The following is a 72089-nucleotide window of genomic DNA, read 5'->3' on the forward strand; positions in this document are numbered from 1 at the left end:
ACTGTGTTCCAAGCAATGCTCTGGGGCAGGGGGAAAGCAGAAGTGAGGGACCCTGGCCCTCAAAGACCCCACATTCCAGTTGGAGGAAGAGAGTCGGGGCAGAGCTGACAAAATCAGGTAAATCCACAACCAACTGTAGCTGGCAAAGGAGCCAAAAGGAAAATAAGACTGAGGAATGGAGAGTGAGGAGAGTAGGCGGGAATATGGGGCTAGAGTGGGTGGGGATAGGAACTGCAGTGGGCAGGGCAACACAAGCCAGATATGGAAGGTGGCTTTTTTTGTTGTTGTTGTTAACTTTTGTTTTTTAAAATTATGGAAGTATGATAACACACTTACAGGAGACTTGAAAAATACAGAACAAAGTTACAAGCTCAGTTGCTTCAGTTGTGTCCGACTCTTTTGAGACCCTGTGGACTGTAGCCCACCAGGCTCCTCTGTCCATGGGGATTCTCCAGGCAAGAATACTGGAGTGGGTTGCCATGCCCTCCTCCAGGGGATCTTCCCCACCCAGGGATCGAACCCACCTCTCCTGTGTCTCTTGCACTGCTGGTGGATTTTTTTTTACCTGCTGAGCTACCTGGGAAGCCCAAAGTTATATATAGTTTCACTATACATTATAATTATTTTTTTAAGTAGATAAATTAGGATTTTTGGTTGAAGTTTCAATATCAAGCTCTCAAAAATTCACAGAATGAATATACAGAGAATAGAATATAGTAGACCTGAAAAGCACTGTAAGCCCATTCAGCATAATTAAGATTTACACAATTTTCACACAATGGTAGGATACAAATTCTTTTCAAGTTCCCATAGACTATAAACCAGGGGAAAGTAGAACATATCCAGGGACATAAAATAGGTGCAAAAATTTCATGGTCTAAAGGTATTGAAATCATACAGAGTTTGTTCTCTTATCAAAGTGGAATTATGTTAGAAATCAGTATCAAAAGATATTTGAAAATAACCCACCTATTTACAAGTGCAGTGTGACATTTTACCAAGAGAGATGTCCAACTTAGCCATCAAAAGTCTCAATAAATTTAGACTGAAAAAGATACAGAGGGGGCTTGCAGAGAAGAAAGCATTTAAATGAGAAATTAGTACCAAAATGAGAAATTAATATTAAAGATACTTTAAACAAAATCCCATGTATTTGTAAATTAAATGTCCACTTTTAAATGGTGGGTGTTTCTATGAGGCCATAACAAGGAAAATTAGAAGATCTTTGTCATAGAATAAAAATGAAGAGATAATTTACCAGAATTTTTTGCACACAGCTAAAGCTGCTCAATGAAATTAAATACAATGTGGAGTCTTGTATAAGATATGAAAACAAATAATGAACACTAGCATAAAACTTAGTTAAATTTGAACAAAATCTGTACTTTAGTAACCAATACTGTGTCACTTGTTAACTTCCATTTTTTTCTTTTTTTTTTTTTTAAAACAAAATAGTATTTCCTTATTTCTCAAAGCTGGATTAGAAGATTCAAGCTTCATTCAAATTTTTTTTTAAATCACAAGATAATAAAGTTTCTAGACTTTTAGCAATACTGCTAGATGCCAAAATACCTGGAACTATACCAAAGTTTTGAGTGAATATAAATTATATACCTAGCATTCTATTCATACTAAGTCAAACAAGTGGAATCAAAATGTCATAATTCTTTTTTTTAGCTTGACTGAGACCTGTAGGAGGTGGAGCCACCAGTCCTGCAAAGGCGGTGCAGGCACAGGGGAGAGTAAGCTGGAAGGCTGGAGGGCTAGAGTGACCCCCTTGCGCCCCAGGAAAAGAAAGGAGGCCAGTGAAGCTGGAGAAGAATGAACAAAGGTGACGGAAGGCAGGAGTCAGGCCACCTAGGGAAGCGTGAACTCAGACACCTGAATTTTCTGTGCAGTGGAAGCCACAAGGGAGAAAAATGGCAAGGGAGAAAAATCAGGTCTGAGTTATGCAAAGGTCACCGTGGCTCCTGCGGTGGGAGGAGTGGCGGGGTGGGAAGCAGGGCCGGACGTCCTGCGTCTTCCTGCAGATGAGCTCTGCCTGCAGGTAAGCATGGCTGGTTCAGGAGAGGCAGAGCTCCTGAGAAGCTGGAAGTCTCAGCGGATGTTTTTGGGTATAATGGGCAGGACTGATATTGAATTGGCTGCAGCGGACAAAGGAAACAGGGCTCGGGAACAACTTCTGGGTGGTGGATGCTAGTGCCAATTACTGTGATGGAGGGCTGGGGAGGGGAGGATTTGGGATTGGGGTGGGGGTCAAGAATTCTGCACCTACAGCCTAGCACAGCTAAGTGGAGTAAGGAGGACAAGGGCACCCTGGCTGACGTGTCCAGGAAATCGTGACCATCATGCAGGGCAGGTTTGAGTGCAGTCTGGGAGCACACACACTGGATGTGTGCAAACTAAGGAGATGGGAGAGATGTGGCTGCTCTCTGGGACACGCCAGCCCTTTTTACCCTGAAGTATGAAAACAGTAAAATTACTTCAACATGCCACCCCACCCCCAATCCTCATCCCAGCTCTAGGAATTTTGCAGCTCATGTGGCTTGGCCAACCACCATGACTTTTCAATAATAATAAACAAGAACCCTGAGCGAAAGCTGATGAGCCCATCACTAGGGGTAGATGGGAATTGGGGAACCCATAGCTTCCCAGAATTCTTTTCTGGGGTCACTGAGTCTGCTGTGTGTTTTCAATCAGGGATCTCGGTGAGGGGAGGCTGAGAACATGTTATTTAATTGCCCTGATAGCTTCCTGCAGGCTGACCCAATGCAGGCCATGGGAAGGAAGAAAAATATCTAGACTGTTAGATTTCCTCATGATAAAAGGTCTCTTCTTTTTAGTAGTTAGTCTGGACAAACAGACAAGCCCACCCTTCCCATCTGGCCTGAACCTAGCCCCAGGAGGGAAGGGCCACTCTCAGTGAAGTCTCTGAGATGAGAGGTGGTACTTGTGGTTCATGCAAAGCAAATCAGTGAAGGACACATTCAGCTGCAGGTTGCATAAAATCCATCTGCCCAGAGTTCCTTGTAAACAAGGAGTGGGTTGGTGGGTTGTTGGTTCTGGGCTCAACTGTCAACTGTGACCTCAGGGATTCAGCCTTTTCTAGTTTTCTGTTTCACCATTCCTAGCATGTTGACTATCTTCCTTGTGCTTTTGCCTCATGGTCACAAAAGGTGGCTGTAGCTCCAGGTATTGCATTTCAGTTTTAGGCAAGAAGAAAGGATAAAGGTGTTGCAAGCTACATGACTCATTTATCAGGAAAAGAAAAGCTTTCCCAGAAAATCCATCATCAAACTGCCGCTTGGAACAAAGCCACATGACCACTCCTAGCTGCAAGGGAGGCCGGAAAAGTAAGAAGGTGGATTTCTGAATCACCTTTGATGTTTCATGATCCACAGCTGGCTGCTGATGCCCAGGTCCATCCTGGGATCTGTTCACAAAGAAGAGGGTGGAAGTTGGGCAGGGATCTGACAGTGTCATACATGGCACTGTCCTCGACACTGACCTGCCACTGTCCAGGAAAACAGAGATGACTGCTGTGAACCTTCCTGGGAACAGGATGGAATCTGTGTGCGTGCGTGCTAAGTTGCTTCAGTCATGTCCGATTCTTTGCAACCCTATGAACTGTAGCCTGCCAGTCTCTTCTGTCCATGGGGATTCTTCAGGTGAGAATACTGGAGTGGGTTGCTATGCCCTCTTCCAGCAGATCTTTCCCACCAGGGATTGAACCTGTGTCTCCTGCATCTCCTGCATTGCAGCTGAATCCTTTACCTGTGAGCTACTGGGGAAGACCAGAATGGAATCTACCTGCACATAAATTCCTATCGGTCAGTTGTGAAGGGTTTAGACCCAGCTTCAATCACTATGCACACACATAAATCAAACAGGGCGTGCTTTTAAGTTTACTATATGCCCAGTACTAGATGTTAAAAATACAATTTTATTTTCTATTCTCAAGTGCCCTATGAAAAGGGCACAACTATTATTTTCATTATGCAAATGAGGAAACCCAGACTTTTCACAGTAATTTGTCCAAGATCAAATAATTTTCAAAGGCAGAATGAGGCCCCAAATCACTTGTTTCCTGAATGTGGGCCCTGAACCACTTGGTACTGACCTCTCCTGAGAAGAGGTCAGAAGTCTGGTCACACTTTAGTGTCCTTGAGTCTGAGAGGACATCATGGAGCACAGGACATCATGACTCAGGGCCATGGTGAGGTCAATGCTTTCTGTACCAGACGGCGGGCTTCACAGCCCGTGATCAACAAGCGTGTTCATTTCTGGGATTATTGATAAGTGTCTGTTTTCCCCACTAACATGTTCACTCATGGATACAGGGAATATGTCTGCCCCATTCACCGTGGTATCTGCTGACACAAACAGAACTTTCCAAAAGTGAACCCAAACCTGAAGTTACAACAGCAAATATGTCAAAATGCAGAGGTTGGTTTTCAGTCAAGCTGCATCATACATGGGCAACTCTAAGTAGCAGTATCAGGGTGAAAAGTAGCAGGGACTTTTAAGCAAAGTAACGAAGTGTAATAATTTACTGGAGCGACCTTGTGCTGGCCACCTAGGAATGAAATCAGACTGTAAGTAAGAAAATCGTGCCTGGTTGCCTGGTTGAAGTTCCAAGGCTGGGCCACAAGGGGGCAGCACTTGAGAGATGATGCTCACAGGCATGCCGTTGATTTCTTCCCTGGGGGCTTTGCAATCGCACTCTTTAATTTGCCTGGTTTTCTTCTGTCTGAGAACAGCTAACACCAGAATTCTTAGAATTAGTCCTCACTGCAGGAAGATGAGGGAGGGAGAGTTGGTGTTCAGCTAGAAGTAGTCCCGGAAGGATACCTGGAAAAAGTGGATCCTGGTCTGGATAGATCAAGGCCTCTGGCACCAGATCTCAGCAATTCAATTCAATAGGGTGGCCATACACTGTCCTGGGTGTAGTAGCCAAGACAGGGGCCTCAGATGGAGCCCGCAGAAAGAGTACAGTTTATCTGGGGAGCCAAAAGGATGCTCTCGTAACTATAATGTAAGACAGAAGTTGGCAACAAAGAAAAAGTTCAGATTTATCCTGACTGATGGGACCTGGAGAAGCATGAAGAAAAGGTGGCATTGGAGTTGAACCTTGAGGAAGGGGTGGCATTGATCAGGATGACTTATGGGTCTTATCTTGAACTTTCTCCACTTGAGTTAAAGGAACCATTTACAACATGGGGAGTGTGTTTGTGTGTGTGAGTGCACATGAGCCTCACAGAGCAGTTAAGAATGAAAATTTTACTATTGAGCAAATTTGAGTTCAAGTCTTGGCTTGGACATTTACTAACCTGTGTCACCCTGAAACTACTTAATCTTTTTGAGTTTACATTTTCTCTCCTACAATGTGGGCATAATGCGTGTGCTTGCCTCATGATTGTTCTGTAGATTAATTATATAAGCAGTAAAAAAATTCATATCTGGGGACTGAGATTTCAAATCATTTAACACCTGGGAAGAGAGAGAGAGAGAGAGAGACAAAGGAATAATTTATTTATTTACAGATGTTTTAAAGCATCTACAATGTACCAGGCACTATGCCAGGCCCTTGAGATACAACAGACTGAAAAAAATAAATGTTCTTGCCCTCTTGGAGCCAGTGCGAAAGCACAGTAAACAAAACAACTCAATCTATGGCAGGCCAGTTGGCCATAAGTTTTACAGGGGAATCGATCATGGGGGAGGGTAGAAAGTACCAGTTTGCAAGGGGAGAGTCTTGTATATAGTTTGCTCAAAGAAGTTGCCCGGGGGCTTGCTTTGGCAGGGTCGTGGAGGTGGTAAGAAATGAATATTTAAGAAATTTTGTTACCGATAAAGAAATAGAGGTTTAAATATGTTTGGTAAAATTTTTAAAGGCAAACAATAGTCAGATTTCTAAAGTCCAAGAGGAAAAGGTCTGTGCTTAGTCACTCAGTCGTGTCTGATTCTTTGCTATCCCATGGACTGTAAGGAGAACAAGAAAACCTGATGAATTCAGCAAAACTCAAGAAAGGAAAAAAATGTGGTAAACACAAAACAAAATTAGATGGCAAATATATATTATCAAACAAGCCGAGATACAAAGACTCAGGTTTGGTTTGAAATGCAAAAACCAACTATAAACTCTTTTATAAAAATTTTAAAATATGCATATCTTTAATTGCTAATGAAGTGCAGATGTCCAAGTGCTAATTTGATATTCTCATTTCTTTTTTGTTTAGTTGCTTCACTATTTTTATTGAGATAGTTGTCTTTTTTTTTTTTTTACTGACCTGTAAGAGATCTGTGAATATTGAGATGTTGCAATTTGGACTGCAAATTTGTCATTTGACTTTTAATTCTTTATTTTCTTGGGCTCCAAAATCACTGCAGCTGGTGACTGCAGCCACGAAATTAAAAGATGCTTGCTCCTTGGAAGAAAAGCTATGACAAACCTAGACAGCATATTAAAAAGCAGAGACATTACTTTGCTGGTAAAGGTCCATCTAGTCAAAGCTATGGTTTTTCCAGTAGTCATATATGGATGTGAGAGTTGGACCATAAAGAAGGCTGAGCACCGAAGAATTGATGCTTTTGAACTGTGGTGTTGGAGAAGACTCTTGAGAGTCCCTTGGACTGCAAGGAGATCCAACAAGTCCCTCCTAAAGGAAATTAGTCCTGAATATTCTCTGGAAGGACTGATGCTGAAGCTGAAGCTCCAATACTTTGGCCACCTGATGTGAAGAGCCGACTCATTAGAAAAGCCCCTGATGCTGGGAAAGATGCTGAAAGTAAGAGGAGAAGGGGATGACAGAGGATGAGATGGTTGGATGGCATCACTGACTCAATGGCCATGAGTTTGAGCAAGCTCCGAGAGTTGTTGATGGACAGGGAGGCCTGGTGTGCTGCAGTCCATGGGGTTGCAAAGAGTCGGACACGACTGACTGAACTGAACCGATAGTGATTTTTAAATTAAACTAAGAGTTGGACCGGAGAAGGCAATGGTACCCCACTCCAGTACTCTTGCCTGGAAAATCCCATGGGCGGAGGAGCCTGGTAGGCTGCAGTCCATGGGGTCGCTAAGAGTCGGACATGACTGAGTGATTTCACTTTCGCTTTTCACTTTCATGCATTGGAGAAGGAAATGGCAACCCACTCCAGTGTTCTTGCCAGGAGAATCCCAGGGACGGGGGAGCCTGGTGGGCTGCCGTCTATGGGGTCGCACTGAGTCAGACACGACTGAAGGGACTTAGCAGCAGCAGCAAATGTCATATAATTATTTTGGTTTTATGTATACAATTTTTGTCAAGAATGTATCAATGCATCATTTTGTAGTTTCAAGCTTTTACATCATTGTTAATGGGATTCCCTGGTTGCTCATAAAGAACCTGCCTGCCAATGCAGAAGACTCAGGTTTGATCCCTGGGTCAAGAAGATCCCCTGGAGAAGGAAATGGCAACCCACTCCAGCATTCTTGCCTGGGAAATCCCATGGACAGAGAAGCCTGGTGGGCTACAGTTCATGGGGTCACAAAGATTCTGTTAGGACTTAGTGAGTAAACAACAACAACAACAGCAACATTGGATTGTAGAAGTACCTGAACTTCCTCATAGTAGTCTGAGGGTTTAATTTGTTTTTTTAACATGATAATCTTTGATCCATCTGGGATTTATTTTTGAATAAAGAGAAAGATAATTCAGATTTATCACCTAGACATATACTTCAAACAAAATGATCCTCAAAGTTTAGTGGTAAAGAGGTGAACCAGGATATACTGGGCAGCACACAGGGAAAACCAAGGCTGAGGTGGAAATATTCATATCAAATGAGGTAGGACTGAAGGTAAAGGCAGTAAATAGGAAAAAAGAGAAGTAGTTTGTACTGATAAAATCTGTAATCCATCAAGAAGACATAACAGGAATGAACCTTAATCCACCACCTGGGCACAGGCTCCAAGTACAAGATCTTTACAAAACCACAGTTACAGTGGCAGATTTCAGCATTCCCCTCTCATGATTAGACAGACCACCTGGACCAAAAGGCAGATAAAGGATTGGAGCAACACAGTTAACAGGCTTGGCTTATTATTTATTAATACAACTTGGTTCCATCGGCCCATGGAGCACTCTCAGTGCTTAGTCATGGACTTGGCTCCCTGGTGGAGCTCTTGGCTTCGACGTGCAAAAACCCAGGCTCCAACAGGTTTTTTTGTGCTTTTTGTTTTTAAGCAAGGAAGAAAAGTGTGAGCCCACATCCCAGGAGTCTGGGAAAGGTGGGCTATTTCAAAGACCCAGGTAGGAGCCTCCTGTTCCCACCCAGTGGGAAAGGGGAAGAAACTTTTTTTCTTTCTGTGGAATAGAAGTCCCACCCTTTACTCATATTTGGGTTAACTGATGTCAGATGACTGCCCTCAAATCCAGAAAGTTTTGCCAGGAGAACACACAGATTAGTGTAAGCCTGGAACCTCGAGCAAGAGGGATGGGTTCATCCTGATGTTGGAGACCACTCATAACTTACTCTCCAGCTGGGTGGGGTCAACTTCCTTACTGGCTGCAGTGCAGAGGGAGCAAGATCAGCCTTATGGTGGGAGGAGGAAGGGGAGAAGGATGCGAGTAGGAGTCAACAGAGTCCATTACTCTGGCCAAAAAGAAAAGGTTAACAACTTCCAGAAAGGAGATAATCTACTAGCCACATTCTCTGACAATAATGTTTTATCATATTTGTAAGAAAACTAGTCCTTTCTCCTTTTTAAAACAATTACAGTGTCTCTTGCGTACCACAAAGTGCACAAACATTAAGTATACACCTTAATTTTTACGCATGGAGAAGCATGGAGAACCTTCTAAAGCTTGCTCCGCACTGCTTGTGGTTAGTGCGCTAAGGTGCCCCTGTCGTGTCCGACTCTCTGCAACCCTATGGACCCTCCAGGCTCCTCTGTCCATGGGATTCTCCAGGCAAGAATACTGGAGAGGATCTTCCCTACCCGTGATAGAACCCATGTCTCTTACATCTCCCGCATTGGCAGGCAGGTTCTTTACCACTAGCGCCACCTGGGAAGCCCCCCTTTCCAGAGGCTTTTCTAACCACTATTCTAACTCCAGTCACCATAGGTTAGGTTTGTCTGTTTTGAATCTTATACAAATGTAATGATATAGAATATAGTCTTCTGTGTCTGCTTCTTTTGTTCAAAGTGTTTTTGACATTCATGCATACTGTTGTGTATATCAGTCTCATTCATTGCTGTGCAGTATTTCTTTGTGTGAACTTACTACAATGTAACGATCCTTTCCCTGTATGTGCTCAGGCTCTGAGTCATATCCAACTCTCTGCGACCCCATGGACTGCAGCCTGCTATGCTCCTCCATCCATGGGATTTTTCAGGCAAGAATACTAGAGTGGGTTGCCATTTCCTCTTCCAGAAGATCTTCCTAACCCAGGAATTGAACCCATGTCTCTTATGTCTCCCGCACTGGCAGGTGGGTTCTTCACCACTAGCGCCACCATCCTTTTCCTTCAGTTCAGTTCAGTCGCTCAGTCATGTCCGACTCTTTGCGACCCCATGAATAGCAGCACGCCAGGCCTCCTTGTCCATCACCAGCTCCCGCAGTTCACTCACACTCACGTCCATCGAGTCAGTGATGCCATCCAGCCATCTCATCCTCTGTCGTCCCCTTCTCCTCCTGCCCCCAATCCCTCCCAGCATCAGGGTCTTTTCCAATGAGTCAACTCTTCGCATCAGGTGGCCAAAGTACTGGAGTTTCAGCTTTAGCATCATTCCCTCCAAAGAAATCCCAGGGCTGATCTCCTTCAGAATGGACTGGTTGGATCTCCTTGCAGTCCAAGGGACTCTCAAGAGTCTTCTCCAACACCACAGTTCAAAAGCATCAATTCTTCAGCGCTCAGCTTTCTTCACAGTCCAACTCTCACATCCATACATGACCACAGGAAAAACCATAGCCTTAACTAGACGGCCTTTGTTGGCAAAGTAATGTCTCTGCTTTTGAATATGCTGTCTAGGTTGGTCATAACTTTCCTTCCAAGGAGTAAGCGTCTTTTAATTTCATGGCTGCAGTCACCATCTGCAGTGATTTTGGAGCCCCCCAAAATAAAGTCTGACACTGTTTCCCCTGTTTCCCCATCTATTTCCCATGAAGTGATGGGATCAGATGCCATGATCTTCGTTTTCTGAATGTTGAGCTTTAAGCCCACTTTTTCACTCTCCTCTTTCACTTTCATCCAGAGGGTTTTTAGTTCCTCTTCACTTTCTGCCATAAGGGTGGTGTCATCTGCATATCTGAGGTAATTGATATTTCTCCCAGCAATCTTGATTCCAGCTTGTGCTTCTTCCAGCCTAGCATTTCTCATGATGTACTCTGCACAGAAGTTAAATAAGCTGGGTGACAATATACAGCCTTGACGTACTCCTTTTCCTATTTGGAACCAGTCTGTTGTTCCATGTCCAGTCCTAACTGTTGCTTCCTGACCTGCATACAGGTTTCTCAAGAGGCAGGTCAGGTACTCTGGTATTCCCATCTCTTTCAGAATTTTCCACAGTTTATTGTGATCTACACAGTCAAAGGCTTTGGCATAGTCAATAAAGCAGAAATAGATATTTTTCCTTATTGAAGATAATTTCCCTGGAAAGGTTTAAAACACACTCTTCTAAATAGTTTTCAGATAAAGGAGGAAATGAAGACTTAAATGTTAGTTCTTTTAGACATTATTATATTGAAGCAATCCCTCGGATGTAGCCAAGGCTGTATTCAGAGGGAAATCCATAGCCTAAACTATTTTTATTATTAAAAAAAAGAATTAGTGGATATAAATGAACTAATAATTTAAATGATATAAAAAGGAAACAGTATGAACAAATCAGAAAACAAAAAGTTATTAAAGCCTAAAGTCGATAAATGGTTTATTTCAAAAGATTAATAACATAGACACCACCTCATAAACTTGTATCTTAAAAAGAGTAAAACAAATATTTGCGACATAAAAATAGAGAAAGGATATATGATCACAGATTTTTTAAATTAGAAGAGAATATTTTAAAATTACAAGAGGATATTTAAGAGTTGAGGGAAGCAATAAGATGACTTTCTTGAGTAATACCAGTGTGTAAAATTGACACAGGAAGACTTTAAAAGAAACAACCACAGAAAAAAATGTAAGAGACACAGAAGATATTTAAAAGTTTGTAAAAAATCAATAACTAAAAAATAAATGACTTTGACTTTATGTGAGTTCAAGATCATCTTCAGAGAAGTGGGAATTCCATTTCAACCTTATCAGATGATGAAAAAGAGCAAAATCTTGTCAGTTAATTTTATGAGGCTGGAAAACTCTGGGCTCCCAACTTTGACATTGGCTCACAAACAGAACCACACTGGGCAAAGGAGGACCACTTGGCACTGGGCTCTGGCACAGGCATCACCACTTGGAAATATGGGCTCAGATTGGCAGGATCTGGTTTTTCAAAGAAGGCCAAGAATTGAATGTTTGTGTGTAATTTTCCAATTTTTCTGTGCTGGCGACCAAAGCATTTTTAAAAAAAAAAACATGCTACATGGACTAAATCAAATTTGCTGACTGGATTTGACTACTATTTTGCAACCTTTATTAAAATGGAGTTGAGGGGACTTCCCTGGTGGTCCAATGGTTAAGACTCTATACTTCCAATGCAGGGGGTGTGGGTTCAATCCCTGGTTTGGGAATTAAGGTCCCACACGCCTTGGGCCAACTTAGGCCTTGCCACTGAGCCTGAGAGCCTCAATTAGAGAGAAGTTTACACATTGCAGCAAAAGACCCCACAAGCTTCAACAAAGATCCTGTGTGCTGCAAGCAAGACCTGATGCAGCCAAAAGAAATAAATAAACATATATATGCATAAGCACAAAATGGAGTTGGACCCATGATCTGAAATAAGGAACCAAAGAAAGAAGGACATCTTCTTGAACCTAGAGACTTTTATACAGAGTGAAGTAAGTCAGAAAGAGAGAAACAAATGATGTATATTAATGCATATATATGGAATCTAGAAAGATGGTACTGATGAACCTATATGCAGGGCAACAATGGAGACGCAGACATAGGGAACAGATGTGTGGATACAGTAGGGGAAGGAAAGCGTGGGACAAATTGAGAGAGTAGCATGGAAACATGTACATTCTGTTCTGTTCTGTGAAGTCGCTCAGTCGTGTCTGACTCGCTTCTCCATCCATGGGATTCTCCAGGCAAAAATACTGGAGTGGGGTACCATTTCCTTCTCCAGGGGATCTTCACGACCCAGGGATTGAACCTGGGTCTCCCGCATTGCAGGCAGACGCTTTAACCTCTGAGCCAACAGGGAAGCCCCATGTACATTGCCATATGTAAAATAGACAGCCAGTAGGAATTTGCTGTATGACACAGGGAGCTCAAACCCAGTGCTCTGTGACAAGCTGGGAGGTGGGATGGAGTGGGGGGTGGGAGAGAGGTTCAAGAGACAGGGGACATATGTATACCTATGGCTGATTCATGTTGATGTATGGCAGAAGACAACATGATATTGTAAAACAATTATCTGCCAATTCAGTTCAGTTCAGTTCAGTCGCTCAGTCGTGTCCGACTCTTTGCGACCCCATGAATCGCAGCACGTGTCCATCACCAACTCCCGCAGTTCACTCAGACTCACGTCTGTTGAATCAGTGATGCCATCCAGCCGTCTCATCCTCTGTCGTCCCCTTCTCCTTCTGCCCCCAATCCCTCCCAGCATCAGAGTCTTTTCCAATGAGTCAACTCTTCGCATGAGGTGGCCAAAGTACTGGAGTTTCAGCTTTAGCATCATACCTTCCAAAGAAATCCCAGGGCTGATCTCCTTCAGAATGGACTGGTTCGATCTCCTTGCAATCCAAGGGACTCTCAAGAGTCTTCTCCAATACCAATTAAAGATACATAAATCATAAAAAAAAGTCTAATTCTGAACTATTAGTAGGAATATAATGTAAGCCACATATGTAATTTAAAATTTTCTAGTAAAAAGTTAGAAACATGCTAAAAAAGAAACAGAAGAAATTCATTTTAAAATATATTTTATGTAGTATATCAAAATATTATTTCAACATGTGATAATACAAAATTATTGATGAGCTGTTTTACATTCTTTTTGTGTTAATAGATTGTTTTAAATATTTGAAATCTAGTGTGTATGTTTTACATCTTCAGTACATTTCAATTTAGCCACTGTTTTTCATCAGAAATATTTGATTTGTATTTAGATTTTGCAAAGCTTACAGTTGGAAAAGTAGACATTGCCTACATCCAAATTGTTCCAAACACAGAAAAGTTTTCCAGTAATTGAATTGTGCACAAAAAAATAATTTTCCTTTAATAGTTGCATCTTCACTGACAAGATTGGTGCATCTTTTTTAGAAATGATTTGACTCTGAAGTAAAAGTGTATTAACTTTAAAACTAGCTTAAATTCATGAACTCTTGTGCTAAACTCAGTATTATTAACATTGACAGCAATTGAGGCATCTTATAATTTGAAAAGAAACTCTAAATTTATCATCAACAAATCATTCTTCAAATTTTTAAAATAGTTTTTGTGGCCAATTTATATAACGTTGTCAACTGCAATTAAAATCTTCTGCATATTGAATCATGTTGGAAAAAATGTGAAAGTCATATTATTTTTTTGTATTACAAAAAGTTTAAATTTCAATATGAATTCTCCTACCTGTCTAGCTAGGTCATCAGTAAACTTTTCTTTTCTTTGGAGCTTCAAATTTAGGTCTTTCATCTGGTGTGTAATAACAATGAGAACACTTTAAATCAAACCAGCATTTTTTGTCTTTGATTAAGGAAAATATGGCAAGTATAACTTTTGTGTCAAATAAATCTTGAATTGGAGTTAACACTGCAGCAAATCTGTAAAAACTCTTTTCATGATTCAACTAATGGGCAAAGAAAATAAGATCATTAAATTCATTGTCTTCTACTCTCAGGAGTTCTATAAATTGATGATGATTCATACCATTTGTACATAAATACTAAATGGTTTTAACTGTTGTATTCATGACACTATTCAGAGACTGTGCCAGAAAAAATGGAATGCAAATATTTTATATGTATCATAGAGTGGAACAAAACTTTCAGGAAGCATCAGCCTCTTGTTTTATTTATTTATTTATTTATTTATTTTTTTTAGCCTCTTGTTTTAAAATCCCAGTATGACTGCTTGAGCTAACGTAGATGAAGTTTCATCTGTCGTCATAGAAACTAATCTTCTCATTTCTAGATGAAATTCTTCTTTGACAGATGTAGGAGATTCAAAATTATCTATGCCATGAGTTCTATTTTTTAAATTATGATATACCTTTTTAGCGGAGAAGGCAATGGCACCCCACTCCAGTACTCTTGCCTGGAAAAATCCCATGGGCGGAGGAGCCTGGTAGGCTGCAGTCCATGGGGGAAGAGTCGGACACGACTGAGCGACTTCACTCTCACTTTTCACTTTCATGCATTGGAGAAGGAAATGGCAACCCACTCCAGTGTTCTTGCCTGGAGAATCCCAGGGACAGGGGAGCCTGGTGGGCTGCCGTCTATGAAGTCGCACGGAGTCAGACACGACTGAAGCAACTTAGCAGCAGCAGCAGCAGCAGAAGCATACCTTTTTAGAGCAGTTTTAAGTTCATAGAAAAATTGAGGGGAAGGTACAGAGAAGTCCCATACACTCCTGCCACTCCAAATTCCCCTATTATGCATAGCGGTGCATTTTGTTACAATTTGTGAGCTGACACTGACCCCTCATAGTCATCCAAAGTCCGGAATTACAACACAGTCCACTCTCTGGATTTGGACGAATGTATGACGGAGAAGGGATAAGGGAATGGCAAACCACTTCAGTATTCTTGCCTTGAGAACCCCATGAACTGTATGAAAATGCAAAATGATAGGATACTGAAAGAGGAACTCCCCAGGTCAGTAGGTGCCCAATATGGTACTGGAGATCAGTGGAGAAATAACTCCAGAAAGAATGAAGCTATGGAGCCAAAGCAAAAACAATACCCAGTTGTGGATGTGACTGGTGATAGAAGCAAGATCTGATGCTGTAAAGAGCAATATTGCATCGGAACCTGGAATGTCAGGTCCATGAATCAAGGCAAATTGGAAGTGGTCAAACAGGAGATGGCAAAAGTGAACTTCGACATTATAGGAATCGGCGAACTAAAATGGACCGGAATGGGTGAATTTAACTCAGATGACCATTATATCTACTACTGTGGGCAGGAATCCCTTAGAAGAAATGGAGTAGCCATCATGGTCAACAAAAGAGTTTGAAATGCAGTACTTGGATGCAATCTCAAAAACGACAAAATGATCTCTGTTCATTTCCAAGGCAAACCATTCAATATCACAGTAATCCAAGTCTATGCCCCAACCAGTAACGCTGAAGAAACTGAAGTTGAACGGTTCTGTGAAGACCTACAAGACCTTTTAGAACTAACACCCAAAAAAGATGTCCTTTTCATTAGAGGGGACTGGAATGCAAAAGTAGGAAGTCAAAATAATTTTGTAAAGTTTAAAAATAAAATAAAATTAAAAAAATAATAATAAAAAAAGTAGGAAGTCAAGAAACACCTGGAATAACAGGCAAATTTGGCCTTGGAATATGGAATGAAGCAGGGCAAAGACTAATAGAGTTTTGCCAAGAAAATGCACTGGTCATAGCAAACACCTTCTTCCAACAACACAAGAGAAGACTCTACACATGGACATCACCAGATGGTCAACACCAAAATCAGATTGATTATATTCTTTGCAGCCAAAGATGGAGAAGCTCTATACAGTCAGCAAAAACAAGACTGGGAGCTGACTGTGGCTCAGATCATGAACTCCTTATTGCCAAATTCAGACTTAAATTGAAGAAAGTAGGGAAAACCAGTAGACCATTCAGGTATGACCTAAATCAAATTCCTTATGATTAAACAGTGGAAGTGAGAAATAGATTTAAGGGCCTAGATCTGATAGACAGAGTGCCTGGTGAACTACGGATGGAGGTTTGTGACATTGTACAGGAGACAGGGATCAAGACCATCCCCATGGAAAAAGAAATGCAAAAAAGCAAAATGGTTGTCTGGGAAGGCCTTACAAATAGCTGTGAAAAGAAGAGAAGCAAAAAGCAAAGGAGAAGAGGAAAGATATAAGCATCTGAATGCAGAGTTCCAAAGAACAGCAAGAAGAGATAAGAAAGCCTCCCTCAGCGATCAATGCAGAGAAATAGAGGAAACCAACAGAATGGGAAAGACTAGAGATCTCTTCGAGAAAATTAGCGATACCAAGGGAACATTTCATGCAAAGATGGGCTCGATAAAGGACAGAAATGGTATGGACCTAACAGAAGCAGAAGATATTAAGAAGAGGTGGCAAGAACACACAGAAGAACTGTACAAAAAAGATCTTCACGACCCAGATAATCACGATGGTGTGATCACTGACCTAGAGCCAGACATCCTGGAATGTGAAGTCAAGTGGGCCTTAGAAAGCATCACTACGAACAAAGCTAGTGGAGGTGATGGAATTCCAGTGGAGCTATTCCAAATCCTGAAAGATGATGCTGTGAAAGTGCTGCACTCAATATGTCAGCAAATTTGGAAAACTCAGCAGTGGCCACAGGACTGGAAAAGGTCAGTTTGCATTCCAATCCTAAAGAAAGAAAATGCCAAAGAATGCTCAAACTACTGCACAATTGCACTCATCTCACACGCTAGTAAAGTACTGCTCAAAATTCTTCAAGCCAGGCTTCAGCAATACGTGAACCGTGAACTTATAGATGTTCAAGCTGGTTTTAGAAAAGGCAGAGGAACCAGAGATCAAATTGCCAACAACCGCTGGATCATGGAAAAAGCAAGAGAGTTCCAGAAAAACATCTATTTCTGCTTTATTGACTATGCCAAAGCCTTTGACTGTGTGGATCACAATAAACTGTGGAAAATTCTGAAAGAGATGGAAATACAAGACCACTTGACATGCCTCTTGAGAAACCTATATGCAGGTCAGGAAGCAACAGTTAGAACTGGACATGGAACAACAGACTGGTTCCAAATAGGAAAAGGAGTACGTCAAGGCTGTATATTGTCACCCTGCTTATTTAACTTCTATGCAGAGTACATCATGAGAAATGCTGGGCTGGAAGAAGCACAAGCTGGAATTAAGATTGCTGGGAGAATTATCAATAACCTCAGATACGCAGATGACACAACCCTTACGGCAGAAATTGATGAGGAACTAAAAAGCTTCTTGATGAAAGTGAAAGAGGAGAGTGAAAAAGTGGGCTTAAAGCTCAACATTCAGAAAACGAAGATCATGGCATCCGGTCCCATCACTTCATGGGAAATAGATGGGGAAACAGTGGAAATAGTGTCAGACTTTATCTTTTTGGGCTCCAACATCACTGCAGATGGTGATTGCAGCCATGAAATTAAAATACGCTTAATCCTTGGCAGAAAAGTTACGACCAACCTAGATAGCATATTCAAAAGCAGAGACATTACTTTGTCAACAAAGGTCCATCTAGTTAAGGCTATGGTTTTTCCAGTGGTCATGTATGGATGTGAGAGTTGGACTGTGAAGAAAGCTGAACACGGAAGAATTGATGCTTTTGAACTATGGTGTTGGAGAAGACTCTTGAGAGTCCGTTGGACTGCAAAGAGATCCAACCAGTCCATCCTAAAAGAGATCAGCCCTGGGATTTCTTTGGAAGGACTGATGCTAAAGCTGAAACTCCAGTAGTTTGGCCACCTCATGCGAAGAGTTGACTCATTGGAAAAGACCCTGATGCTGGGAGGGATTGGGGGCAGGAGGAGAAGGGGACGACAGAGGATGAGATGGCTGGATGGCATCGCTGACTCAATGGACGTGAGTCTGAGTGAACTCCGGGAGTTGTTGATGGACAGGGAGGCCTGGCGTGCTGAAGTTCATGGGGTTGCAAAGAGTCGAACACGACTGAGTGACTGAACTGAACTGAACTGATGATGGAAAAGGCCATGGCACCCCACTCCACTACTCTTGCCTGGAAAATCCCATGGATGGAGGATCCTGGTAGGCTGTGGTCCATGGGGTCTCGAAGAGTCAGACACGACTGAGTGACTTCACTTTCACTTTTCACTTTCATTCATTGGAGAAGGAAATGGCAACCCACTCCAGTGTTCTTGCCTGGAGAATCCCAGGGAGTGGGGAGCCTGGTGGGCTGCTGTCCATGGGGCTGCACAGAGTCGGACATGACTGAAGCGACTTAGCAGCAGCAGCCTCAGCATGACAGGTATACATTGCTCCTTGGAAGGAAATCTACGACAATCTTAGACAGCAGGGATGGATCCTATGTCCCCTGCATTGGCAGGCAGATTCTTACCCACTGTACCAGCAGGGAAATCCACAAAAGTTTTAAATTTTTAATGAAGTCTAGCTTATTGGTTACTCTTTTCATGTAATGTGCATTTGATATTGTATCTAAAAAGTCATATCCATACCCAAGGTCTTCCGGGTGTTCTACATTATCTTCCAGGTAGTTTTATAGTTTTGTGTTTATGTTTGGGTCTGTGATCTATTTTGAGTTAATTTTTGTGAAGAGTGTAAGATCTGTGTCTAGATTCCTTTTTTTTAATGTGGATGTCTGGTAGTTTCAATACTGTTTGTTGAGTTCTATCTTTGCTTCATGCTATGGCTTTTGTTATTTTATCAAAGATCAGTTGACTGTACTTATGTGGGTCTGTTTCTGGGCTCTCTAGTTTGTTCCATTGATCTGTTTTTCTATTCTTTTTCCAATATCACTATCTTGATTACTGTAGCTCTATAGTATGTCTTGAAATCAGGTAGTGCTAGTCTTCCAACTTTATTCTTCTTCGATAATATGTTGGCTATTCTGGATCTTTTACTCTATAAACTTTAGAATCAGTTTGTAAATAATCACAAAAGATCAATAACTTGCTGGGATTTTAATTAGGATTGTATTGAATCTATAGCTCAAGTTGGAAGGAACTCACATCTTGACAATATTGAATCTTCTTAACCATCAATATGGAATATCTCTCTACTTAGTTCTTGTTTGATTTTGTACATCAGAATTTTGTCATTTTCCTTGATAGGTTTTATACGTATTTTATCAAGTTTATACCTAGGTATTTTATTAGGGGGATGTGAGTGAGTGTATATAGAACTGTGTTTTTAATTTCAAATTCCACATGTTCATTACTGATATATAGGAAAGGAGTTGACTTTGGTATGTTAACTTTGTAGTCTGTAGCCTTGCTGTAATTGATTCTTAGTTTCAGATTTCTTTTAATTAATTATTTCAGATTTTTGACATAGATGATCATGTCATCTGTGGACAAAGACAATTCTTTTTTTCCCAAACTGTATACCCTTTGATTCCTCTTTTTATCTTATTGCATTAACTAGGATTTCCAGTCTTTTGGTATTTTTAGAGAGGTTTTGAATTCTTAACAGTCAGTGGTTTGCTGGCTTAATTGAAAATTTTATACTGTTTGTGAAATGTCTTTTTAAATCTTTTCCTTATATTCTAATAAACTTTTTATAACTGATGTAATAGTTAAAAACTCTCCATCTAAAAACGATTCTTCTTTGCTGTGTGAGAATTTGAGTCATTTTATAGCTGGCCAGAGTTACAGGCTCAGCTCTTACTAAAACTCATTAAAATTTTTTATTGGATATTTCATCCTGATTCTCATTGACTTATTTTGTTGATTCTTTTTTGATGGTTGAAGGAAATATCTTTTCAAATTCATTATGTATTTGATAGAAGTATATGTTATTATTGTTCATTTTATTATCTTTTACCCAGCAAATAAAAAGCTTTAAATTTTTTCCTGCTGAAACAAATGGCAATTGTTTCATTGTGAAATTTGTGATGTTTCAGGTTTCCTTTACTGTTCTGCGTGTCTACTTGATTTTTGTTTGTTGTTTAGTTGCTAAGTCGTGTCCCACTCTTTTGAGACCCCATGGACTGTAGCCCACTAGGCTCCTCTGTCCATGGGATTTTTCCAGGCAAGCATACTGGACTGGATTGCCATTTCCTTCTTCAGGAGATCTTCCCAACCCAGGGATGGAACCTCCTGAATTGGCAGGCTGATTCTTTACCACTGAGCCACCAGGGAAGCCCCTATTCAATTTTGCATCAGTAAAATTCCTACATTTATGAAATCTAAAACGTCTTTCCATAATTTTTTAAACTTGAAAAATAATTATATTAAAAAAATAATAATTTCAATTTCATTATATAGATATCACGATAACTTGTACTCTCAGGCTAAGACTGAAAATAAATATACCTAAGACTGAAAAAATGCTACATTAGTGCACAGGAAATAATCACCCCAACTGGATCAGTCCACTGATACCAACCAAGTTATGTTTACACCTAATACTAGAAGCAGTGCACTTGCTCAGCACATACACAACAACACTACAGTGGTGGCTGGTAGGCTGGAAAGGTGTGAACTGCAGTGTGGTTAACTGAATAACGATGTCCCAGATGTCCACATCCTAACCCCTGGAACCTGTGAATATGTCAGCCTACATGGCAAAGATAATTAAGGATGCAGATGGAATTAATGTGGTCTTGAAATGAGGAGATTATCCTGGATTATCCTGGGCTTCCCTGGTGGCCCAGAATCCGCCTGCCAATGCAGGTGTCCCAGGTTTGAGCCCTTTGTTGGGAAGATCACCTGGTGAAGGAAATGCAACCCACTCCGGTATTCTTGCCTGGGAAATCCCATGGATAGAGGAGCCTGTTGGGCTATAGGCCATGGGGTGCAAGGAGTTGGACACAATTTAGTGACTAAGTAACAACAATCCTGGATTATCATGGTGGGCCCAATGAAATCATGATAATCCTTAAAAGCAGACAATCTTTTTCAATAGTACTTAGAGGGAGCTGTAACTTGGAAGACTAGTCAGACTCAACATTACTGCCTTTGAAGATGGAAGAAGGGGGCCATGAGCCAAGAAACGCAGATGCCTCTAGAAGCTGGACCACCTGATGCATAGAGCCCATACATTGGAAAAGATCTTGATGTTGGGAAAGATTGAGGGCAAGAGGAGAAGTGGGAGACAGAGGACGAGATTGTTGGATGGTTGTACTCAATGGACATGAGTTTGAGCAAACTCCAGGAGATAGTGAAGGATAGGGAAGCCTGGCACGCTGCAGTCCATGGGGTCGCAAAGAGTCAGACCCAATTTAGCAACTGAACAATTTGAAGCTGAAAGGAAACAGATTCTCCCCCAGAGAGAGATTCTTCCTTCAGTAAGAAATTCAGCTCTGCAGACATTTTGATTTTAGCCTATAAGACCCATTTCAGACTTCTGAGGTCCAGAAGAGTAAGAGAATAAAAATTGTATTGTTTCAAGCTAGAAAATTTCTAGTAACTTATCATGGCTGCAATAGGAAATGAGTACAGTAGTTCTATAGAACAATTAAGTTGTCTGTTAGAAAAATAATTTTTACTGTATAGTTTTAACATTCATGTTTATTCAACTGAATAAAATTAAAAAATTTAGTCCCCAGTTGCACGATCCACATACAGATGCTCTGTGACCAGGTGTTCCTAATGGCTAGCTGTCCAGGTTTGGTTACACTCTTGTGTCTCTTGGTGGCTGGAAGCAATGAGAGGGACAGGCGGGTGGAAACATACTTGGCATTGCCAATAAGCTCTTTGGGGCACTGGGTCTGTGCTTTGACTGCACAAGTTTTGAGAATGCGATTTAAACTTCAAGTACTGTTTTAGGATTGTTTTTGGAGGCCCCTGTGTTTGGGAGGGGGTACTTGCTGGTCAAGGGGAGGAGAGCCTCTTAAAAGAAACTTACATCTTTGTTTTTTGGGACTCAGACCCAAGATACAGCTTGTGGTTGCTGAATAAGCATTTGCTCCCAGGATTTCCCATGAACTTTTCAGAGGTCTGACTCTGTTCCAAGCAGGATGTCTGGAAAGGCTGGCGAACCACATTATTTATCAGTGTTGATTTCAATCTCTTAGGGCATAACTGGCTAGAGATGAACCCCATCTCCAGCCGCTTTCTTACCCTGGGCTGCCCCAGTCCAAGCTCCAGCATGGAGTGGAGTTTGGGGAGGTTTTTGAGTTGAGACAGCTGCAGGGTTCATAGAAACCAGCCAAAAATGAGCACCAGGGGCTCAGGGGCAGGAACAGGGAGGGGAGAGGGAGTGAGTCAGTGCCAGCTGTGGAGTTTCCTGCAGGGCTCACTTGATCAAAGAAAACACCCAGGGGCCTCCTTCAAGCTTGCCCTTGAGGGAATGGGGTTTGATGTTTGGCAGGGGTGGGGGCTGGGCCAGGGTCTTTGGAAGTTTGTGGAGGAAACATGAACTCCAGTGCTCCTTTTGGAGTCTTTCCCAGCAAAAAGTGCAGCATCACGGGAGTCTTTGTCTTCCTCTCTTCCCTTCCATCTCTCCTTCCCTCCCCTTCCCAGCTGTCCTCCCTGCTTGCCTCCCTCCCCCTTCTTAACTGTTTCTGTCTCACTGCCCCACTTACCTCCTCTCCCCTCTCTGCTTTTCTTCCCTTCTTTTTTCCTTTCCCAGGACCACTCTCTCTTTTCTTTCTTGACTTTGCTTTGCCACATAGTGATATGGCACCAAACCAAGCCATGAGTGGGGATTCCACTCACTTCTACTTTTTATTTAATATTGGAATGATTTGTCTATTTTCACCATGCGTGTGTGCTAAGTTGCTTCAGTCATGTCTGATTCTTTGTGACCCTATGGTCTGTAGCCTGCCAGGCTCCTCTGTCCATGAGATTCTCTAGGCAAGGGTACTGGAGTGGGTTTCCATGCCCTCCTCCAGGGATCTTCCCAACCCAGGGATCAAATCTGCCTCTCTGATGTCTCCTGAATTGGCAGGAGCATTGTTTACCCACCTGGGAAGCCCATTTTCACGGTGAAGCAGCATCTATTTATTGAAAATATCTGAAAAACAAAATAAAGCCTAAAAAAGAAAATGAAAGCCATCTGTAATTGCTCTCATTAGAAAAAATGTTATGAAAATTGTGGTATAAGTCTTTGACCTCATTGTCCTGTATACATGCGTGTGTATATGTGTATGTGTGTGTGCAGTTGGGAAGTGTGTTTATAAAAATGGAGATCTTTGGGTAGTTTTAAATTCCATTTTTCCTCATGTGACATTGTATCATAGACACTTTCTCACATTAGTAAGAATTTTCCGAAAATCTGGATTGTTAATGGCTGCATAGTTTCCTATCGTATGAATGTACCATCATTTACTTGTTTATGTGGCTTCCAATTGGGCCTCTTCCCACAGAGATTGTTAGTTGTCTCCCCAAGATGCATCTTCATGCTCCTTCTTTAGTAAAAGAACAGATTTTATTGTGGATGGCGACACGCCTGTATAAAGGACTGCATTTCCCAACCTGTTTTGCAGCCACAGTGACCAGTGAAAAGTAGCTAGAAGCTGTTTGGTTGTTCTTCTGGGAAGGCGCATTAGCAGGATCTCTCCTTTTTTCCTGCCTGGACTGCAGATAATGTGGCTGGAACACCAGCAGCCACCTTGGATCATGAGATGACCTTAAGGAAGAAAGCTTTTCATGAGGACAGAGGGACATAAGGAGAGAGAAGGTTCCTGGATCCCAGGGGACAATGTATGGTTGCCACACCAGCCCTGGCCCAACTGCTTTGGGATTTTTTTTTTTTTTTAATGTATAAGAGACACAACATCCCATAAATTGCTTGCTTTCTTATTATGTCTTATTAGTAGCTGAATGTAATTCCTACAGCAGATTAATTCACTGTGTTTGAAATACAATGATAATTTATCGAATGACTACTGTGTACCAGCTCCCACTAATTGGAGAACTATACCAGTGAACAAAACATAGAAAAATCCCTGTCATTCGTGGAGCAGACATTCTGATGAGGAAGATAGATGATAAATAAAGAAAACAAAGAAAATACTATGTTAGATCATAAGTACGATGGGGAAAATTGAAGTAGGATGGGGGTATGTTATGTTTTGGGGATGGGGATGATGTTGAAATTCTGGATGGTAACTTAGGGAAAACCTCACTAAGATAACTTGTCTGCTCTATGAATTCAAAATGGCAGTTTTTTTTTTTTTTCCACAATAGCACTTTTCACTTTTTTTTTTTTTTTCATGAATGGGAACTGGTGGCTAATTGGGTTTGTAGAAGACAATGACTAAGCTTTTCTCATGGGGATTATCTTGGATACTCAATCAATTGAGCATCTTTCATTGCAGGTGAAAGAAACTCAAATAAGCTGAAGGAAACCAGGGAATATTCTGACTCACAAAATGAAAATATTCAGGGGGTGGTCCAGGCAGGGCTGAATCCAGGTGCTCAGAAATGTTGCCAGGAATCTGTCCTCCCCACTTCCCTCTCCTGCTTGTCTTTGCGTTGGTACCATTCTCCACCCCCACCCCCCCAGGCCCTCACCCACCTTGGGAGGGAGAGAGCGGCAGACTCATGGTCCAACAAGGAGGGGAGGGCTGTATCTTTTACAATAGTTGCAGCAAATATCCCAGGACTCACTCTCATTGGATGGAGTTGGGTCATGTGCCCATTCCTGAGCCAACTGATAGGCAGACTGGAGTCAGACAAGCTGGTGGGTGGAGCCTGTGCCATAGGATTCCTTCTGAAGCTGGAGGAGTGGGCCAACCTCAAGACTTAGAACTGGGGCTACTTCCAGGGGAACCCCAGGACCTCCAACCTAGGGGGCCAAAGATGCTGAGGAGGCTCTTCCCTGGGCATCATGCCTCACTCTTGGAGGCCCCTCAGCCCTTGAGAAAAGTCAAATCTGTTTCTTCTCAAGGTTTCTTTTTTTTCCCCTGGTGATTGTTTTCTCCCATTTTACAAATGAACAACCAAATGCATAAAGATCATAAATTATAAACGAGCCGTTCAAATGAGGCGACTGATGGCGATGAGTGAAATCTAATTAAGCAGTTGGAGATCTAAGTGATATTGTTATTAAAGTGCCATGTTAACAGAGCGTTTGATCAGCTCTCTAATCTGTTATGTGAGTTAGTTGGAGGCGAACTCCGTCCTGATTGACATCGAGATCAATTCATTCTGTTTGAGGAGATAAAGTACAGTCCTGTTGAAGGAGCAGAATTCCTGATGAGGGTTTGCCCTTTTGAACCACCACCCTGGCCCTGGCTTGTCTTGGAGAGACATCGGTCACCTCAGGGTTGGGGCTGAAGAATTTGGGAATACCACGTTTAGAAAGCATGATCACCCAGTTTTGAAGAGTTTAGCCTTGACACTCACTTATTCATAAACTTGAAATATTTATCCAGTGCATTCTGTGTGCCAGACACTGTGCAAACTGCTGGCAGCTCACCCTATTTCCAAATCAAGTCTCCTTCTGAGGTTCTGGCAGATAGGCATTTGCGGAGGATACCATTTAACCCACCACAATGCCCCGCGGGACTTTTGGGAAGTATTGGCATAATCTCTGTCTGCTTTTTTTTAAATCTGATATTCAGAGTGAAAAAGACAGTTAGTTGGAATCTTGAGTGGATTTGAAATCTCCCTCTTTCCACACAAGACTTGGCTGAGTTGGAATTTCAGCTGCAGGATTGTATTTAATAGTTGTGGATGAGGAAGGGCAACCTGGAGGTCAAGTCTCATTAAATACTGATATTTGGTAATCATCTGGTTTGCAAAACTGCCCCAGTGATCGCAGAAGCTGAGGCTACTCTTTCTCTACTGCTGCTGATACAAAGCACATGGTGAAGTCATTCTCTGAGCAAAGTCTTGAGAGACTGAGGTCTTGTGGGCATATTTCTAGGGTCCCAAGCCTGCACGGTGGCCACAATCATCTTAACTTGGAGATAATCTGAGCCCAGCAGGTAGAGGGTGGGACCAGGGTCTACCCTTGTCTTCTGGTGGCATTTCATCTTTCGACATCTCAGTTCACATCATTGCTAAAATGGGAATTTATTTTGTCAACAGCCATGGATCACATGCTATTATGTGCCACAGTGGGATTTAGTGGTGAGCTAGACTGACATGGTTTCTGTGCTCACAAAGCCCTCTTTTAAATAACAGAGATATTAACAAATAGACTATAAGCAAATACATACCGTGTGATGAGCTGTCAGTTGGGGAGAGGTGCTATAAAGGAAGGCAAGTGAGTGGGGAGTCTGTTGGTCATGCCGTTGTTTTTACCTGAGCAATCAAGGAAGACTGCTTGGAGGAGGCTGCATTTGAGTAGGAACGGAAGAAAGCAAGGGAGAGTGCCTTGGGACTATCTGGGGGAAGAGCAATCCAGACAAAGGGCACCTCAGGTGCAAAAGCCCTTGTTGTGAGAGCAGAGTTGGTGAGGGGAAGGGGGCTGAGCAGTGAGAACTGCCAGGCTCGGGACAGATCACAGGGGCGAGCGGCAGGCCCAGGAGAGGAAGGATCCTGCACCTTGTTCTACGTGGGATGCTGCTGCTGCTAAGTCGCTTCAGTCATGTCCGACTCTGTGCGACCCCATAGACGGAAGCCCACCAGGCTCCCCGGTCCCTGGGATTCTCCAGGCAAGAACACTGGAGTGGGTTGCCATTTCCTTCTCCTACGTGGGATGAGAAGCCCCTAAAGGTTTGCGGTCTGTCTGGAGACAGGCTCAGGCTCCCGTTTTAAAAGCATCACTTCCGCTGTCAGGAGAATGGGCAGTGGTATCAAGGGGAGAAGCAGGGAGGCCAGGTGAGGGGACAGTGGGGACAGTGGTCTGGGCTAGGGTGGTGGCAGTGGAGGTGGGTTGTGGGGGGAGAAGCTTTGCCTCATGTGGGATATTGTTGATTGGTTGCTAAGTCATGTCTGACTCTGCAACACCATGGACTGTAGCCCAAAAGGCCCCCTTGTCCATGGGATTTCCCAGGCAAGAATACTCGAGTGGGTTGCCATTTCTTTCTCCAGGGGATCTTCCCAACTCAAGGATCAAACCTGCATCTCCTGCATTGGCAGGCGGATTCTTTACCCCTGAGCCATCTAGGAAAATGCACAGGAAACCCAGGAGCAGTGCCGATTTCTCAGGGGTGAAGTGAACATTTGTTCCATGAAGGCCTTTCCCAATGAGATCCCTTTGGAAAGTGTCCCCCTTCCAACCCAGCACCTCCAGAATCACTTGGCGAAGTAGCTGCAGCACTGAGATGTCTCAGTTTCCCAGCCTGTGTCCGCTTTCCAGGAGACTCCTAACAGAGAACACGAGGAAGAACAAAGTAGCTCATTTGCTCGCCCATTCCTTCATTTGTTCAGTGTTTATTGGGCTCTTGCAGGGACATTGCTAAACAGAAGCAGAGCAGCCCTGCCTGCTGATGCTCACAGTCCAGTGCAGCCAGGAGGCTTCAAGTTCAATCCACTATGTGAGTGAAAATATCCCCATAAGAGGAGTTGGGAATGAAGAATAGATGAAATGCTGAAAACCAAGCAGACAAATTGGTGGACAGATGCACCTCTTTGATCATAAATCTGACTGTTGTCTGCCCATCCCTCAGCATCCATCCCCCAGCCTCGCCTTCCCCATCCCCAGCAGAGAGGTTGGTGGAGCCAGAGGTGGGCTGCCATTGACCCAATTCCCAAATCTCTTCTCACTGTCAGGGGAGTCTGACTGCTAAGGGACTTTTGATCTCCTTAATGGAGGGATCTGCCCCTGATAGGATGTCTGTGCACCCAGGAGGGCTGGAGAGTAGTTTTGCATGAGCCAAACACAGCAAGCACTCAGCGAGCTGTGTCCTGGAGAGGGGAACTGAGGCTTATGAGCCTTGCAGAAGCCAGCGGCTACAGAAACTCTCCAGAGCCTTTCTGGAAAGTCCACTGGACACCCGCTGTGGTGTGGTGCTGAGAGTGGGTGGTCAGGGAGGACCTTGGAAACCAGGCAGAGGTCAGAGGTGACGGTTCCCTGGAGCTGAGATGGGCCTGCTCCCCTTCCTTCTAGTGTGAGCACCCCAATCCTGTTCTTAGGCCCCGCTCTTCCCTCACAAGTGCTCTGGACCAGAGTGGGAAGAATTAGGAGCCAAGGAGACCAGTTTTGAGACCTTCCAGGGGTAGAAGTGCCTGCAGGGAGGGGGCAGCAGGAACACCAAGTGGGATGGAACATTTGTGCTGGAGAAAGCAGACAGCTCCTCCTCTGAAGTCATTTAGGCTTTTACATTTTCACTATCGCCAGCCCATCAATCAGGGGCTGCTGCTGGGTTGTGTTATTATTTTTATCCTTATAAAGGTCAGCAACTTGCTGCGACTGACTATGTCCCTGGACTGTGCAGACAGGCAGACCCACTCACCGACTTCTCCATATCACCCAGCTCCGAGGGACATGGAGTCTCACCCAGACCCGTCCATCACTCGCTCACAGCTGGCACTTGGAAATGAAAGAGGCTCGTTCCATATTCCCAATCAATGTCCGCCTGCCATCTCTGTCGATAACTGCCGGGTGGTCCAATCTTTCCCCTGACAGAAAGGCACCCGAGGGTCAGCCTGGAGATGCTCTGGAGGGAAAAGGCGGCTGTTTGATTCAGAGCCTCTTTGTGGGGCTGGAATGAAGTTGACTCTTTCTCTAATGAAACTGACTCCAAGGGTCCCTGCATGCCAGCGATTCGATGGCTCTCCAGAGAAGCAATGATGAGGGATAATATTAAAGCCGTGCACACATGCAGCCTTGCATTCCTAACCATGCTGAGGATGCTTTCAAAGTGCTCCCAGCCCCTCAGGAAGCAGAGGTTGCCTGGCTGAACGTGCAGTAGGGCTTCAGTGAATGCTGCAGGAATAGCCCTGGCCTCTGCCCTTCCCGTTCCCTTGACAGAGATACTAAGGCATTAAGAGGCTTAGAAACTCACTCGTGGCTCCAGTGTTACTTTCCACGGTCCTCAGGTTTGCAAGCAGCAGAGGTCAACCTCCAAAGTGAAATCTACCAGAAGTGTTAGGGTTTTCCCACTGGGCAAAGCTCGATGCTGGAGTCTTGAGTCCCAGTTCCACATAGCTAGGAGAGAGATTCTGATTCATCTAGCCATGGGCAGGTGTCCATTCCAGTCTGATCAGCTATAACAGGGACTTTGGGGGCTGAGTAAAGGAAAAATGCCACCCCGTGTGTCTGGGGAGGGGAGGAGGTGGTCCGTTGAGAATGGGGGTGTCTCCTGGGCCACCCTACTCTAATATCACAAAGTAAACCTTAGATTTGGGGGCTGAATCCCTTGAGGCTGGGTATAGATTTAATTCAGATTTGCAGATCAGGGAGGCTGGGAGTGAGCAGATAGCCATCAGAAATGGGATCAGAAAAGTCTCACTGGAAGGAAAGATGCAGGGACTAGCTTTCTCCAAGAAGAGTAAAGGGAGAGGAGCTTAGTGGAGCTGGCAAATAGCCCTCTTGGCATCCATGGGTGGGAGGGTCCTGCTCAGAGACCAAGGGTGGGTGTCAGCAGCCCTGCTGTCTGCTCTGGACACAGAGTAGGGGGAACTCTTAGTCCACTCTGTGTTCCCAAACTCCAAGCCTGTCTGTATGCTTATGCCTTGGTGACTGCTCACACTCCCCTAGGGGCTCAGCCCCCGCCCACCCCAGAAGGTGTCTGTCCTTTGGAATCATGCCCCCGCTTCTCAGGTGCAATGATCTCCCGGAAGTTGTTTGGGATCCTCCATCAGAATGAATCCTCTCCTTGGGCCAGGATCCTCTGCTACCCTGGCCTCCTTTCCTAACAGTTACTTATAGCTTGTCTTATCCTCCGTGTCCCCATGTCTTGGGGGCCTCAAACTCCACCCAGCCTGGTAGAAGGGAGGAGATAAGCTTCAAATTGAACATGAGATTGGACTTTTAAACTGGACTTCCCTAACTGTGACTGGAAAGAAATGGGATTTGCTCGAGGTGTTATTACAGGGCTCAGATGGTAAAGTGTCTGCCTGCAATGCAGGAGACCTGGGTTCGATCCTTGGGTGGGGAAGATCCCCTGGAGAAGGAAATGGCAATCCACTCCAGCACTCTTGCCTGGAAAATCCCATGGACGGAGGAGCCTGATAGGCTACAGTCCATGGGGTTGCAGAGTCGGACACGACTGAGCAACTTCACTTCACTTCTGGTTTGCATGCATTCTGGTTTGTGCTGTGCTGTGCTGTGCTTAGTTGCTCAGTCGTGTCTGACTCTTTGTGACCCTGAGGACTGTAGCCTGCAAGGCTCCTTTGTCCATGGGATTCTCCAGGCAAGAATACTGGAGTGGATTGCCATGCCCTCCTCCAGGGGATCTTCCCAACCCAGAGATCAAACCCAGACCCTGCCTCATTGCAGGCAGATTCTTTACTGTCTGAGCCACCAGGGAAGCCCAAGACTACTGGAGTGGGTAGCCTAACACTTTTCCAGGGGATCTTCCTGATCCAGGAATCCAACTGGGGTCTCCTGCATTGCAGGCAGATTCTTTACCAGCTGAACTACCAGGGAAGCCTGTGTTCTGGTTTGGGCACCCACAAAGAACACTGGCTAAAAGAAGATAGAAGTTGATTTTTCTTTCTTCTAAAAGATATCTAGAGATGGGAATCCATGGCTGATGTGGTAGCTCTGCTCCATGAAGTTACCAGGTTTCTACTCCATCATCCTTAGACTGTGACCTTGTCCTGATGGTCCAGTATGGCTGCTAATGCTCCAGTCATCACAGCAATGTTCTAAGAGGTAGGATGGAAGAAGGGAAGATTCTCTTTCAGGAAGTACTCACAGGTATACCCCACAACACTCATATTTTATTGGCCAGTATTTATGAACTTAGCTATTAATTTAAGGAATGTTCAGGAGCATAGTCTTTCAGCTGAATGGCAGTAGGCAAGGGGATTCTGTTATTAAAGAAAAAGTAAAGTTTGGTTTTGGGGGAAAGCCAGTGGTCTCTGTTTCAGATAGGGAAAGGAGACTCACAAGAGTTTTGTGGAAAGTAGTGATCAGAACAGTACACCTGTCTTATGTTTATTCTCAGTGGAGACTGGTCAGGGGATTTCATCTATTTGGGGAGGTTATGAGTAGGGCTGTCAGGTAAAATAAAGAGGTCCACCTGACAAATAAATGGTTGGATGCTAGGGTGGGCCTGGGAAAGTCTTGAGACAGACTTGCTGCAGTGCTGGGTCCCACTCCCATCCATTGCTCTGGTCTCCTCGCTGGTGCTACTGCAGTGGGTGGTCTGTTAAGAATCCTCATAATTTTTCCCCTAGTCAGAAAACTCAGAGGCAGCCGTGTTTATCATGCTGTGCTGAAAAATTACATATGCAAGTCCATTTACTTGGGATTTATGTCCTGTTCCCTTCCCCAAATGATTTGCCAAAATTTCAGACTCTGTTGAAGAATTACATCTATAGTTACATTTGCCTAAGATTTATGCTTCTACCAGTTTCTTATAGTTTATAAAAGTTCATCCCAAGGAAAAGTAACAGGACAATTAAAAAGGAAACAACAGAACAAAAGCCACTTAGGAGAAACAGAGTCACTGATCTCAGGTCGTGTGGAATGATCTCTTCACAGACACATGTGATTTGGCAGTGGGTGGTGACCAGTGTTGACACTGGGCACATGGGTCTTGACTCAGTGCCTGGAATTGAGTTTCTACAAAAGATAAATCAGGGCGTTATGATGTGCTTTTAAAAAGTGATCCTGGGGTTTCCCTGGTGGCTCAGTGGTGAAGAATCCGCCTGCCAGTGCAGGAGACACGGGTTCGATCCCTGGTCTTGGAAGATCCAACATGCCACAGAGCAACTAAACCTGTGAGCCACTTCTACTGAGCCTGTGCTCTAGAGCCCATGAGCTGCAACGACTGAGCCCATTTGCTGCAACGACTGAAGCCCGGGCACCTACAGAAAGTGATCTTGCAGGTTCAAAATCTGTGAGGGTTTTCACTGCCTCCTGAATTCTCCTTGGGGACGGTGGTCACAAGATGACAAGCCTGAGAAAGCCAGTCTATCTGATATGTTAGGGGAGGGTCTTGAGAATCACTCAACAAGTTTTCAAACCTCAGGAATCCTGGACCATGACCTCAGAACCTGTGGGGGAAGGACCCAGATGCCAGAATTTGTGTTACCCAATGCCTGAAAACAGATGCTTTGTATAGAAGTCTAGTTCTAAGCTGTCTGTGATGAGAGGGTAAGTCTACTTTCCCTACACCAGGAATGGCTGAATCTGGGGCTCTGGTTTCCTGTGTTTCTGTAGAGTCCATCAAAGCTGTGGATTTGGAGCGACAGGTGTACTGAAGTCTGAGTTCACCCTACCATCTTCCCTGAAATGCATAGCAGTTGTCTAAGAGAAGGAGCTTCTCAGAGATGTTAGTTGAAGGATATTTAACTACACAAAAGGACTCTTGCTGACTTCTCCTGGTGCCAGTCCTTTCCTGTTATTTCCAAGGGCCTTTGTGTTACTAGGGTCACGTGGCCCCCAAGAGGGGATGAGGTCACTGTCACTGAATCATGAAACCCATATTTCATTCACCTTGCTCTTGCTCTTTGGAAGAAAAGCTATAACAAACCTAGACAGTGTATTAAAAAACAAAGACGTCACTTTGTCTACAAAGGTTTGTATAGTCAAATCTATGGGTTTTCCAGGAGTCATATAGGGATGTGAGAGTTGGACCATAAAAAAGGCTGAGCGCCAAAGAATTGATGCCTTCAAACTGTGGTGCTAGAGAAGACTCTTGAGAGTCCCCTGGACAGCAGGGAGATCAAAGTAGTCATTCTTAAAGGAAATCAACATTGAATATTCATTGGAAGAACTGATGCTGAAGCTGAAGCTCCAGTACTTTGGCCACCTGACGTGAAGAACAAACTCATTGGAAAAGACGCTGATGCTGGGAAAGACCGAGGGCAGGAGGAGAAGGGGATAACAGAGGATGAGATGGTTGGGTGGCATCACTGGCTCAACAGACATGAGTTTGAGCAAACTCCGGGAGATAGTGAAAGACATGAAAGCCTGGCATGCCGCAGTCCACAGGGTCTCAAAGAGTCAGACATGACTGAGTAACTGAACAACAGAAAAACAAAAGTCTTCTGTAACACAAGGATCCATTTTCCTCCTGGAATCACCATCCTCAGGGCGACTGAAGTCACTGGACTTGAGTGCTGGTCTCTGTCGAGCAGTGCGCTCTCGGACAGGTTCCCAGAATGAGAGGTGAGGAAGAGCCTTTGCCTCAGGAGGCTAAACCAGCTGATCCATGAAACGGTGTCTGGCGCACAGTGAGCGCCCCCTAGCAGTGGCTCTCAGAATTGTAACAGCTGGATCGCTGTTACTGTTATTTGTGGTTATTCCTATTGACAGTTTAGGGCTTCCCAGGTGGCGCTAATGGTAAAGAACCCGCCTGCCAATGCAGGAGACGTAAGAGACGTGGGTTCAGTTCCTGGATTGAGCAGATCTTCTGGAGGAGGTCATGGCAACCCATTACAGTATTCTTGCCTGGAGAATCCCATGGACAGAGGAGCCTCGTGGGTTATAGTCCATGGGATCGTAAAGAGTCAGACACATCTGAAGCAACTTAGCGGGCATGCACTATTGATGATCTAACAAGGTCATGCACAAACCACAGAGTGCAGGGCACAGTGTACTTCATAAATGGTCATCATCCTCATTATGACTGTTCTTATTATCTGCAGTGAGTGTGAGGCCAGACACTACCACGTGGATCTAAGGGGCTGACCTGATCACAGAAGCTTGAATAACCAGCTTCACCCAAGGATGAGGTCAACATAGGAAATGGAAATTCCACCAGGAAGAGCCAGAATTGGAATGGGCAGCTTGAGGTCACTCTGTTTCCCCGGAGCTAGCCCAGCCCTTGGAGCCCCTGCCCTCTCCCTCCTGGGCCTACTTTCTCATTGCAGCCCCAGGCTGTAGACCTGCCTCTCCCGTCATTTCTTGCCCTCCGTCATCACAGATGCACAGGATGGGTGCTGGGCTGTGTTAGGAGTCCTCAGCCTGGGGGGGGGGGGACCTGGGCTTATTTAATCAGAGGCCCGAGGCAGCCTCAGGAAGATTGTCTCCCTGGAAGGTGGTCCAGGAGCTGAGCCTAGAATGTTACCCTGTCCCAAAGATCCCCAGGCCTCCCCTGGAGCAAGCCCACTTCTCAGTCCAGCCCCCATGGGTGCCCCTCCCAGACAGCCCTCAATGGCAGCTCACAGCTTCTGCTCCTTTCCTGCCTCTCCAGGCAGTGACTGGCTACTCCTCCTCTGTGTGCCCACCATGGCACTTTCTGTGCTACCTGGAGGGCTTGGCCGACGCCCAGTGGATCCTCCCTGGGCTGTGGGCTTCCAGAGGCTGGGATTGCCAAGGCAGGGTCTCCACTGGGCCAGAGCAAAGGCTCTGGCGTCCAGGTGGAATCCTAGCTCAGTTCCTCAGTCAGTTCCCCCTTGGCAAGTTCTGCCCAGATCCAGGGTTTTTCTCTCTATATAGAATGGGGATGATATATCACTCTCCCTCATGGAGTTGTGGGGAGAATTAAGGAGCTTGATATGGAGAAAGGGCTTAGAGTATTGCCTGACACAGAACAAGTGCTCGATAAATGCTGGCTGTTACCGCTACTGCTGTGGCTGCCATTTCCATCTGTGCCCTCCAGGCACAGGGCAGGAGTGTGATATGAGTTAGTGAATTTGTGCCTTCCTCGCAGGCACCTTCAGATGATTAGACGGCCTCTGGGTGGGGTTAGTTGGTATTAGAACCAGGGTTCCTGGGAGGTTCGGGTTGTGTCTTGTCAGGTACCCCTGTTCCCCAGGTCCCAAGGGCATCGGTTTTCTTCTTTTCTCTCCCTCCACCACTCTTTTCTTTCTTCTATTTCTCCTCTCCCCTCCTTTCTTTCTGATATGAGTGGCTGAGCAGCGCTGTGAAGGTCACACATCCTTGTGGGCATTTCTGCGTCTATCTTTGTTCCTGATCCTTGAATAAAACCAACCAATTGCTCTTAAGACAAGAAGCCCTTCGTGGTGCTGGTGGTCTGGGGATGCTTGCCTACTCACTGTGCAGTGCCTTTATCCTTCTGTTTAACATGGCATGCTCTCAGGGCTCCATATCCCAAATCTGCCCTGTGAACCCATCCCCTGGGCTTTCCTGGAGGCTCAGATGGTAAAGAATCTGCCTGCAGTGCAGGATACCCAGGTTCAATCCTTGGATTGGGAAGATCCCCTGGAGAAGGAAATGGCAGCCCACTCCAGTATTCTTGCCTGGAGAATCCCATGGACAAAGGAGCCTGGTGGGCTACAGTCCATGGGGTTGCAAAGAGTTGGACACAGCTGAGCAACTAACACTTTGACTTCCAACCTGTCCCTTATTGTAACTTGGGAAGTCTTCTTTCAGGAACACCAGCGACAGCCCGAAGGCCCTGTCCTCAGCAGACAAATGAGCCATTTGGTGATGTGATGGGCGGGTGAGTCCTATGAGTCATGCAGAATCCAAAAGAGCTGCCCCAGGAGGGGCACCACAGGGGTGATGTCAGGAGCAGTCAAATGTCAGGAGACTGGGTGGCCTCCGATGGCAAGCTTTGGCTTTTCATTCTCTTTTGTTTCTAAAACTTGGAAACCTTCAAAAGCATTCAATGAGAGCTGGCCAGGAAGACTTGACAGGCGTAAATGGGCTTTGAAAACAGCTCAAGACCCAAGCATGTCTCCCCTTGTGTGGAGATGCTTAAAGCTGGGTGTGAGGCTGTTGGGATGAAGCCAGAACAGCTCTGGGAGAAGCCCGACCTTTATCTTGGTGTTGACATCTATTTCTGGCATCACTAGCTGGCCACTGACCTGGATCCTTATCAGGTAGCCAAGAACACAGGCCCTGCAGCCAGCTGGTGCTGGGTTTGACTGGGACTTTACCACCCATCTGACAGAGTGACTTTGACCAAGTCTTTTAACCTCTCTGAGCTTCAGTCTCCTCCTTTGCATGTGAAATAATGACAGCATTTTCCTCCTGGGCTTCCCTGGTGGCTCAGTGGTAAAGAATCTACCTGCCAATGCAGGAGACATAGGAAACTCAGGTTCAATCCCTAGGGCAGGAAGATCCCTTGGTGATGAAAAAGGTAACCCACTCCAGTATTCTTGCCTGGGAAATCCCATAGACAGAGGAGCCTGACGGGCTATAGCCCATGGGATTGCAAAGAGTCAGACACGACTGAACGCACACATATGGTTCTATACTTTCCTCCTATGATGATTTTGAGGGCTGACACATAGTAAGCACATTATTTATCATTATTATTTCCACTGTCATTCTAACTTTAAGACCAATCTAGCTACTTAATGCATATTTTTAGCAGAAACTGAATTCAAACATTATATTCCTTCAACTAATGGCCTACATACAAACCAGCTGCTCTTTCCAATTTCCTTGGCCTAGGCAGGGTTTCCTCTGAGTCAGTCTAGAAACCAACTGCATCCTAATTAATCCTCATTATTCAATCACTCAGAGCACATTGAGTCAGGGGCAGCCACTTGTTTCCACTCCCACAAATATCTGTTCTCTCATCACCAGAATTCTGGCTGGTTACACAGCCACTCTAAGACTACATTTCCCAGAAGACCTTGCTCCTGGGTGTGGCCATGTGACTCTGTATTAGCCAATAGGAATGAGAGGTGATTTGGCTTGCATGCTGGTTATACCCTTAAGGGGATGGGACCTGCCCTTCACTCCTTTTTTCCCCTCCAACAGAGAAGGGACAAGGAGGCTAGTTGCTTGGGGCCTTGTAGACAAGGGCTACTGCCTAGGGAAGGTGGAGAAATAAGTGAAGAAGTAAGGAGTCTTGTTGCTCAACATGTCTTGCTCTTGTTTTCTTAGATTTGTCCCTAAGCATTGCATTCATTTGATACTATTATAGTGGTATTGCATTCTTAATTTCACTTTAGAATGGATTATTTCTAATATGTACAAAAGGAGTAGATGTTTATATATTGATCTTATATCCTGTAAATTATCTGCACTTGTTTTTTTAACTCTAATAGTTTATTTGTGGATTCCTTAGGATTTTCTGTATCCAAGGTCATGCCCTCTTCCATAGAGATGGTTTTATCCTTTCTCTTTAGATGCCTTTTATTTCCTTTCGCTTAATTGACTGGCTAGAACCTCTAGTACAATGCTGAGTAGGAACAGTGAGAGTAGACATCTCACTGTTTGTCTTCTTCCTGGTCTTGGGGAGAAAACCCAGTGTTTCACCATTAAGTACAATGTTAACTGAGTTTTTCATAGGTGCCCTCTATCAGGTTGAGGAAGTGCCTCTCCTAGTCTGTTGAGTGTTTCTGTCATAAAAATTTATTTATTTTGCCAGATTCTTTTCTAGCATCTCTTGAGATGATCAAGTGGGTTTGCCTTTAATTCTATTAATATAGTATATTATATTGTTTTTCCACATGTGGCCAGTGAAGTCTCTGCCCAGTTAGCTTGCTGATAAGTTTATTATTAGACAGAGACTGCCTTATCCTTGGAACTAAGAAGTCTCCCAGTTTTTGTTGGGTAACTGTGTGTATGTTGGGGCACCTCTTTGGCACTTGGCCAGGATGTTGACAACCCTGCCTTAGTCGTCACTTCCTGTTTGTGCCAACCCTCAAGGTCAAACAGAGGTGAGAGCTTGGAGTCTTTCCTGACCTGCACATGTACATGGTTTTCTAGATTCTCAGAAATATGTTAGAACTTTTCAAATCCCTGTGGACGTGTCATTCTCCAGGTTTTTATTTTAAGCTTTTTGATTAGCCTATAGTTTGCCCCAAGAGTTATTCACCACCTCAGGCACCCAGGAAGCGAATCAATTACTTCTAATAGTTTTTGATAAATGCCCAGGGTTTGCATATTGAGTGAGGTTAGAGTAAAGTCAAAAATAAAGACAGATCTGCACGTAGAGTCATCCAGGGATCCACCAGACCATTTAATACTGACACTTCTGTGGGAATGAGGCTTTGTTCAACCCCTTCCAGTGGCTACTGGGCCGCTAGTCTTCACCATGATCACAAGATCTCAGGCTGTTGTTTTCCAAGGCTATATCAGAGCTGAACGGGAGGGGATGGATGGGGTACAAATTAAAATGCCACAAAGCTCACTGTTCTCACTGAGAATCAGCCATTTTCCTTGAATAAGTGCTTTTCAGATTGCTTTCAGCCTCTGGTTAATTATCAGAGTTCTGAAAAAGTCGATTCTGACTTTTTGCCAGTTTTTGTCCTGACTTTTATGGAATAGAGCATTGTATGAGATCCTTGCTCTGCCATTTTTGCTGAATCTGCTCTTGTTGTTGTTCGGTCACTAAGTTGTGTCCGACTCTTTGCGACCGCTTGGACTGCAGCGGGCCAGGCTTCCCTGTCCTTCACTATCTCCCAGAGTTTGCTCAAGCTCATGTCCATTGAATCCCCTATGGTTTTCTTTTATTCATGGTAAATGAATCTGAGTATCTACCTGATGATGATATAAAGTTTCCCCTTTAAATAAATTTATTGAGGTAAAAAAAAATGAGTTGAGGAAACCAGTCTGAAAGGCTACATACTGTATGATTCTAACTGTATAGCATTCTAGAGAAGGCAAAACTAAAGGACCAGTAAAAAGATCAAGGTTACCAGAGGTTCATAGGGAGGAAATAGGAATCAATAGGTGGTGCACAGGACAAGTTTTTTTTTTTTTTTTTTTTTTTAATTACGTATAGTTGATTCACAATATTGCGTTAGTCTCAGGTACACAGCAGTGATTCAGTTACACACACAGCTTTTCTTCTCAGGTTCTTTTTCATTGTAAGTTATTACAAGATTTGAATGTAGTTCCCTGTGTGTGTATATGCTTACTTGCTCAGTCGTGCCCAACTCTTTTGGGACCCCCATGGACTGTAGCCTGCCAGGCTCCTCTGTCCATGGGATTTTCCAGGCAAGAATACTGGAGTGGGTTGCCATTTCCCTCTCCAGGGGGATCTTCCTGACTCAGGGATCAAACCCACATCTCTTGTGTCTCCTACATTGGCACCACCTGGGAAACCCATAGTTTTCTGAGCTATATAGTAAATCCTTGTTGTTTATTTTATATCTAGTAGTGTGTATCTGTTAATCCCATACTTGTATTTCATAGCCTCCCTTTCCCTTTTGATAACCATAAGTTTGTTTAATATGGTTATGAATCTATTTCTGTTTTGTAAATAGACAGGACTGGAAAAGGTCAGTTTTCATTCTAATCCCAAAGAAAGGCAATGCCAAAGAATGCTCACACTACCGCACAATTGCACTCATCTCACACGCTAGTAAAGTAATGCTCAAAATTCTCCGAGCCAGGCTTCAGCAATACGTGAACCGTGAACTTCCTGATGTTCAAGCTGGTTTTAGAAAAGGCAGAGGAAACAAAGATCAAATTGCCAACATCCGCTGGATCATGGAAAAAGCAAGAGAGTTCCAGAAAAACATCTATTTCTGCTTTATGGACTACGCCAAAGCCTTTGACTGTGTGGATCTCAATAAACTGTGGAAAATTCTGAAAGAGATGGGAATGCCAGACCATCTGACCTGCCTCTTGAGAAACCTATATGCAGGTCAGGAAGCAACAGTTAGAACTGAACATAGAACAACGGACTGGTTCCAAATAGGAAAAGGAGTACGTCAAGGCTGTATATTGTCACCCTGCTTATTTAACTTCTATGCAGGGTACATCATGAGAAACGCTGGGCCGGAAGAAGCACAAGCTGGAATCAAGATTGCCGGGAGAAATATCAATAACCTCAGATATGCAGATGACACCACCCTTATGGCAGAAAGTGAAGAGGAACTAAAAAGCCTCTTGATGAAAGGAAAGTGGAGAGTGAAAAAGTTGGCTTAAAGCTCAACACTCAGAAAACTAAGATCATGGCATCTGGTCCCATCACTTCATGGCAGATAGGTGGGGAAACAATGGAAACAGTGTCAGACTTTATTTTTGGGGGCTCCAAAATCACTGCAGATGATGATGGCAGCCATGAAATTAAAAGATGCTTACTCCTTGGAAGGAAAGTTATGACCAACCTAGATAGCATATTGAAAAGCAGAGACATTACTTTGCCAACCAAGGTCCGTCTAGTCAAGGCTATGGTTTTTCCAGTGGTCATGTATGGATGTGAGAGTTGGACTGTGAAGAAAGCTGAGCGCCGAAGAATTGATGCTTTTGAACTGTGATGTTGGAGAAGACTCTTGAGAGTCCCTTGGACTGCAAGGAGATCCAGCCAGTCCATCCTAAAGGAGATCAGTCCTGGGTGTTCATTGGAGGGACTGATGCTGAAGCTGAAACTCCAATACTGTGGCCACCTCATGCGAAAAGTTGACTCATTGGAAAAGACTCTGATACTGGGGGGGATTGGGGGCAGAAGGAGAAGGGGGCGACAGAGGATGAGATGGCTGGATGGCATCACTGACTTAATGGACATGAGTTTGAGTGAACTCTGGGAGTTGGTGATGGACAGGGAGGCCTGGTGTGCTGTGATTCATGGGGTCTCAAAGAGTTGGACATGAGTGAGTCACTGAACTGAACTGAATGAGTGGATTGCTGGATCATATGGTAAATCTATTTTTAGCTTTTTGAGAAACCCCCATACTGTTCTCCATAGTGTGTATGCGAGCTCAGTTGTGTCTGACTCTGCAATGCCATGAACTGTAACCAGGCTCCTCTGTCCATGAGATTTTCCAGGCAAGAATACTGGAGTGGGTTGCCATTTCCTACTCCAAGGGATCTTCCTGATCCAGGGATCAAACCTGAATCTCTGGCATCTCCTGCATTGGCAGGCAGATTCTTTACCACTAGTACCACCTGGGAAACCATAGTGGCTGCACCAATTTACATTCCCACCAACAGTGTAGTAAGGTTTCCTTTTCTCCACACCCTCTCCAGCAATTATTGTTAATAGTCTTTTTGGTGATGGCCATGCTGACCAGTGTGAGGCGATACCTCATCATAGTTTTGATTTGCATTTCTCTAATAATTAGTGATGTTGAACATCTTTTCATGTGCCCTTTGGCTATTTGCATGTCTTCTTTGTTGAAATGTCTATTTAGGTCTGCAACATACAGGGCAACTTTTAAAGTAGTGTATGATACTGTTATGGAGAATGCATATCATTATGTATTTGTCAAAACCCATGGGATGCCCAACGTAAAGAGTGAACCATAATATAAATGATGGGCTTTAGTTAACAATAACTAAATGGTTATTGGTTTATCTATTGTGATAAATGTGTCACATTAGTGCAGGATGCTAATAATAGGGAGAATGTGTACAGGAAGAGGGAGAGATTACTCTCTGTACTTTCTGTTCATATTTTTTTTTCCTGTAAATCTAAAACTGCTCTTAAAAAATAAGGTCTATTTAGAATTTTTAAAAAGTGAGTTGATTTTAGGAAATATATTCAGTATAGAATATAGTAGATGGTATAAGAATATGGCAAAAATCATGTGGGAGGTATGTGGGTGATTGACATTTGGGAAACATGATGTAAAAAATTTGTATGACAACTGGGGTCTCTGCTAATGCAAGATAATGGAGAAACGAACCCAACACATTCAATAAAAAACAAAAATAGTGTATGGATAACTTGAAATCTATTGGAACTGTGTATGAAATACTAGGTATAACTGGTTGTGAGTTTTCTTGCTTTGAGGGTTAAGAATGACTTAGGAATAAATGAGAGACAAAAAAAAAAAAGACCAAGACGTCTAATACAAGGCCTCCACTGGTTGATGGGAAAGCTCACGGGGGAGGAAGAAGGAGACAGGTAAGAAGTGTTGGAGAGACTCCATCAAACACACTGTGTTGCCAGAACCATGAGCCAGGTGATAAGAGCAGGTATAGCCGCCCACCATTAGTAGCTCAGAGGTTAAAGCGTCTGCCTCCAATGAGGGAGACCCAGGTTTGATCCCTGGCTCGGGAAGATCCCCTGGAGAAGGAAATGGCAACCCACTCCAGTACTCTTGCCTGGAGAATCCCATGGACGGAGAAGCCTGGCAGGCTACAGTCCACAGGGTCGCAAAGACTCGGACATGACTGAGCGACTTCACTTCACATCTATGCTTCCTTTTGGCACCATGGACAGCAGTCAAACCTAGTTGAGTGCATGTGCTCATGAAGCCAAGGGCTTTTTGTCTTCTTCTCATGAGGCTGGGTTCTGTTTAGAACACAGGGGAGACCTAGGAGTTCCTCTCCTTCTGGAAGATATGACCCTCTCATAAGGAGCTACATGGAAAACCAGGCGGCATGTGGGCAGGGCACTGGACACAAGGTAGGAAAAAAATCAGTCCAAACTCTACCACATGCCCAAGGTCACAGGGTTAGTGACAGAGCATCACCCCTCTATGAATGTCTCTTTTCTCTTCTGCAAATTGGGTTCTATCCTCCACCAACCCTGTGAGGGCCACAGAGTGAGTGCTGGACAGACATTCAGTGAAAAGGATTCTAAGAATTCCTTCTCTGGATTATGAGGAGACAGAGGTGGTCTTGTTTAGCGCTGTGTTTCTGCTTCCCAGCTCATCACTTGCCAGAGAGCCGGTACTTCAGTGAGTGTTGGAGGAAGGGAGAAAGGAGAGGGAAAGGGTGTAGGTTACCAGCACTTCTCTCCATTCTCAGTCTGGAGCACAGGGCCTGGCACCCAGGGGCTGCCACATCTCTCCTTCCTAAGCCACCTGTGTCTCTCCTGCAGGGTGAAAGGCCCAGGAGGCAGCCTTGTCTTCCCATTTGACTTGTCTTTAGCAGCAGTGAGGGCTTCCCAGGGAGCTCAGTGGTAAAGAATTCACCTGCCAATGCAGGAGACACAGGAGACCCAGGTTCGATCCCTGGGTCAGGAAGATCCCCTGGAGAAGGGAATGGCTACCCACTCCAGTAGTCTTGGCTGGAAAATCCCATGGACAGAGGAGCCTAGTGGGCTACAGTCCGTGGGATCTCGAAGAGTCAGACACAATTGAGTACTGGAGCACACTAGAGCACTAGCAGCAGCGAAGCTCAAGAGGCGTGGTGGGGGCTGTACCCCCAGGGCAGAGGGCCTGTGATGAGGTCCAGAGTTCCAGGAGTCTTGGGGATGCTCCTTTATCTTCATCTCTCAGCCTCTGGAGCTCAAGTTTAAGAGTCTGTTCAGAAACATCCCTCCCACCTCATTTCCAATTGCAGACACCTGGTGAGGCGAGTCCCTGGGGAGTCTGGTTGGCAGGAGGCTGGCTCTCGAGGCTTTTGTGATGAAGTCACAGGCCCTTGATGTATTATTCAGGACTGGGTACCAATCAATGCCAGACGCCCATCCATCCTCTGCTGGTCCCCCTGCCTGGGCCTCTGCTGTTTTGGAAGCAAATGCTACAATCTGAAGAGAAATTGTCTGCTTCTGTCTTGCTGCAGAGTGAAGACCTGGCACCAGTCGCTGGGCAGAGATGTTTGCTCCACGTTGTCTGATTCTGCTATTTTCAGTTTTCTTGCTGGTTGTAATCAACTCTTGGGCCTTTAGCCTTAGGGGGCAGGAAGGAACCTTTCAGTTGCAGGTAAAAATTGGACTCAGATTTGCTGCATTGTCATGTCTTTGTGTTTAGAAAAAGGTGTGATTGAAAGGGAGATGTTTGAAAAAGTTAGAAACGACCACCAGGTACCAGTCAAATACTAGGTTGGTGTGTAGGGTGGAGCTGGGTGCTGAACTGGGAGCTGCGGTGACGATGAACAAATCACTTGGATTCATTTTACAGATATGGCAATAGAGGCATGAGGCAAGGTTATCCTGTCCACCTGTCTCTCCTCGTGGGGTTCTTGTGTAGATAACATGAAGTAGGGACATGGCACCATGTCTGGCTCAAGCTGTCCTGGGTTCAAATTCCAGCTCTGTTCCTCTACAGCTGTGTGACTTTGAAAAAGAAACTTCACCTCTCCCTGTCTCAGTTTCTTCACCTATAACAGTGGGGATAATGGTACTCCTCTCACAGGGTGGTGAGGGTTCAGTGTGTTCATCTAGGTAAAGCATGCAGAACCACACCTGGAATGCAGGAAGTGCTGAATAAACTTGAGCTTCCATCATCAACAGTAATACTACTACTAATGCTGTGCTGTGCTTAGTTGCTCAGTTGTGTCCGACTCTTTGAGACCCCATGGACTGCAGCCCACCAGATTCCTCTGTCCATGGAGATTCTCCAGGCAAGAATACTGGAGTTGGTTGCCATGCCCTCCTCCAGGGGATCGTCCCAACCCAGGGATTGAACCCAGGTCTTCTGCATTGCAGGTGGATTCTTTACTACTAGGAAATAATATTAATACCTGTGACACTCAAGACAGTGTACGAACTGAGTTAGATTCCTGATCCAGTCTAACCTTCATAACAGCCACAAGAGGGGAAGTTGATGACATGGATGGACCCAGAGGCTGTCATACTGAGTGACATACTGAAGTATGTTAGACAGAGAAGGAGAAATATCATATGACATCCCTTATGTGTGGAATCTAAAAAGAAATGATGCAAATGAACTTATTTACAAAATAGAAACAGACTCACAGCCCCTGGCAGAGCCGCCTCCAGCAGATCCATCCCACAGAGTCCTGCTGGGCTGGAGCACAGAGCTGAGCTGATCCGTGAGGTGCTTGCCCTGGGGGCCAATGATGCCCTGGGGTCCCGCAACAGCTGAGCTGGGGCCCCAGCAATGTCCTCCCTGCCCACCTGTGCAACCCTATTGTCAGTCACACACCCTCGCCAGATACAGTGCCCCTTACAGAAAGATGGTGGTTCCTTATTTCTCCAATAGCCCAGCCCCTCTCTTGACCAAGAAGCAGGACACAGCCCAGCAGGCTGCATGCCCTCTTTACCGGGAAGATCTGACCAGATGCCCGGGTCTCAGACATAGTAATCTTAGAATAAAAATCAAACTCCTTACTTTTCCCACGAGGCCCTGCACAGTCCAGCCCCGCTGAATTTCCTGACTGCTTCTCACACTTGTGTGTTCCCACATCAGGCTTTCCTCTTCCCTTGGCCCCCAGGGCCTGTGTCCCAGCCTGGAAATCCTCTCTCTCCTCTCCTCCCCCATCAACCTCACCGTCCCATGAGATTTCACCCCAACAAAGCCCCTTCCAGGCCTGCCGGCCAGCCCTGCTCCTCCCCTCAAACCTCCCATTTCAGCTGCAACATTCACAAGTGGCTTCCAGTCTTTTGGGGGCATCTGTCTCCCCAACTGAACTGAGAACACAGGACATAGAGTTGCAGGCTGGGCTCTTCAGAAGCAGATGCTGACATGGAATTCGGGTCTGGCACGTTTTTTTAGGGATTAGTCCTTGTCAAAGATGAGGGACACGGGGCTGGGTGGAGGGAGAATCCCAGCTCAAGTGAGGCAGGCCCACTCAATCGGTGAGGCTGTGGCCAGGTGCCAGGTGCAGAGTACTGCCTTGAGCCAGGGCATCTGGACCAGCCTGTATGCGCCAGCCTGCCTCCATCCCTGATGCCAGCTGCCCCAAGTCCCCTGAAGGATGTTTCCACGGCTGTGCAGTCCTTCCTTGAAGAGGAACAACGCCTCTCCCCGCACACATGCATGGCTTCCCTCTCTGTGTCCTCAGGGCTCAGTGGAGGGTGTAGGTCCAGCCTGAGCAGACTCCTCCCAGGGAACATGTCTTCTAATTTGCATCATCTGGTCTGGCAGCTGCTCTGGACATCCCAGGGGAGAGAAGTGAGAAAAGCTCTTCAAACCTATAACTAGGGCCTCCAAAAATGTCCAGTTAGTTGCCTGGCCTGGCTCCCCACTTGCAGAAGAGTTGATACCAAGCAGGTTTGTGGTCAGTCACCGTTCTACACTGATGTTTGTTTCTTTGACTAAAAGCACTTTCACTTGTTTTATTTTTCGAATCTACCATTTCTTATATCTCAGCCCCAGATCTATCTGGACAGCAGGGACTGGCCCCCTTCCTATCACTCCCTCTACCGCCAGTGAAAACTCTGATTTTTTCAGATGCGAAAATGTCTGTGTGTCCGTGTCATAACCTCAGGGAAGAGCAGAGGGAAATCCAGGGACTCTGTGCTCTCCCATTATCTCTTCATTTTCAATTTGCATCATAAGCATCAAAGCACATTTTTTTTCTTCCCAAAGACATTTTAGTCATATTATCTTGGCCAACCAGACAGGAAGAGAGGAGGTCTGTCTAAGACCAGACCCAAGAACAGCTAAGTGTCCCTCTTCCTCGTCCCTTCTCTGTCCACACTGGAGGTTTTAAATATGTCAACTTCACTTCCATTTGCAAAGTGACTTTCATTCCAAGCAGTCCCATAACACTTCACAGAGTTAAATAATACTCATGAACATGCCAGATGGAGAAATAGAGTAATGCTGGCTAAATTTATCACAAGTCACAAAACGGAATGGAAAAAAGGAAGGTAGGTTGTAAAAATTACCAGGTTGAAAACTAATAAAGGGTGAGTCGCTAATTAACTAGAAGTGAATTATATTTTACTAGGTATTTTCCAAAATGTTTTCAGTAGCCAATTAACTAGTTTAAAAACTGAAAGGAATCCCACATTCACATCTGGAAAGCCAGTAGCCACATCAGCCACCATCACAATGACTACTGTTTATTGAGCAGTTGCTATGTACCAGGCTCCTTACACATTGTTGTTGTTTAATCTCTAAGTTGTGCCCAACTCTTTGCAATCTCATGGACTATAGACCACCAGGCTTCTCTGTCCATGGAATTTCCCAGGCAAGAATACTGGAGTGAATTGCTATTTCCTTCTCTAGGACATCTTCCCAACTCAGAGATTGAATCAGTGTCTCCTGCATTGGATCACGTATAGATGTGGGAGTTGGACCATAAAGAAAGCTGAGTGCCAAAGAATTGATGCTTTTGAACTGTGGTGTTGGAGAAGACTCTTGAGAGTCTCTTGGACTTCAAGGAGATCAAACCAGTTAATCTTGAAGGAAATAAGTCCTGAATATTCATTGGAAGGACTGATACTGGATCTGATGCTCCAATACTTTGGCCACCTGATGCAAAGAACTGACTCGTTGGAAAAGCCCCTGATGTTGGGAAAGACTGAAGGTAGGAGGAGAAGGGGACGACAGAGGATGAGATGGTTGGATGGCATTACCAACTCGATGGACATGAGTTTGAGCAAGATCTGGGAGTTGGTGATGAACAAGGAAGCCTGGCGTGTTGCAGTCCATGGGATTGCAAAGAGTCAGACACAACTGAATGACTGACTCCTGCTTTGGCAGGTGAAATCTTTACCACTGAGCCACCAGAGAAGCCCTTCTTATGTGTTGCTATCCTCCAAGAAGCCTATGGAATTGATGTTTAATTTCTGTTCCATAGACTAGGACACAGAGGCAGAGTTGCTACCAGGGTCAGTTTTCATGTCCATGGTCCACTCTCAGCTCACCCACTGAGTGCTTGCCATAGAGAGGTTAGTGCACTTGTAAAACAAGACAGGAGAGAGGATCTCTCTGTCTCCCATGTGAGGACATAGATCTCTCTGTCTCTCGTGTGAGGACACAGACAGAAGGAGGGTGTCTACAAGCCAGGAAGAGAAGCGTCATCAGGAGCAGTGTCTCATACTCCTTGGGACACACAGAAACAGAGTGCTATCTGCCTTGGGGTCTGCTGGGTGGCTGTTGCGATTCGAGAAGTCCATGGACTCTCAGGTGGGACAGCTGTTTTCACCCATGATGTTTCCTCGGTGGGGTGGCTTGTCAGCAAGAGTGCACCCAGAGGTGTCTCTGAGGCCAGCTGTCTGCTCTCAGAGGGACCAGCACTTAATGAGGCCATGATGATACAGCCGGGGACCTCTAGCATCAGGTGGGAAGGTGGCGATGAGTTCTGATACATGAAGTAATTGTTTCCGGAAAAAGGAACTGAGGTGAGGGTGCCAATTATTTTTCCCCTTCCGGGATGTTTAGACATTCCTGAACCATCCGTCTGTTCTGGTCAATTAATATGTATCGACTGTCCTTTATATCCCGGCAACAGTTCTATATGTGGGGGAGCATCATGGTTAACAAGACAGAAAAATCCAAATACACACCTTTCCTCCCTCAAGGACATCCAATTAAAAGCTCAAAGATGAAACAAGTAGAAGACAGACATACGACTTTTTCTCCCACTAAGACGGCTGCTGTGGAAAACATGGAAAAGCACAAGGAAGAATCCTCTCCCTCAGAGGTGATCATGGTCACTGTTTGAGTGTATTTTCTTCTGTCCTTCCAGTATGTGTGTCTTCAAAGTGAAAAGCGAAGTTGCTCAGTGGTGTCCAACTCTTTGGACTATAGCCTTCCAGGCTCCTCTGTCCATAGGATTTTCCAGGCAAGAATACTGGAGTGGGTTGCAGTACCATTAATCTTGAATATTCACTGGAAGGACTGATGCTAAAGCTGAAGCTCCAGTTCTTCGGCCACATGATGCAAAGAGCTGGCTCATTGGAAAAGACCCTGATGCTGGGGGACATTGAAGGCAGGGGGAGAAGGGGGTGACAGAGGATGAGATGGTTGGATGGCATCATTGACTCAATGGACATGATTCTGAGCAAACTCTGGGAGATGTTGAAGGACAGGAAAGCCTTGCATGCTGCAGTCCATGGGGTCGCAATGAGTCGGACACGACTGAGCCACTGAACAGTGACAACAACCAATACCATCAGGATGACTCTGTATATGCAGGATTTTAACCTTTTCTTACTGTAAAATAAAACAGACTGAAAAACCACACCAAACAACTGTATAACTGAACAAACTGCTGTAAGGAAAACATCCCTGGAGCCTCACCTGGATGAAGAAGCAAAACTTCACCTTCTGCCCTCAAAGGTGGTCCATGTATCCCAACCCCTCCTCCAAAAGCAGCCATTATTTGCCTTCCACAGCAACCTCTTTTTTGTGTTACTTTGTGGTTTTGTTACCCGGGTATGCTGCCCTAGCCACTATGGGTTAGTCTTGCCCATTAAAAAAATTCTGTTTTTGTCTTTTAAGTTTCTTTTAATCTATAGTTTTGTCTTTCATTGCCCCCCCTCTTTTGCCCTTTAATTTGTCACAATCTGGAAGAATCTAAGAAAATTGACCTGGAGAATCTCCCACAGTCTGGGTTTGGCTGGTTGCAAACTCCGGGCAGTTTAACATGTTCTTTGTCCTCTGTGTGTTCTTTTCTAAATTGGAAGCTGGTCCAGCAGCTTGATCAGACTCAGGTTCAAACATTTTAGCTTGACCTCAGGTGATGCTGTGTTCCTTTTTTTATTTTTTTAACTCTGCTTCATCTTTAGTGCAATGCACAGGCTTTGGACTTGTGGGTTTAGTAGTTGTGGTGCAAGGGGTTAGTTACCCCTTAGGATGTGGAATCTTAGTTCCCTGACCAGGGATAGAACCCAATCATCTGCACTGGAAGGCAGATTCCTAACCACTGGACCGCCAGGGTAGTCTTGATGCTGTGTTCTTTCATCAAGAGACAAACCTTATCTGATGTCTCTTTTTTCCTAATGTCTCTTTTTTCTGATGCTAGCAGCAACTGATGCTCTTTGCTTAGAGCCATTAATCCCGTGGAGGTTGCAGAATGGTCATATTTTAGTTTTGCAATTTCTCCTTCATTAACTGGAATATTTTTATAAAGAGCTGTTTTCCCTCATCTACTATCCAATTACCCAGGGGGTATCATTCATACCATTTCCCTGATGCTGGGAAAGATTGAGGGCAGAAGGAGAAGAGGGTGTCAGAGGATGAGACGGCTGGATGGATCACCGATGCAATGGACATGAACTTGGGCAAACTTCAGGAGATGGTGAGGGACAGAGAGAACTGGCGTGCTGCAGTCCATGCGGTCGCAAAGGGTTAAGTATGACTGGGTGACTGAACAACAACACTTGTTCATAAGAGAAAGACAAGATAAATACCCAATTCTTCTCCATGTCTCAGTTTCCAAGATAAGAAATTGACCTCCTATCATCCTTCAAAGATGACCAACTTTCCTTTTTAAATGTCAGCATAAGCTCACAGATCTGAAAATATTTGCTAGGATTTAATCCATTTAATCAGATGGTAAAGCCTCTGCCTACAATGAGCGAGACCTGGGTTTGATCCGTGGGTTGGGAAGATTCTCTGGAGAAGGCAATGGCAACCCATTCCAGTACTCTTGCCTGGAAAATCCCATGGACGGAGGAGCCCAGTAAGCTATAGTCCATGTGGTCGCAAAGAATGGGACACGACTAAGCAACTTTACTTTAATCCATTACAAATAGTTTCCTTTTGAAATTTAAATTGTCTTGCTTTCGGCTACTGGAGGCCTCTTGGAGTTGGCTGTTTTATCCTTTGACGTGAGCCTAAGACACTTGCTTTTTTGCTTTTCTGGGCGCATTGTGAACACTGGGCCTCAAATCAGCTATTTCTCCAAGAAGCCCTGATATCTTTTAATGAGAAATTATATTTTGACACCACAGTCTGGGTCCCTCAGATACTCATTGTTGTCAGGTTGGTTACTTTTAGGGAATTTTAGCACTTGGCATATTCAAATTCAAATCTCAGACTACAGATTTTTAACTTAATACCCAGATATTCATGGGCACAGGTGATGACAGAATTAGCATGACCTATGGTTATTCTTCAGTTTATCTCACAAAATCTCTTACCATCTCAGATAATTTTAATAGTAACACCACCAGTGTAATTACTGAGAGCAGTTTATTTATTTAATTTATAATTGTTTTTTTTTTTGTGGCACTGAGCCGTGTGAAGGATCTTAGATCCCGACTAGGGATTGAATGCCCCTGTATTAGCCACTTTTGACCACCAGGGAAGTCCAGTTCAAGAGCAGTTTAAAATCTCTTTGCATATGTTCCTCCTGCTCTCTTCCCCAGTTTCGTATGCTTTCATAAGATCCACGTTGATTGAGCAGTTGCCATTACATACTATATTCTCTACTGTTTAGACCTCTTTATGGCTAGTTTAAAAGTAAGCCAATGTTTAATACTCACATTGGTCTTTATGTCAAGGTTTCTGTAGTTATCTTGCTTGTCTGAATCCCATTCTCGAGTAGATTCCTTGGGAAGGACTCATGGGAACAATATTTCCATTGCACATTGATGATGGTTTTGTAGCCTTTCTACATAAAAGTCAGTTTATGAAATTTAAAATCCTTAGCTCATGTTTTCTTCCTTTGAATGCCTTAAAAATGCTATGCCATCGTCTTGTGGCATAAAAAACCGCTGTCAACACAAAGGATGATTTTCTTTTCTCTTATAAATGGCTTGTGGATTTTTTTTCTCTTGTCCTACAATTTTAGGACTCCCCTGGTGGTCCAGTGGTTAAGACTTTGCCTTCCAATGCAGAGGGTAAGGGTTCGATCCCTGGTTGGGCAGCTAAGATCCCACATGCCTCTTGGCCATAAAACCAAAACATAAAACAGAAGCAATATTGTAACAAATTCAATAAAGGCTTTAAAAAAAAGATCCACATAAAAAATAAAGTCCTATCATTTTACTTTTGAATGTGACTTAGTGATGGTCCTTCTGGGTGAATATTCTCACATTCTTACCCTATTTAGTCTTGCAGTATGTAATTTCAAATCATTTTTCAAATGGAGGTATAGTTTACAAACAATAAAATTCATTCTTTATATTGTACCTTTCTATCAAATCAGTTTTGACACAGTCATGCAACCACCACCATGATCAAGATATAAAGTATTTCCATCATTCTTTTCATATGTAGGTTCACATCTCCTTGTGTTCAGTAAAGTTTTTTTAAATTATTATTTTTAGTGTTGGTTCTATTTCCTTGCTTTGGGGTGATCTTCCTCAGGGACTTTCATTGTCTCTTCGTTAGATTTTCTTTGCCAGTCTTCACTAGTTGTCACATTTTCTGAAGTGCATTTTATCTCTCCTTTTTGTTTGTTTTCCTCTCTCTAAATTTTTTATATTCCCCATGGCTATGTATTGAAGTTCATTAATATTTTCTTCTGGTAGTGTCTAATCTGTTGGCAATCTCATCCTATGTATTTTTAATGTCAGACTTCTCTGGTGGCTCAGTGGTAAAGAACCCGCCTATCAGTTAAGGAGATGCGGGTTCAATCCCTAGGTCAGGAAGATACCCTGGAGAAGGAAATGGCAACCCACTCCAGTATTCTTGCCTGGAAAATACCATGGACAGACAGCCTGGCATGCTATAGTCCATGGGGTTGCAAAGAATCGGACACAACTTAGCAACCAAACAACAACTAATATTATATTTGCATCTCTACAAGTTTGAGCTCTTTTTTATATTTTCTATGTATCTCCTTAACGCTTTCCTCTATCTTCTTGAACATACAGAATATAAAAACAATAGCTTTTCAAAACTCATCTACGAATCCTGTCACCTTTGTCTATTGATTAGCTTTTTTTCTCATTATTTTCCTGCTTTTAAAACTGGAATGATAGATTTCACCTCATTGAGGGTGCTGTATAGTTTTTTGTTCTCTTAACCGATGAGCTTTGTTCTGGAATGCAATCACATTTTGTGGAAACGTTTTGGTCCTTTAGAAGGCTGTTTACAGTCTTTGTTAGATGGGACCAGAAGAGTCTGAGTTGCTTCTGCCCAATGAGGGAGGAGTGCCCTTCTGAGTCCTCTGTGCAATGTCCTGGGTGTTACTGAGTTTTTCCATCCTGGCCGGTGGCAACATGAATTATTCCCACCCCTGTGTGAGCGCCCCAGGAATTGTTATACCTGTTCCTTTCTGGTGGTTCTGCCCTGAGCTTTAGGTCATTCCTTCACATGCATGCACTGATCAGTACTTGCCTGAGGATTTGAGAGAGAAACTCTGTGTGGACTTATGGAATGTTCTCTCTGTGCAGTCCTCTGTTTGCTGCTACACTGCTGTGAGTTCTAGCAATTCTGACCTCCCTGAATTGTCAACTGGATCTTAACCCGAGGAGATTGCCAAGCTATTTGGGTTCTTCCTCCTAGCTCTGTGCCCTGGAATCTCTTCAGTCAATAAGCTGGGCTCACCATGGTGTTTGTTTTTTCTTTCCTTTTCTCGGGGACTCACTGTCTTGTGTTGCCTGTTTTCCAATGTCTGAATATTATGGCTCCAGGTATTTTTTTTGGCTTTTCTGTTGTTTGGGGCAGGAATATAACTCTGCTCCCTTTGCACCCTCCTGGCTGTGTTTCTGAGTTTAAAAATGTTCTCCTTCTCATGTTCTATTTCTTTTATGGCATCATTTACTGTGTTTATACAAGTGTTTCTTCTAGTTTACTCTATTTCTGTAATTATTGTTTTCTTTTATTTCTAATTCTTTCCTGAGTTCTGTCACCTCATTCCTGAATTCTTTCTAATTCTGATTTGCATTGTCTTTTCATGTCTTGCATCGTTTTTTTTTTTCTAACTTTTGCTTCATTTGTAAACAGAAGGTCAGAGCTGGCCTGATCTCCTTTCAGTGGGGAAGTTATCCTGCCCTTTATTTCTTTGTATTATAATTCTGCAGGGAAGTTGACCTCAGTGCTCTTCTGAGGTCAAACAAGTTTACTCATTTCCACGTGTGAGGAACTCTCCTGAATTTTTCTAGGCATGTGGTTCCCAGATTTTTTTTTCCTGTTATTTCTATGTAGTGTTAAAAGCTATTGAGACTTCCTGGTTCTGGTCCCCCTGTCTTTTTCTAGACCCTCTCTTTCCTTTGACTCTGCTGCTCTTGTATGGACTAATTTTGATTCTACCTCAACAGTTCCTCATCTGTCCTTCCTGTCTTAGAAAGGAATGTGCTTGTGCTAAGTCACTTTTTCAGTCGTGTCTCTTTTTGACCCTATGGACTATAGCCTGCCAGGCTCTTCTGTTCATGAGGTTCTTCCGGTAAGAGTACTGGAGTTTTGCCATGCCCTCCTCCAGGGGATCTTCCCCAACCAGGGATTGAACCCTCATCTCTTATGTCTCCTGCATTGAAAGATGGGTTCCTTACCCCTAGAGCTACCTGGAAAGCTAGAAGGGAATGGTGATGGACTAATTTCAAAAGTTCCTGAAGCTACCGGCTCCTGCCCCTTTCCTGGCTTCACCAGTAACTAGTCATGTGAAATACTTAGATCCTTACTGCCAACTGGTCAAGGGAGAACTATTCCTCATCCTTCTGCCTAGTTACCTAACTGCAAGATGGAATCTTCACAGAACAAGCTCGTACGATTCTAGTGAAGATGAAATGAGAGGGTGCATTCTGAATGCTTGCACTTGGCCAAAGCTCACAACAAACTTTTCAGCTGAGCTGGAGGTCTGCAGAAAGGAGAAACACAAAGTTTGAACATTTCTGCTATGGGTTCGCAAATGCTGACTGCCCAAAGGCCTGGCTAGGTGGTCGGAGGACAGCCGCCATGCTTTTCGCCACTAGTGCCTGAGCTTGAGAGGCTGCTCTGCTTCCTCTGGGTCCTCAGCCTGAAGCATCTTGAGGATGCCCTGTGGCCTAATTTTGTAGTTGGTGATGAAGAATCACATGTGGTTAGCCTTCCATGTTGGGGAGAAAGGCATGATTTTCCACTCAGTTCTGCTTTTTCCAATAAAATTTCATATTCACACCATCAAGAAATACTTTAAGGAAATCAGTAGTGCCTCTTTCTATGCAGATGTTTATGATTCTCCGTTGAGCTGGAAGTGAAGTGACGAAGTCCTAAGTCCAAGTCCTTCCAAACCCAGAGATGAAATCAGAAATGTAGAAATCTTTGAGCCCTGGAAGCTCTCTTTGTGGACTCTGAAGTAGCAAATGCACAAAATGATGTCACATAAAACCAAAGTAATTACCCAGATGTTCTCTCTTATTCTCTCCACGTTTTATTCTTTCTCTTTCATGCCCACTGGAAGTACAGAAAGGGATTGTTCTTCATTGTCCATCTCTCTAGTTGCTTGGTGTGCATTTATTGAGCACCTACTACATGCTGGTCACTGAGCTGGTGGAACAAGGCAGGCGAGGCACAGTCACCGTTCTGACGGAGCTTACATTCTACTAGGAGAAGATGGAAAATAGACAAGGAAGTGAATGTCTAATCAGAAATTGTGGTAATGCTAAGAAGGAAATGGACTTTGGGGAGAGTGTATAAAGGGACCCAGAGGTGGTAACATTTAAGCTAATCCTGAAAGGGCAGAAGGATCTAATCAGGGGGTGGGAAGCAAATCTGAGCACAGAGGATGACTTGACCAAACACCCTGGGGCAGGAAATGGGACTGAATCACATCCAGTGTGTGGTATTCAGCAGAGAATAGTGAAAGCTGAGTTTAGAGGCTTAATCCGTGGATTTTGATCTTAATCCTTAGAATAAAGGGAGACCATTGAAAGAGTTTAAGTAGCAGAGTAAAACAATGAGTGAAATTTTCTGCAAAGGTCAACTGCAGGGTGGAGGATGGATTGGAAAGAGGGAAAGTGGAAACAGAGAGACCAGCCAGACTGGGAGTACACTGGTCAGAAGAGGCAGTGGTGGCCTTGCCCTGGGGGCCAGTGAGAAGTGGAGGACCATGGTGGGTCTGTGGTGGTAGAGGAAGAGCCTGGATTCTATCCTTGGCATCACCAGTGGTCAGGTAGATGGACCTGGGAATTTCTCCTTTCCTCCACCCCCTTTCTTCTTCAATTTTTAAAACTGTAAAATTCATATAACATAAAATTCACCATCTTAACCATTTCCAGTATACAGTTCAGTGGAATTAAATACATGTGTTATGTCATGTAGCCATCTCTACCATCCAATACTTTCCATCTTGTAATTCTATCCATAATTCCAGATAGTGAAATTCTACCCATATTAAGCTATAATTCCCCATTCCCCGCTCTTCCCAGCTGTTGGGAACCACACTTCTACTTTCAATCTCCATGATTTTGACAATTCTAGGGACCTCATATAGGTGGAGGAGAAGGTGATGGCACCCCACTCCAGTACTCTTGCCTGGAAAATCCCATGGACGGAGGAGCCTGGTAGGCTGCAGTCCATGGGGTCGCGAGGAGTTGGACATGACTGAGCAACTTCGCTTTCACTTTTCACTTTTATGCATTGGAGAAGGAAATGGCAACCCACTCCAGTGTTCTTGTCTGGAGAAGGGATGGGGGATGGGGGAGCCTGGTGGGCTGCCGTCTATGGGGTCACACAGAGTCAGAAACGACTGAAGCGACTTAGCAGCAGCAGCAGCAGCATATAGGTGGAATCCTACAGTATTTATCTTTTTGTGACTGACATTTACTTAGCATAATTTTTATCTATGTTGTAACATAGAATTTACAGAACTTCCCTCCTGTTTAAGGCTGAATACTACTTCACTATGTGGATATACCACATTCTGCATATTTGTGTTCCCAGTCTCAGCACACGGCAGGTTTGTTTTAAGAATAGATGTAAAGATACATGGATGGATAAATGAATGAATGAGTTGTTGAGTGGGTCCATGAATGGGTGGATAAATGATTGGTGGATACAAGGATGGAGAGAGTATGTCTGGATGAATAGATAGATATATGCATGCATGGGTGTTGGATGGATGAATAAGTGGATGGGTGGATGTGTGATGGATGGATGGATAGATAAGTGGATAGGTAGATGGATGGGTGATGGATGGGTGGATGAATGGATGATGGATGGGTGGATGGATGGATAGATGGGTGGATGATGGACGGATGGATGGGTGGATGGGTGGATAGATGTGTGGATGATGGATGGATGGGTGGATAGATAAGTGAATAGGTAGATGGATGGTGATGGATGGGTGGATGGATGGATGATGGGTGGATGATGGATGGATGGATGGGTGGATGGGTGGATAGATGGGTGGATGATGGATGGATGGGTGGATGGATGAATGGATGAGTAGGCGGGTGGATGGGTGAATTGGTGGGTGGGATAGCGAATGCATGCATGTATGATTGTGCATAGGTAGATGCATGGCTAGATGGAAGTTTGAACAGCCCTTCTTCAGGAGGTCTTTTCTGGAGCTTGTGAACTCTCTTTAAGGTTTTCCCAATGTGGCAGATTGAGCCACAGATGGAGAGAATGTGGTTTTCTAGATTTAAGGCAGTGTAGGGCAGAGAAGAGATCTCAAACCAGAGGTCTGGGGGCCATAGTTAGCAAGCAGAGTATACATTCATCAAATTAGTTGCCAACTTTAAAAGTGATGTTATTTCCTGCCAAAAAAAATTCAGATTCCTTGACTCTCCTAAAAAACTTTTATGCTCTGGCCTTACTGGGCCAACATTCCTCCATGAAGCACGTAGCTGGACCTGAAGAGCAGACGTTCCTCTCGAGGGTTGGCGGGGTGGGAGGTGGGATGGGTGGGGCAGGAAGCAGCAACAGTCCCTGTCTCCCGACATACCCACTCTCCTCATTTCTATTGACAGCAGAGTTCTCTACCCTGCCAGGGGTGGGTTTGGGGTCTGAGGGATGGGGGTCTGAGGGATCTGGGTCAGAGTGCACTCCCATCATGCTCTCTGTGTCCTCAGGAGAGTCAACTTCCTCTTCTTGTGAAAGGCAGAGAACTGACAGCACTAGGGTCATTTTTAGCCAACGTGCGTTCCTGGCGTGGCCACTCATTCTCACCTTGCCCCAGGCTTCTCATCTGAGACATGGGGATGGTGACCTGCTATTAGGAACTTGCACCATGACTGTTAAAACCTATTGGGAGCCTTGCATGCAGTGGCCAGCGAATCCTCCAGTGAGGTCAGTGGTGTTCTTATTCCCTCTTCAAGAGGATGCTCAGGCTGCCCAAGTCCACCTGGCCAGGAAACAGCAGAAAAGGGCCCCAGGCTGGGTCTCCTGCTCCCCCTGCCTCCTGCAATGACAGGCGTGGAGCACAGGCTCCTCTGAGCCCCCACTGCTGCCACTCCTCCTGCGTCTCCTGCCAAACCCTGGACAGCCGCTGTGACCCCTGGCCCTCTCTCTGTGCAGCAGCCCAATATAGCATCTCTGGAATGCGTCTCCTCCTCCCTGGTCCACACTCCACTCTCGGGGGCCTGGGCTATCCCCTTTCCCACGCAGAGGGCCTGGGGGATGCTTCAGCAGCATGTCCGAGCAGAGGCCCACTTTCCCAGCCTCCGGGGAGCCCCAGGGACCGGCCGGCATGTTGGATGCTGCCCAGCTTCAAAGTGCTTCCCAGCCAGACATGTCCAGCTGACCGTGTTCCCAGGGGACAGTGTCTTTCCCACGGCCACAAGGGCCCCGGGAACGGCCTTGGCCACCAGCCCGCTTCGGAGGCCTTCCCGACTGGGGCTGTTCCCTCCTGGGAGGCAGTGGGTCTGTGGTAGCGGCCAGGCCGGCGGGTCTGTGAGATCTCGGTTTGGGTCCAACAGTAATTTGACTTCAGGCAAATGCCTACTCCTGTCTGAGGCTCCCCCTGCGTCTGTAAATCTGGATTGACAGTGCCAACCTCAAGGGGCTTTATGTAAGACTCATTCAACACGCTTTTCGGCCAAACCAGCCTCAGATTGCATCTCCTGGGGAACAGGCCCGTAATCCATGTACACCCCCTTGAGCGACTGGTTGCCACACTCAGGAGCCTGCAAGTAATGGAGCCGGTAGGTTCTCTTCTGGGTGCAGATGCTAGACCCCAGCCACCACGTGTGACCGTCTGGCTACCTAGTAAAAGGACACAGGGCCCCGCTTTTGTGATCCTCTTCAGAGGAGTATGTTTCTTGAGGTGAAACTCACCAAGGCCAACATATCATTTCTGAGTAGAACATGTGAAGATGGTGAGAATCTACCTCCACTGCTATCCTCACATGAATGAGACTGAAAGGAAATAAAAACAACCCCCCAATCATGACTGACATTATATAAAAAGTCAGTACATGTAGTGAGGTCCTAAAATTTAAAAAGAGAACTAATAACTACATATATGACTTAGCGACTGAACAACAACAACCACCCAAATACATTACACAAATTTCAGATCTGTGTAAGACCTGGATATAGAAGCCTCTAGATTGCCAAGGAAAAGGCCACTTCACCTGGTAACAAAGGACTTTGCCCTCATTCAGTGTCATTACCTTCAAGTCTTAACAGGCTGCCAAGCAAGTAGGCTTCAAGCTAAAGGTCACCAGCCAGCATGTTGATTTCACACTAGTGTGTTGAATAAAAGAATGTTTACTCCTCAAAGAACAACTTGCCTACATCTTTCAAGTCAATAGACTAAAACAACCATGAAAGTGTGGGCTTTTCCTGAAGGCCTGAAGTCCCCTGATCTTGTTATAAAGTCCCTGTATTTTCCTTCCACCATGGGAAGCATCATTTGGGATTATGTTATCATTGTCCCTAAGAAAAATCTCATTGATGGGGACAAGTATCTATCCCAGAAAGGCTGCCATAAATATCCCAGCCAGTGTCAGGTGGCCTTCCTGTGGGCCTTCTAGACATGGCCCCTGGGAGCAGGAAAGTCTGCCCACAACACGAGCTTCAAAAGATATCACAGTGATGGTCATTGATGGCTGTGGCCCCTTCCCCGGGGGATGTATTAAAGTGGGCAGGAGGCCTCCCTGGAGAGAGGGTCATGGATTGTGGGCCCAGCACTATGGAACCCTTCTAAAAAGAGGGTTAGGAACTACTCAGACCAGAAAGAAATCATCCCACCAGAGAAAGATGGAAATTAGGTGGTCAATTTCTAAATGATGTTTAATATGGCTCTGGATAGGTAACTGTGAAGGTCAACTGGTGTCCTTCCAGTGAGGCCCTGTTCCCCAGTTCGTCAGTCGATCACTCATCAAAGTCGATAATTGGGTGACTTTAAGTAAGGGAAATTGTCCTAGATGGTCTGGTGGGCCTGGTCCAATCAGTGGAAGGGCTCTAAAAGCAGGACTGGGCTCCCTGGAGAAGAAGAAATCTTGCCTGATCTTTTGAGTTGTGTCCTGAAGTTTTTAATCTCATGGTTAATTTAAAAATCATCCAGACCTTCCCCCTCCCCTAGCTCTCGGCATTCTGGCCTTTCTGCCTGGACAGCTCCCAGTGGCTTACACACCTCCTGGCCGGTATGCTCTGGGCATTCCACCTGTTCAGGGAGGCTAAAGCCACCCCTTGCCCACTGCCATTCTCAGCCAGACTCTTGGTGCACGTCCTGCTCTATTCGTCTGTCTTTTTCGGACGTTACCTTGTTGATGTATCTGCTTCCTGTTTATTGTTTATCTCTCTCCCTCACAGCATAGAAATCCCTTGGACCCTGTCTACTCTTTCTGCTCACCCACCTTGCCTGTCCCAGGATTGTGTTAATAATTGGGGATGAGTGAATAAATGAATGCCCTGGAGTTTGGACAGGTGGGAATCTGGGGACCAGGGCCAATCCTCTCTCTTCCTGGCTCTTGCTTTGGCCCCCTGCCCTCTGCAGAAGAGCCTCACCATGGCACAGCCTGCCCTCCAGCCCAGAGGCTGCAGACAGGAATTCTGATTTGGGGATATCTTGGAGGAACACGTGGTATCCTCTCTCCAGTCCCTGGCTGGGCTCTGGGACACCCCTGTCCTCGTCACTGGGCACCTAACCTCCCTCCAGCTCATGTAACCCCCATGGAAAATTTCTCATTTGCAACAGGATACCCATGGCTTTGTGACCACAGACCATTACACCCACTGGTTCTGATGGGGATGCTTTGTTTCTTGTTAAAACAGGGGCCTGGACATGGCAGGAGAAAGAGCCCAACCCAGCCTTGGAAGCACTTCAATGGACTTGAACCCAGTTCCTGGACAGGGCTCCAAGGCTGTGAATCAGGCTGGGAACACAGTGAGTTCAGAGATGGCAGAGATTTCAGGGCCCAGAGCCAATGCTTGGCTGGGCCTAGGCTGTGGGTCAAGAAGGTTTTGGAGAATTTCCTCCACCTTCACTTCATACCAAGAACACTCACCCCATAATAATAAAATGTTCCTGCAGAGTCTGACATGAGCTGGCACACATGATCTAATGTACCCTGGGGGACTGATGAGGGGATACCATTCCCTTGGTACAGAAGAGGACACTGAGGCTCAGAGAAGTGACTGTCCTGCCCAAGGGCTGGTGGGCAGATGGGATGGGAGCCTAGCATCCCGATCCCATGCAGGTGGGGAGGGATGTTGTGAGTTGTAGCCTACAGGTTGCACCACCCTCCAAGATAAGAGGAGGAAGAGGAGGCCTTCACTTCACACGTGGGACCCCTGAGGGTCCTGCCTTTGAGGGGCTCAGGGGAGTCACGCCTGATGGAGCAGAGACAGCCTAGGTTGGCTACTTCTGAGAAATCAGATCTGTGTGAATCCTGGGTACTGGGATCCTTGAGACCCCTGTAGGGAAAAAGGGCTGTTCTCTAGGACCCTGACCCTGGGGTGCACCCCCAGGAAGGTCAGTCCATGGTGGAGCCTCTGCCGAGCCCCAACCCTGCCACAAGGAACAGGCCCCGGCAATGCAGGGCTTCCCCCCGGCCCAGGCGAGGGCTCTACTACTGCAGGCTGCCGGCTCACTGCAGGCCTACAGGGAAGCAGGCTCATAGTGAACCAGAGAGAAATTTTGATTTTCACCAGGCCTGGGCTTTGTCAATTGCTGTGTGAGATTGTGTTTGTGACTTATAGTGACCACAGGGCTGTCTGAGCTAGAGGGCTGAGCAAAGTCACCTTTACGGCCTGAGTTCTTATCTGGTTGGGGCAAGGCTCCCTCCCAGTGCATGGGTTTAAAGGGCCAGTGGGTCACACAAGGAAGCTTGGCTCCACGATCAAACCTACGTGTCCAGTTCGTTCTGTCTGCCCAGCTCCACTGTCTGGGGTCACCCCGGAGGGGCATCATGTGTTCACCCAGCACCTCCTCCAGAGCTTGCTTGGAGCATTGTCAGTCTTTAAAAGGATTTATTGCAGAAATGAAGAAATGGGATTGCCTAACGGGTCTGCAGTTGTAGGTTATTTTGACCCGAATGGGTGTCCTCATGGCTGATGCTCATGGGACAAAAGCAGTCCTGGAGCAGGATCTGAGGTTAACGTGGGTTAGGGCAGGGCACCCCTGCCTCCTGCTACTTGGGGGTGCAGTTCTCTGACTCAGTGAAGTGGAATGCTTTTGGTTGGGATGGGGAGGGGAACAAGAAGCATTTGACCACAGGGAATGGGATGGGAGGGCCAAGTGGGGAACTTGGCTCAAAGGGGATCTTGCTGCTGCTGCCAAGTCGCCCCAGTCATGTCCGACTCTGCGCGACCCCAGAAATGGCAGTACACCAGGCTCCGCTGTCCCTGGGATTCTCCAGGCAAGAACACTGGAGTGGGTTGCCATTTCCTTCTCCAATGCATGAAAGTGAAAAGTGAAAGCAAAGTCGCTCAGTCGTGTCCGACCCCTAGCGACCCCATGGACTGCAGCCCTCCAGGCTCCTCCGTCCATGGGACTTTCCAGGCAAGAGTACTGGAGTGGGGTGCCATTGCCTTCTCCAAAGGGGGGATCTTAGGAGGGGCCCTTTCTGTGTCACTTAGCCCCACACTCTGCTCCCCTTCCCATGAGCAGGCATCATTCCATGTGTCCATGTGATGCAGAGCCACAGTCCCTCTCCAGAAACCAGCCACTCAGTCATGTTGGAGGTGGGGAGGGGAGACCCATCCCTGTGGAAGGAGAGGCCTGGGGTGGAGTGGACCACTGTGTCTCAGGCCTAGAAATCAGGCAGGTGTGCAAAACACAATGAACAGAGAGGTGAGGGAGGATTTGAGGTCAAATCATGGAGGGCTTGTGATTTTATTCTTGGGACTTGAGCAGGAGGGTGATAAAATGTTTTTTTTTTTTTTTCCTAAAAAACCGTTGTTTTAAGGAAACCCCATCTCAGCTGGAGACACACTAGCCATACAAGGGCAGCCGCCAGTCTGTCCACACTCGTGGGCCCGTCCAAGAACCGTCTTCAAACAAGGAGGCTATAGACCCACCCCTTCCCGTCTGACTCACCCGGGCCCGTCCTGGGAAGAGGATGTGGCCTCTGTAGGAGACCACCCGGCACGACCTCCCGTTGACCCATCTTCAGCCCAAGTCCACGGCGGTTGGGTCGTTTGAATGGCCAGCGATGAACTCATCAGCCGCCTCCTGCAGGGCCCCGTCTGAGCGTGTCTGCCGCTTAATCAAGGGACAAGCACGCTGTGTTCCGGGGCCGGGCCGCCAACATCCTTGATGAGTAACTGGGACAGTAAGGGGACGGGGAAGTGGCCACAATGCCACCATTGTTCTTTGGCTCCAGAGCCCCAGAGGGCCAGCGCTGCACAGAGGCCAGGCTGGGCTGGGGTGGCGGCTGCAGCTGCTAGCCAGACCCCCTGCAGCCTCAGTCATCTCAGCAGGAGGGCGAGGGGACAGGTCCAGCTGTCCTGGGGATGCTACCTCCGCAGAATCCCCAGAGGCTCACGAAGCAGACATGTCTTCTTGCCTGCAAACCGCAAAGATTCCTTTCCGTAGAAGGTCTGGGCATTCATGCACCGTGGAGGAACTTTGTGTTCATTCATTCACTCACTCACTCATTCATCCATTCAATCCTTATTCATTCAATATTTACCCAAACCCTTCAGTCGTTTTACCGGATGAGATGAATAGTGCTTAAGAGAGAGACACACACTTTCCCATGTTGGACAGAGAGTTTCAGATTTCATCGTGCTTAACACTCAAAAAGTGCAGTGAGTTCTGTTAACCTCAGATGTGCTAAGTTGCTTCAGTCATGTCTGACTCTGTGACCTTATGGTCTGTAGCCCACCAAGCTCCTCTGTCCGTGGGAGTCTCCAGGCAAGAATAATGAAGTGGGTCGCCATTTCCTTCTCCAAACCCCAGATGAGGGGGCCAAATAGCTGGGATGGGATCTTCCCAACCTCTCTGGGGGATGTGTGGCCTTGGGTTGATCCCTTCACCTCCATGATATACATTACAGTGGGCGATATTAACAACCTCTTCTAGTTTTATTCACAGATCTAGACACAAATGTATACCTGTGCATACATAACTATAGAAGTATAGTTTAATTAACAAATTTGATGCTATGGATGAGTAAAGAAATGGAAAAGTAGAGAAGATACTTTCTCTCCCATGAGCTATTCATGGGATAATTACCAGAAAAAATAGCCATAAAAAAACATAGAACCTCAATAAATCTCTTCAATAACACAGGTGTATTTTTGACCATTATATTGGAAGAAAAACCAAAGTAACTAATGAAAAAATAATATCCAAAAGAATGTATTTATAATTCACCCACTTTGGAAACTGTTTGAGAAGAGATATCTTGGCTCGAGAGCTGCACGTACACCTGTTCTCTGACCCTGTGTCTTTACGGAGCTGGAAAAGGCCAGCAGCGATGTGCTGCCCTGTGAGAGTCCGTGCTCTGCTTTTATCTACATCACTGTGGCAGCTTGAAGTCAACCACAGTGGGAGGATTTACACCGTGGAAATTGGCAGACACTTGTCAGAGCTTTTATTCTGAAGAACCATTGTTCAACATTTCATTGGTCCAAAGTCATGAACTGACTATTCACGGCAGTGGTATTCATCATGGCCGCAAGCTGGGTACTCCCTGGGTGTTCAGGCACAGGAGAAGGATAAATACACGATGACATATTTTTTCCTGCACCAGAACTTTGCAGCCAGGAGAACAGACACACACCATCACATATGGCAAGATGGATGAATTTCACAGACACCAAACAATTTACCTTCGAGGGTATCTTTTATGTAAGTTTCAAAACCAGACAAAATTCTCTGTGTGAGAGGCTATGATAGTGGACGGGGGTGGGCAGGGCATGTCTGGAAAGGGGCACCAATGGGTCACTGAGGCGGTAGCCATAAGTATTCTGCTCCTACATCTGAGCTCTGGTTACTTGGGTGTGTTTACTTGGTAAAAAAGCTCATTGAGCTGACATGATTTTACATGTTTCTACAAGCATAATCTTTAATAAAAAAGTATACTAAAAATACACAATTTATAAATAAAACATAACAAGCTGAACTGAAAGATTACCTCCTAAATAACCCTTAGGCCAAAGAGAAAATTATAAATGAGCTGGAAAATGTTATTTGTCCTAGGTAATTAATCATGGACATGTGTAAAGACGAATCGTGAGAATTTTTTTTATTACAGAATGGCTCAGAGTAGTAAAAAGAAATCGAATATTATCCAAGTGTTTAACAAAGGAAACTGGGTAAACAGGTCAGGGCAATCATACAATGGCATATTATACAGTGATTACAATTATGTTGTACAGAAAATGTCTGATGACATAGAAAGCTTCCTGATGTATTATGAAATGGTTGTGATAGGCTTCTTAAACATGCATTTTATACAAGGAAAAATAACTGGAAACAATACATCAAAATTTTGTCATCTTTGTATAAATGGAAGTACAGGCTAAAAATTATTTTTTATTCTCCTTTACATTTCCCAAAGGCTTTTCTGTGAATATATATTACTATTGTAATGTCCCCCAAATTTATTTAAAACAATATAGCTTTATTACTGGGCTTCCCAGGTGGCGCTAGTGGTAATGAACCCACCTGCCAATTCAGGAGACTTAAGAGATGCTGATTCCATCCTTGGGTCAGGAAGATCCCCTGGAGGAGGGCATAACAATCTGCTTCAGTATTCTTGCCTGGAGAATCCCCATGCATAGAGGAGCTTGGTGGACTACAGTCCATGAGGTCGCAAAGAGCTGGACATGATTGAAGCGACAGAGCACGCATACACAGCTTTATTATTAAATTCTGGCAACTTGAATGTGGATTGTAGAGAATAAATCCCTGTAGCCTTTTCTGGAGTGAGAGCTTACTGTGTTCTCTTTCTATTAGTCCCTGAAGAGTCATTGACTTGATAGCCACTGTTCACATCCTGTTTCTATTGAAAAGATGTAAATTTGTTCCATCAGAGGGTCTGCCACATTTTTTTCTTCTCTCTACCTTCCTTCTTCAGCTCAGCTCAATGTTTGCAGAAACTTAAAGAGTTTCCAACTTGATGAACAGACGCCGTTTTCACCTTTGATCAAGGCTGTAAACTACAATTGAGATGCCTGGCCACAGCAATCAATATTGTAATAAAATCACACCTAATTGACTTAGTTCTTCAGGTGTACCAGGGTTCATTTATCTGGATAGAGCTTTTGAAAGTTTCAAAATGAGGAAGATGTATTTGGCTCATGGAACGTCTATGCTCGGTGCTCAAGGACACACAGGCCACAGCCAAGACCTCCAACCTCTGAACTGCTTAGGAAATCAGTGCCCTGGGGTGCAGGCTTCCCAAGCATTTTCAAATTCTCTCATCATGAGGCCTAAGCTAGAGGTGGGCAGGGTGACCAAAGACGCTTGATAGTTTATCTGGGCAGTGGTGGGATGGAAATTACTCATATTCTCATGGTAACACTTATTACTGTTTCAGAAAGTGGAGCTCTTTTATCCATGTAGGAGGGTTGGGAGGGGAAGGTTTTCAGAGGGAGCTGGGACAGGAAAGCCAGTGGTTTCCCAGCGAAGCCAACACTAGTCTCGGAGTAGAAAAGATTTGTGAAAAGCCACTGATGACATGTGATCAAAACCCATTTGCTGCAAGCAGTCTTCACTATCCCAGGGGGTCACCTGGAGGTTTTGCTTGCGATCAGATAATTGATATGATGGCAGTGGGGTTTGCTGGCTCTGAGGGCAGAACTGGATGGGTGGGAGGGGCTGTCTCCAGGAGCCCAGCCCCAGAAAGTGTTCTGCTTACATGGGTTTGCTGGGAGCAAGATGGCCACACTCCTTCTGGAGACAGGTCCTCGCCTGAAGTTGGCCAAGCAGGCCCCCAATCCTCAGTTCACAAAGCTGATCTCCAGCTTTGTAAACAGCACACCACACTTAGTTCCTTATTTAGTATTAATTTATATTAATCCACTCCTATTCCCTTTCCTCCACCATCACCCACTCTTCTCTGACCCCAGCAAGCACTCTTAATATGACCATGTGACAAATGGTTAACACGGGCTTCTGACCTCACTGCCTGGCTTGGAATCTGTGCTCTGTCGCTTCTAGCTGTGTGATCTTAGGCATGTCGATGAACCTCTCTGTTCTGTTGGTCCCTCATTTATAAAATGGTGATCATGATGGTAACAAACACCTAGGGTTAATTCAGGATTAAATATGATCATTTGCATAAGTCCAGTACAGGTTGGTGCTGGGAGATGAGGAGTTATGTAAAAATGTTGGCTTTTAATATTATTGAAAATAGGTTATTTCCCCACTTCTCTCTTTACCCTCTGTCACTGACTAGACTCAGTTGACATCCTGCTCCAGACAGCTCAGCTCAACAGCTTCCAATGTGGCTCCCTGCTTCCTCTCTTGCCTCCCAAATCTCTTCTGCATGTTTCAGCCAGAGGGGAGTTTAAAATGTTGCTTTAGTTCCCAAGACTGCCATGCACATTACCGCAAATTTGGTGGCTTAAAACAACTGAAATTTCTCCTCTCATCTTTTTGGAGGCCAGAAGTCTGAAATCAAGGTGTCAGCAAGGCTGCTCCTGAGGCTCTAGGGAAGGATCCAGGCCCACAAACCCCATGGTCTCCTGCCTGCAGGTCCCTGGGGGATCATCTGCTCATTCGTTTGATAAACGATGATTGATCCCTTGGCAGGAAGGAGGGGCAAGCATGATGTGAGAGCTGACTGTTTAGAATAGTCATGAGGAAAACACAGTCCGAGCAGTGCCCAGGGCCAGGAGAAGTTGGCCCTGTCGATCAAGAGAGGGTACGGATTCTATTTTAATTGTGATGAAAAATCACTGAGGCTTTTAATCAAGGAGCAAATGATTTTCATCTGTACTTTACAAAAATCTCCCTGGCTTAGGGTTGCCAGATTTAGCAAGCAAAAATACAGGGTTCCCAGTTACATTTTAGTTTAAAATAAACAACAAGCATATATTTTTTTTAGCATAGACTCGTGTGCGAGCTCAGTCGTGTCTGACCCCCATGGACTGTAGCCCACCAGGCTCCTCTGTCCAAGAAATTTTCCAGGCAAGAATACTGGAGTGGGTTGCCATTTCCTCCTCCATGAGATCTTGACCCAAGGATACAGCCCACGTCTCTTGTGTCTCCTGCATTAGTAGGCAGATTCTTTACCACTGCACCACCTGGGAAGCCTTTTTTGTTTTGTTTTAGCATAAGTATGTCCCAAATATTGCATGGGTTGACACCTGTCTTTAGTTGGATGACTCAGGGTGTAATTATGAGCAAAACTAAATTCAAACCAAGCTGTGATCAGTTGAGATGCATGCGTAATAGAAGGCTCAAAACTGGAGAAGGATTCTTTCAAAGAAGAGGCCTTGTGGTCTCAAACACCCAAGTGATGGTGAGAACCTGGCATTTTCACCAAGACGGGTGCTTCTCATCATCGACTGCCACGTTCTTCCCAAACACAGGCAAAGCCTCCCCTTGGGGGTAAGAGGAGAGCCCTCCTCTGGACCTCTCCATTTGAGGCCACCAAACCACAAGCCAGGTAGGCCTTTCCTGCTCAGGTGGGTCCCAGGCAAGTCTCTCCAGGTCCCTGGGAGCACAGCAAGTCTGCTCAGAGCATGGCCGGGGCCACAGGCTTACCCTGGGCCGGAAAACCATGCTCTCCTGTGGGTCCCTGCGTCACAGCATCTCTCTTCCCCTCCTCCTGCTTGTACCTGTAAAACCGGGGTCAGGGCGTGTTGGAAGGAAATTCATTTGTCTGCTGGTCCGGTCCCTCACTCACTTGTAGCAGAGAAAGCCAGGTCACTTTGGCACCCAGTCTCAGAACCAGGTCACGTTCAAATAAAGAGCCGACTGAGGGTCAGAAATAATTGAAAAGCAATTTCAGTCTTTGCTGAAATCTCACAAAAGCACTCAAGAAGCTTCCATTTTTGACGTACATTGAAGCTTTCTGCGGAGAAGGCAATGGCACCCCACTCCAGCACTCTTGCCTGGAAAATCCCATGGATAGAGGAGCCTGGTAGGCTGTGGTCCATGGGTTCACTAAGAGTCGGACACAACTGAGCGACTTCACTTTCACTTTTCACTTTCATGCGTTGGAGAAGGAAATGGCAACCCACTCCAGTGTTCTTGCCTGGAGAATCCCAGGGACGGGAGAGCCTGGTGGGCTGACGTCTATGGGGTCACACAGAGTCGGACATGACTGAAGTGACTTAGCAGCAGCAGCAGAAGCTTTCTGACACCCTCTATCCAGCAGTTCTCAGCCTGGCACCAGGCCTGACCAGAGCTCGGTAAGGTTGGAAAGCTCAGGGCAAGCAGGCTTGGTGTGTGTTAAAACAGAGGCTTTGTACCAACCTAGAGGGGTGGAATGGGGAAGGAGATGGGAAGGAGGTCCAAGAGGGAGGGGACATATGTATACCTATGGCTGATTCATGTTAAGGTTTGACAGAAAACAGCAATATTCTGTAAAGCAATTATCCTTCAATTAAAAAATAAATAAATTTAAAATACTCCCCAGTGATCCCAATACACAACCTAGTGTGAGAACCTCCCCAAATGTGTTTCAGACCCTCCCTGTTTTTCTCTATCACCCCATGTCTCCTCTACACTCACTAATCCTGTTTTTATTTTATTTTATTTTTAAAATGAGTGTGCAAAGCCTGAGTTCTTCTTGATGGGAAGAATGAAGAGTTGGAGCTGTGGATTTACTTGTTAATTTGGGGCACACGTCATGGGTCTGCCAACCTTCTTTACATGCCAGGCACTATGTGAGGTCCAGGACAGCAAAGGTATTGAAATAAAAGGGATGAGAAAGGCTGTGGCTTGAGGCAAGCAAGTAAAAGGCAATTACAATAAAGGTCGATACAGACCATAAAAACCACGGCCAATACCACGTACTAACTGCTGGCTGGATTCTGTTCTAAGTCAGTAATGTGGATTAACTTGTTCAGCCCTGACAACAAACCTGTGGTGTAGGTACCGATGTGAACTCCCACTTTGCTCATGACAAAAAACAAAAACAGAGAGGTTACTCATTTGTGCAGGATCACACAGCAGGTATGTGGCAGAGCCAGGATTCCAATCAGAAATGTCTGACTTCCAGAGCCTGGCTCTGTGAGGATAGTGGAGAGTGCTATTCTCACGGAAGTCTGTGTGGTAGCAGAATTGGGATTTAAACCAGCCAGGCACCAGGGAAGGCTTCCTGGAGGAGGCAATGACTGAGTTGAATCTTGAAGGACCAAAATTTCCAACAGGGTTCCTCCATCCCTGTAACCTTTAGCATTTAGGCTGTGCCTGGATAAGACAGGACCTGGGAGTGGGGAGAGGGGAGGAAGGTGGGCAGGCTATCCACAGGGATGTTCTTTGGTTGTGACTTGAACAGGGAAAGAAACATAAAACACTAGATTAACAACAACAACAACAAAGCCAGGATATTTACTGATGCCTACAACTTTGAAGTTGAACAGTTTGGCAGCCTACAGGCACAGCTGTACCCAGGGGCTTGTCTGACTTACTCTCCTCTCTCTGTCTTTTGGCTCTGCTTATTTCTAGTTGGCCTCATTATTGGGCAAGCTGGGTTTCAAATGACATTAGGGATGGCCTCCAGCACTTCTGGGCTTCCATTACTTTCATAGTTAGCAAGTCAGATAAATTTCACAATCTTCCTACCAAACCCATTTCATTTCCCCTAGACTTCCTACAGGATCCATTTCATTTCTCACAGAGGACTCTGATTGGCCCTGCTTTGGTCATGTGACTGTGTTCTTGACCTAACTTGATGTGCCAGGCCATGGACTGCTCTGATTGGTTGGCTTGGGTGAGCTGCTCAACCTCAGGGTAGGGGAGGCATTAAGGCAAAGGGGCTGCCAGAGGAAGAAGAGTCTTTTCTCTTCCAGCCCACTCCTCCAGCCTGTCCAGCCAAGGCGTGCCTGGGATGAAGAAGATGGAAAAAGAAGGAGGAAGACAAACCACAAGTTTATATACAAAGTTAAAAAACAAACACAAACAGAGCCCTAGTTGGTCCCAGAAAACATCTTAAACTGTTGGAGAAAGAAAAAGAGAAAGAGATGGGACCTTTGGAAGTGAGATGGAATGAACTGATTGTAGAACTGAGCACCATGAAATTAAAAATAATTTAATATGAAGCTCACAGACTTTTGTCTGGTTTTCTCTTAGCATATGGGGAAACTTTGACACACAGATGTGCCCCCAAATGGAGAGCATAGGGGAAGGGAGAGAGGGGGACCCCTTCTTTGGGGTCAGATACCTGGGAGCTCAGCTATGGGAAAAGGGTCAGGAGTCCTGGGGGTCAGGGCTGCTCCTGTGTCCATGGAGACAGGCCTACCGTCTTCCCAGGATTCTACCAGGAGGGTAGGGAGCTCCTACACCGGCAAGGTCCAGGTGAGAAGCACCTGAGTTAGAATCCAGGGCTCCTGGGTGCCTGAATGCCCAAGGAAAGCATGTCTCCTAAACTGCAGCTTCCTCAGTCTGTAAAAGAAATGGCTGATTAAAGACAGTGTTGACCAATGTTGGGAAAACACATCACTGGCAAGGCTAAGGATTACTTGCGGTACAAAGCAATTTTTAAAACTTTAATAATGATATGTTCATCTTTACTTTCACCTTCTATTTTTGTTTTTCCATCCACAGTTGTGATATATAACTTTATTTTAAAATATATTTGCTTTTTGTGAAAAGTGTGCATCATTTTAAAGAGTAGTTCTAAGTCAATTACAGAGCCAGTGCTTAGTCACGAAGTTACGTCCTACTCTTTTGCAACCCCATGGTCTGTAGCCCCCCAGGCTCCTCTGTCCATGGAATTTCCCAGGCAAGCATCCTGGAATGGGTTGCCAATTTCCTTCTCCAGGGAATCTTTCTGACCCACGGTCTGAACCCAAGTCTCCTATGTCTCCTGCATTGCTGGCAGATTCTTTACCCAGTGAGCCAGCTTAGAAGGCCACAGAGCCAGTAGGCAAAGACAGGAAGGCATTACCCACATGCTCAATGTCTGGGAAAAGCCAGCTGGAGGCACTGGGTTTGAGGTACAAGTTCTTGTTTTATTCGTACATGGCCCATGAGTAGGAACACTCAATGTGCCCTGGTGACCAGCTATAGTGCCCGGAGGAAGCATTGAACTTCCCAGGCTTGCTCTCCCAGTGATTCTCCTAGGCACTTCCTAAAAAAACAGCTGTAACCCCTTATACCATGCTGTTCTGAATCCTGCTTTTTTGAAACTTAATATCTGCTGACAGTCACCACAGGCTGGCAGACTGTCTCCTCCACTGGGATCATCAGCTTCTGCCTCCAGGTCCCAGTGGGGAAGGTCCTGTCATGCGTTTAACTAGCTCCTTTTTGGAAGGAGAGCCCCCATTT

The sequence above is a fragment of the Bubalus kerabau genome, chromosome 13, assembly GCF_029407905.1.
Source record: "Bubalus kerabau isolate K-KA32 ecotype Philippines breed swamp buffalo chromosome 13, PCC_UOA_SB_1v2, whole genome shotgun sequence".
Taxonomy (NCBI): domain Eukaryota; kingdom Metazoa; phylum Chordata; class Mammalia; order Artiodactyla; family Bovidae; genus Bubalus; species Bubalus kerabau.